Raw genomic sequence first — 72,089 nt, 5'->3', positions numbered from 1 at the left:
CTTTGCTTTTATAACAAAGCCATTCTAAAAATTTGTCTCACGTTTCTCCTCCCCTCTCTTTTCAATCTACTTCAAAAGGCTACTTCTTCTACTACTCTATCTAAAACTGCTCTGGTAGTTCTCTCCTTTGAATTGCTCAAGACTTTGCGTTGTTGAATCAGCTGTCATTGTAAGACCTCATTTTACTTATCAGTGCATTTGACACAGTTGGTCCTGCCTTCTTTCATGAAACATTTTCTTCATTTGGTTTCCATCTTGTTCTTTGTTTTGATTTCTCTCACCTCCCTTCTCATATATTTTTGTTTTCTCCCTATCTTTTCTTCCACCTGAAGCAATCCATGGTTCAGTGTTTGAATCTCCTCTTTTCTCTACTAATACTCTTGTTTAGTTACAAGTAACTAAATATAAATATCATCAAAATAATAATTATCAAATTAATATCTCCAGCTCAGGCATCTGCCTTAAATTCCAGAATATTATATCTATCTTTTAATTTAATAGAGACAGTTTGCTGTCAATAGGTAGATCTATGGCATCTGAATAAAACTCGTGGTATATTCCCAATATCATCTCAAAAGTGTTTTCATAGATTTTCCAATTTTATTTGTTGGCAATTTCTATGAACTGAATTGTGTCCCCTCCAAATTCAGATGTTGAAGTTGTAACCCTCAATGTGACTGTACTTGGAGATAAGACCTTTAGAAAGTGTTGTAGGAAATTCTATATGAAGACACAGCAGGAAAGAAGCTTCCTACAAGCTAGGAAGAGATCCCTCCTCTGGAATTGAATCAGCTGGCATCTTGATCTTAGATTTGAAATCTCTAAAACTGTGAAAACATCAATTTATGTTATTTAAGCTACCTAGTCTATATTTTTGTCTTGGCAACTGAAGCAGACTAATAGTTACTTAATCCTTTCAAGTGATCAGGTAAAAAATTCTGGAGTCATTTTTACCTACTCTGGTGCATACCCAACAATCCAGTCATTGAGCAAATATTAATGGCTCTGCCTTTAAAATATATCTAGAGCCTATTTCTCATACTTCCACCATCACTCTCATCCTGGTCCAAGCCATCCGTTTTGACCTTGATTACTTACTTTAGTATTTCAGCTAGTTTCCTGTTTCCACTCTCCGTTATCATCAAAGGCAGCTATAGTGTTTCTTTTAAATGTTAGTCAGATTACATCGCTCTTTTTCTTAAAGCCTCCTGTGATTATTCATCTTAACAAAAATAAAGCTAAAATTTTAAAGGCCATAAAAAATATTGTTTCCTGGTATTAATAGCTCCCAGACCTTACTTTTTGCATTCTGTATAGCTCACTTGGCACAATTCATGTTGCCTTATTGTGTTATCCTTAATGTTCCAGCTGTTCTTGACCTTTACCATGAGGAGAAAATGAGATTAATTAGAAGCAGGAAGATAAGCTTGCAGACTATTACATACCCTATATAAATCAGAGATCATAAAGCTCTGAAAGATAAGGTTGGATAAAAAGAAAGTATCGTTTACAAAATCCAAGTAAAATAACAGGAAAGAATCAATAGAATAGTGAAGATAAAGAAGAAGAGTTGAAGACAGTGCTGAGACTTGTAGCTTAGGCAGCTGAGTGGATGATAGATGCTAATTGAGAGGGGATCGTGGAGGCCGAGGCTGTGGGAGGCCAGGATAACATTCCTTGTCAAACAGATAGCATTTGAGATGTTTCCATGATATCTACACAGAAAGATTCAGTTCATAAAGCAATTGAAAATGGAGATCTGCAGCTAAGAAGTGAAGTGATAAATGTAACAATGGTGTTTGTGTTTTGTTCAGGTAAATGGCTGGAAGGGAAAATCTGAGAGACTTCTGGCTTGTTCTAGTTCTTCATCTGGGTAGCAGCTGGTTACATGGTGTGTTCAATTTGGAAAGTTAACTGGATTGTGCACTTCTGATTGTGTCCCCCCATTTTTTTTCCTTTTTATTTTAGGTTCATGGGGTATATATGCAGGTTTGTTACATGGGTAAATTGTACGTCACTGAGGGTTGGTGTATGAATGGTCCAGTCACCCAGAATAAATTATTCTATGCTCCCCACCCTTTTCTTAATGTCTATGCCAACAGGGGCTAAATGTTACAATATACTTCTTTTCATGTGAGTTTTTAGTGGGAATTCAGTTCCAAAATTCCTGTGTGTTTAAATTTTAAAAAAGGAGTGCTATCTACTTCCTGTTACATTGAGAAGGTCCTCAGGTCAGAGGGCCTCCCCTCAGCCCCCTAGTTATGGATATGATACCTCCCAAAGACAATCATGTAAACTTTTCAGATTATTCAGGAAATGAAAATTCTAAGTACAAATTTCCTAGTGCCATTTTTTCCCGAAGTACTTTCTTTTACATTCAGCTGTCTTTTTCGGTCTTTCGGTGGAAAGAAAATAATCAGTATCCAGTATAATCCTCTGAGTCAGCTTGCCTTAGATTATGTATTAAAAATACCTTAGTTTATATGCCCATTTCTTTCAGGGGATTCCAACTTCTTCACATGCTTTGAGCAAATTATCCATGCCTAAGATGTTATATAATTAAAAAAATTGTTAATTTTTATGTATTTTATATTAAATCTAGATGTAATTTTATAAATGCTAGATCCTTCATTTCCTAGCTCTTTGACTTTGAGCAAAACACTTAATTCCTCCAAGCCTAAGTTTTCTCTTCTGTAAAAAGGGGCTAATAGCAGAAACAACCTCACAGGTTGCTATTAATATCTACTATGATTCCATGACGATGTATAACACTTAGCACATATGAGCACTCACTAATTGTCAACTATTATTATTGTTTCATTTTTGATTTTTTTTTGAGAGTGCTTTAGACATATAGACAAGCTGGACAAGACTTCAGCCTCTGGGATATGGCCACATTATTCCTCTGATTTGACTTATTTATGAAAAGAGTACCCCTAGGAAAGGCCTGGTCCAATAGAACCACCACTTTGTAATTACAACGGGTCTTGCTTGAGGAAAGATTTATAGTCTCTTTGTTTTATTTTAAAAAAGGTTTACATGTTTGTGACTTCGAAAAAAAATTTGAATGATTCTCAGCCCCTGTGTCTGAATACTTCCTTTGTTTCCTTTATGTATTGTTTTACTGGAAGAAAGCTATTAGGCATTATCAATCCATGCCCTTTTTCTTTTAAACTCTTTCATTTTCAGAGCTCAAGTGAATCAGCACATCCTTGCTTCTTGTTTTCCATGACCAGTAATTAAACGTCTTTGAGTGCATTTGAGAGATGTGGCTTCCCAAGAGTCCCAGAATTATATGGAGAATCTTAGTTCCAACTATTTGTCTGAAGTGAGCCCAAAGTCCTATCTTTTGCCCCCATCTTGGTTTTAAAATTTGAGATTCTGTATTAAAAAGGCCAATCCTGTTCTTCAGCACAGCCTCTGAATCCCTACACATGTTGTCCTTCCTGGATTTTGTTTCCTGTTTGTTTTTGTCATGTAGGGATTTCACTTACTGTTATTTTGCACCAAAGTCAATTATACATTTAAAAGTGTATTTATTATAAACAGTTCGTAATGTATCAGTTTCAAAAATTGTTTCTATATTTCCCATGCCCTTAAAAGTAGGCAGAATGGGACAGATATTTCATTCTATTTTAGTAGGCATGATCTTCTATTTTCATTCCTTTGATATCTTCTTGTGGAGGTTGGTTAATGGGAGTTCTAACCCAAATTTTATTTGCTTATAGTTTCTGCATCCCACACAGTTATTTCATCAAAGCAAAAACTGCAGGACAAAGTTCATCAGTTGAAGGTGACTTTATTCAAAATTATTACAATAGTCAAGTCTGTTGAAACAAAAGATGGGAGGTTTTCAACACTGGGGTGAGAAAAGTATTGGAGGATCTTGTAGGGAGGGCATTGATTAATGGCATGGGTGGAGCACATTGCCTGATTCCTGAGTCTGCAAATGTTTTTCTCTATAATTAGACCATCTGTGTTTGCTAATTGGTACTAATTGAAGTTAGGATCCTACTCTCCCATAGAGACTGGAAGGTGGGGGCACTATCTTCTTTGATGGTTACATTTTAAAGAGATGGCTCCCAGGTCTTTAGAAAGATATTCTTGGTTTTAAAGCTGACAAGAGGCTCTTAAACAGACTTACATCTCTAACAACTAGTGATTGCAACAATTAAATAATTAACATATCCATCATCTCACACAGTTATCTATGTATGTGAGGTGAGAACACTGAAGATCTATGCTCTTAGAAAATTTTGAGAGCACACAATAAAGTTTTATTAACTATAGTCACCATGCTGTGTGTGATGTGTGTCAATCAAAATGTTTAGATACGTTGAATAATTTTATGTGGGATAATGTCTTATGTTGAATTATTCTATAATCACAAACAATTGGAAAGCTTATGCAAAAAAATGACTTACATTTCAAAGGGACAGAGAAATAATTTGCTATTGTAAGTTTTTCAAAGAAATGATGTAATAAAAGGGAGGTCAGAGGGCTAGAATCAGGAAGAAATCTGTCTAAAGTTTAATCAAGCTGAGGGGGACATGAAGGCCTGAGTCAATGTTATATTTAAATATTGCTCATTATTGGGGGCTGTTTAGAGGGACAAGCATGTGAATCTTTTAATCCATTTCCAAACATGTGTGGGACTGACAAAATGCATACAGGGAACAAATGTGTTTCAAAATGATTTACTGAACAGAAGCTGAAGAAGTAAAAGTGAACATTTTAAAAGTAAGAGAGTGAAAGAAGCAGAAATTTTAGAATGATCTCATTTCTGAAGAATTATGATAGCAAATTCTTGAGGCAATATTGGCAAAAGTTAGTATGAAAAGTTTAATATTGAGCCATATTAGGACCTCAAAAAATGTTGAGTAATGTAAAATTAATTCATACAGTCCTCTAAGCATTAACTAGTTGTTTAAAAATGGCTATTTTCTATTTCTTAGCTGAAATTAATCCCATTCTGTATAGCAATTTCTGGTACTCCTTTCTTATTTTCTTAAAATTAGAGGAAAACTCATCTAGTTACGTGTTTTATGTTAAGGGTATGTTAACATAAGGGTATACTTATATAGACCCTTTTATGTTAAGAGTTAAAGCACATCTAGTTACATTTAAGGCCTCATTCATTATTATTACTACCTAGAATACTTTTGTTCACTTTTAACAACAACAACAACTACAACAACAACAAAACTTTATGTAAAATTTGATAGGTAATATGTTTCAACAATTCGTTCTTTGAAATAGTCATAGGAATGCTCTTTTTGTCTTAGAGTTTTAGATTACGGTTCTATAATCTAGACTAGTTCTTCATCAACATTAATATATAGTGTATCTTGATGTCTATAAAATCCTATTTTCTTCTCCACAAGTCTTCCTTATTAATAGTAAAATTATATCCTCATTTACATCTAAATTTAACTGAGGTTTAACTCTTGCTAGATTTCAGTCTAGAACAACTGCTTACAATTTCTTGACTGTGGTTAACATATTCTGGTTTGAGCTTGTATACATGCTGATTTCTACTTCTGCAGTACCTTCTGGATGAATGTTTTCACACTCATAAGGTCATCGGACTCCCCTGTCTCCCTGAAGATTTTATCAAGAGTATAATTTCGATAGAAGTAGAGCTCAGTAATAATTATATTGAAAAAGAAGCCAGCTGATTATGATTCAGCTGTCTACTAAACTATCTTTTGCAATCACTATTATAGAACTCTAAGCTTTCTGACAATTGGCTTAAGTATTAAGAAATTTGGATTCTAGTCCTGGCTTTGCCACCATGTGTTTTGAATTTGGGCACATTACATACCTCTGCATTCTTATATATAAATTGGAAGAGTACCTGCTCTCTTTCACAGAATTGAAAATTCAAAATTTAGTCAAATAAGGAATAATTAGCTTTTATGGAAGGTATTTGGGCATATATAGAACATTTTTGAATGTTCTCATCTAATTATTTGCATGCATTAGTTTACCTGTTTACCGTGGTGATTGAGATGAACTTAGCATTGCTTTCACTGTGAGGGAGCAGTGTTAATGCCAGTTGTAGGAGAATTGGCTGCAGTTACAGTAGCAGATAGTGCAGCAGAGGTGGTTCCAGATGCGGCTGTATTTGTGGTGACCATAGTCATGGGACTGGTGGCTGCCACTAGGGCACTGGTAATGGAGTTACTGTCAGGTGTTTTTGTTGCTGCTGTCATTGTGATAGCTTGAGCACTGGAGCTTCCTTCAGGAGTGGCCTCATCCCCTGAAGTTGTAGCTTCAGTAACTGAAGAAGCAGGTTCAGCAGTGGAGGCAGCAGTAATTGTGATTGTGGTGGCAATACCTGGTATAATCATACTGGTAGTAGTTGTGGCACCCAAGGCTTATTGTGGATTGCAACACTTGTGGAGGCTATGGTTGTTGCAGTGGTGGCTGCTATAGGAATTACGGTTGCAGAAAAAGCAGCTGTTGCAGTAGTAGCCATAGACCTGGTGCTTGCTTCTAAGCTTATTAAGACAACTGGAGGGTTGTGGCCTCAGTAGGTGGAATTGTAGCTTCTCTGGCTGGAGTGAGGGTAGCCTCAGTTGTGTCATCTTCTGTTTCAGTGATGATATTGTCCCCTGGACTTGTAGCATCAGGGGTCAGGGTGATGGTTGCATTGTTACTGGTCAATGAATCAGATTCAGCAGTATAGGTAGAGGTACCTGGTATGGTGGTGGCAACACTTAATACAGTTGTGGCATCAGCACCCTGTACAGTTGTGGTGGTACCAGAAGTTGTGTTACCAGTGTCTGAAGGTGTGGTAGTGACACTTGTGGTGACATAAACCACTGGAGTTTTGAAGGCCTCTACAGTTGCAGCGGTAGGTCCTACAGGTATTGTGGTTATAGTTGAAACAGCTGTTGTCCTAGTAGCTGAAGATGTGGAGTCTGCTGCTGAGGATGTAGGGTTGACTATGGGGGTTGTGGCATAAGGTTCAGTTGTGGCATCTTTGGCCTGAGTGGTGACAGCTGGGGTGATTGTGTCATTTGCTGGTTCAGATGTAGTCTCCACCTCTGCAGTTGAAGCTTCAGAAGCCTGGGTGGTAGTTTCATTCAGGGTGGTCAATACACCAGGCTCAGCAGTAGAAGCTGAAGTCACAGGGGTTGAAGAGGTAGCACCTTGTTTAGTTGATGTGGCAGTACCTGATATAGTTGTGCTGGCAGCAGCAGTTGTAGCACTGGTGGCTGAAATTGTAGCCATATAGCTGGTGGTTGTATAGTCTGTTGCACAGTTGTGCTGCCATTAGTTGGTGTTGTGGAGGCAGCTACAGCAGTTGTGTCATCTGCTGACTCAGTAGTCTCTTCATCCACTGAGATAGTAGCTTTAGTGATTGTACCATCTACTGTTTGAGTGGTAGTCTCATCCACTGGTGTGATGGTGGCACTTAATGCAGCTGTTGTGGCAATGTCAGCTGTACTTGTGGTTGTAAAATTTGGTGCAACTGTGGTTGTGGCACCAGCTGCAGTTGTGGTTGTGGCACCCAATGCAGATGTTGTGTCAGAACCAGAAGAAGCAGTGGTAGAAACTCCAGGTGCTTCTGTATCAACAGAAGCAAGAGTTGTGGCAGCACTGGCTGACAATGAGGCAGCACCATAGGTAGTGGCACCAATCCTTAGGGTTGTGGTACCTATTGCAGTTGTGGATACAGCAAGTGTGGAAGCTGTGGCTGCAGCAGTGCTGGCAGCAATGGCAAGGTATGTGGAACCTGGGTTTGCTAAAGTTGTAGAGGCAGCTTGAGTGGTGGAATTGTCTGTGGCCAGGTGGGTGATGTCCTCTGCTGTGCTTGCTTCAGTTTTTAAGTCATCTGTGGTAAAATCAGAGGCAATGGTGGGGACAGAGGCTTGCAGGATTGTGGAACCATATCCTGGGTTTGTAGGGACTGAAGCCTGGAAGCAGCAGACCCTTGAGGTGTGGATTCCACCAAAGGTACCTTTGAGGCCGGCACAGATGCTGGGACAGTTGCAGTGGATGCAGGCTCTGTAGATACAGCACCTATTGCTGAGTTAGTGTTGGATGTCACCGGAGTTACAGTGACAGAGGGTGACAGAGGATAGAGGTGTTCTGGTGATTGCATCTGATCCCTTAGTAGTAGTGGCAGTTGCCCTAGTTGGAACAACTAATATAGACATTTTGCTGTTGAATATAGTACTAGTGATTGTGGCTAAATTAGTAGGGGCTCCAGGTACAAGGTTGCTTGCACTAGTTGAGGTATTGTTTACACTAGTTAATTCAGTTGTAATGCCTGCCGGACTGGTCTGAGGCTTTTTTGTTTTACGGAAAGGTGGCTTATGAGATGATTGAGGTCATTGGTGATGATGCTGGTGATGTGAATGAGGATGTGGCCCAATTGGCCATAGTATTGGTGGAAAAGGGTATAATTGATTAGCCTTCAGTGGGTACCTATATGATTGATTTGGTTGTGGACAAGAAAGCCTAGTTCGATGGAACAGGTATTTAGCAAGTGGATAGGAAGGAGATTTAGATGGAAAATAAGCATGAGAATGTGATAACAATGGTTTTGTGACTTTAGGGAAAAGTTTACTTTTCCTTTGTGGACCCTTTTTCCTTGTGTCATGAATAGATTTAGATCCCTTTTGTTCAGATAATTGTAATCTTTTTGTGGCAAACGTAGGATTTCTTATTTTAGATTGTTTTCCAATTTTGCCTGCTAAAGGAGGTAGTCTTTTTACCCCTTGAAGCGTTTTAAGCTGATTCACATCTTTCTTAGAAGGTTCAGATAGTTTCTTTTGGAAGTTACTTAGTCCTTTATTTGCTATTGGGGGTGTAGTCTGTCTTTTTTGAGGTAGTTTTATAGCTTTAGTCTTTATACCTTTTGTGGACCATTTCTGTTGTTTTTTGGCAGTTGTAGGTTTCTTTTGGATTTTCTTCTTGGCTAGAAATCCTTTTGGTCCTACTTGAGTGGATTTAGGCTGATTGACCAGTTTTTTGGCAGGTATTGATAGCCCATTTTTAGACTTTTTTAGAGTTGTGCTAGTTGCTTCAGATGTTTTTCGCTGTGCTAGTGACTGCTTTTGTTGTTTGTTGGTAGATTTAGACAAAGACTTTTTAGGTTTCTTTATATTTTTCTTTTTGGTGAGAGCTGCTTTTTTACCTGGTTTGGTTCGACTCATCTGATTCTGTTTTTTTGCTGGTATAGATCAAAATAGTTTAGGATTTTCTAAGATTTTCTTTTTGACCACAGTGTTTTTGAGAACTGGAGGTTTATCATCTTTTGCCTTATTTGACTGCTTCTTGGCACTTTGAGATAAGGAACTCTTAGATTTAATTGGTATTTTCTTAGAGGCTGGTTGTGTGTTTAGTACTGATTTAAATGCTTTAGGCTGGTTCACTTGTTTCTTGGCAGGTGCAGTAAAGGTTTTTTGCGGTTTCTTTAACATTTTATTTTTGGCTATAGATGTCTCATTTTCATTGTAACTGACTGGCTGAATTAGCTTTTTCTTGGCAGGTGTAGGTGCTACCTTTTTGGATTTAGTTAGATTTTTCTTTTTGGCTTTGGAAGCTTCTCTTGTTCCTGGTGCCTTCATTGGATCTTTTTTGACTGGAGTTAGCCACATCTTTTTTTTTTTATTTTTTGTTGATTTTGAGATTTCTTTTTGGCTAATGTTGTCTGGGGGGCTGATTTAGCTACTGTTTCTTGATATAATATTTGTTTTGCAGATGAGGATGAAGTATTTTTAAATTTAGTTCTTTTTTGAGGGTTGAAGTAGTTTTAGGGGAGTTTTTTTTTTTTTTTTTTGTTTAGGGTTTTAGAAGATATTTCTTTCTTTCTTTTTTTCTTCCCCATTTATTTATTTTATTGCATTTTAGGTTTTGGGGTACATGTGAAGAACATGCAAGATTGTTGCATAGGTACACACGTGGCAGGGTGATTTGCTGCCTTCCTCCCCATCACCTACATCTGGCATTTCTCCTCTTGCTATCTCTCCCCAGCTCCCCACCCCCCACCGTCCCTCCCCTATTTCCCCCCAACTGACCCCAGTGTGTAGTGCTCCCCTCCCTGTGTCCATGTGTTCTCATTGTTCAACACCCGCCTATGAGTGAGAACATGTGGTGTTTGATCTTCTGCTCCTCTGTCAGTTTGCTGAGAATGATGGTTTCCAGGTTCATCCATGTCCCTACAAAGGACCCAAACTCATCGTTTTTGATGACTGCATAATATTCCATGGTGTATATGTGCCACATTTTCCCTATGCAGTCTATCGTCGATGGGCATTTGGGTTGGTTCCAGGTCTTTGCTATTGTAAACAGTGCTGCAATGAACATTTGTGTGCACGTGTCCTTACAGTAGAACGATTTGTAATCCTTGGATATATACCCAGTAATGGGATTACTGGGTCAAATGGAATTTCTATTTCTAGGTCCTTGAGGAATCACCACACTGTCTTCCACAATGGTTGAACTAATTTACACTCCAACCAACAGTGTAAAAGTGTTCCTATTTCTCCACATCCTCTCCAGCATCTGTTGTCTCCAGATTTTTTAATGATCGCCATTCTAACTGGTGTGAGATGGTATCTCAATGTTGTTTTGATTTGCATTTCTCTGATGACCAGTGATGATGAGCATTTTTTCATATGTTTGTTGGCCTCATGTATGTCTTCTTTTGTAAAGTATCTGTTCATATCCTTTGCCCACTTTTGAATGGGCTTGTTAGTTTTTTCTTGTAAATCTGTTTTAGTTCTTTGTAAATTCTGGATATCAGCCCTTTGTCAGATGGGTAAACTGTAAAAATTTTTTCCCATTCTGTTGGTTGCCGATTCACTCTAATGACTGTTTCTTTTGCCGTGCAGAAGCTGTGGAGTTTGATTAGGTCCCGTTTGTCTATTTTGGCTTTTGTTGCCAATGCTTTTGGTGTTTTGGTCATGAAGTCCTTGCCTACACCTATGTCCTGAATGGTTTTGCCTAGATTTTCTTCTAGGGTTTTTATGGTGTTAGGTCTTATGTTTAAGTCTTTAATCCACCTGGAGTTAATTTTAGTGTAAGGTGTCAGGAAGGGGTCCAGTTTCTGCTTTCTGCACATGGCTAGCCAGCTTTCCCAACACCATTTATTGAACAGGGAATACTTTCCCCATTGCTTGTTTTTGTCTGGTTTGTCAAAGATCAGATGGTTGTAGATACATTGTGTTGCCTCTGAGACCTCTGTTCTGTTCCATTGGTCTATATCTCTGTTTTGGTACCAGTACCATGCTGTTTTGATTACTGTAGCCTTGTAGTATAGTTTGAAGTCTGGTAGTGTGATGCCCCTGCTTTGTTCTTTTTGCTTAGAATTGACTTGGCTATGCGGACTCTCTTTTCGTGCCATATGAAGTTTAAGGTGTTTTTTTCCAGTTCTGTGAAGAAGGTCATTGGTAGCTTGATGGGGATAGCATTGAATCTGTAAATTACTTTGGGCAGTATGGCCATTTTCACGATATTGATTCTTCCTAACCATGAACATGGAATGTTTCTCCATCTGTTTGTGTCCTCTCTTATTTCATTGAGCAGTGGCTTGTAGTTCTCCTTGAAGAGGTCCTTTATGTTCCTTGTTAGTTGTATTCCTAGGTATTTTATTCTCTTTGTGGCAATTGTGAATGGAAGTTTGTTCTTGATTTGGCTCTCTTTAAGTCTGTTATTGGTGTATAGGAATGCATGTGATTTTTGCACATTGATTTTGTATTCTGAGACTTTGCTGAACTTGCTTATCAGTTTCAGGAGGTTTGGGGCTGAGACGATGGGGTCTTCTAGATATACAATCATGTCGTCTGCAAATAGAGACAATTTGACTTCCTCCTTTCCTATTTGGATGCCCTTTATTTCTTTTTCTTGCCTGATTGCTCTGGATAGAACTTCTAATACTATATTGAATAGCAGTGGTGAGAGAGGGCATCCTTGTCTGGTGCCACATTTCAAGGGGAATGCTTCCAGTTTTTGTCCATTCAGTATGATATTGGCTGTTGGTTTGTCATAAATAGCTTTTATTATTTTGAGATACGTTCCATCGATACCTACCTTATTGAGGGTTTTTAGCATAAAGGGCTGTTGAATTTTGTCAAAGGCCTTCTCATGATTGAGATAATCATGTGGTTTTTGTCTTTGGTTCTGTTTATGTGGTGAATTACGTTTATAGACTTGCGTATGTTGAACCAGCCTTGCATCCCTGGGATGAAGCCTACTTGATCATGGTGGATAAGCATTTTGATGTGCTGTTGCGATCGGCTTGTCAGTATTTTATTGAAGATTTTTGCATCTATGTTCATCATGGATATTGGCCTGAAGTTTTCTTTTCTTGTTGAGTCTCTGCCGGGTTTTGGAATCAGGACGATGTTGGTGTCATAAAATGATTTGGGAAGAATTCCCTCTTTTTGTATTGTTTGGAATAGTTTCAGAAGGAATGGTACCAGCTCCTCTTTGTACGTCTAGTAGAATTCAGCTGTGAACCCATCTGGACCTGGGCTTTTTTTGGGTGGTAAGCTCTTAATTGCTGCCTCAACTTCAGACCTTGTTATGGGTCTGTTCAGGGTTTCAGCTTCTTCCTGGTTTAGGCTTTGTAGGAGGCAAGTGTCCAGGAATTTATCCATTTCTTCCAGGTTTATTAGTTTGTGTGCATAGAGTTGTTTGTAATAATCTCTGATGATGGTTTGAATTTCTGTGGAATCTGTGGTGATATCCCCTTTATCGTTTTCTATTGCATCAATTTGGTTATTCTCTCTTTTCTTTTTTACTAATCTGGCTAGTGGTCTGTCTATTTTGTTGATCTTTTCAAAAAACCAACTCCTGGATTTATTGATTTTTTGAAGGATTTTTTGTGTCTCTATCTCCTTCAGTTCTGCTCTGATCTTAGCTATTTCTTGTCTTCTGCTAGACTTTGAGTTTTTTGATCTTTCTCCTCTAGCTCTTTCAGTTTTGACGATAGGGTGTCAATTTTTGATCTCTCCTTGCTTCTCATGTGGGCACTTATTGCTATATATTTTCCTCTAGAGGCTGCTTTAAATGTGTCCCAGAGATTCTGGTATGTTGTGTCTTCATTCTCGTTGGTTTCGAAGAACATCTTTATTTCTGTCTTCATTTCATTGTTTATCCAGTCAACATTCAAGAGCAAGTTGTTCAGTTTCCATGAAGCTGTGTGGTTCTGGGTTAGTTTTTGAATTCTGAGTTCTAACTTGATTGCACTGTGGTCTGAGAGACTGTTTGTTACGATTTCCGTTCTTTTGCATTTGCTGAGGAGTGATTTACTCCCAATTATGTGGTCAATTTTAGAGTAGGTGTGATGTGGTACTGAGAAGGATGTATATTCTGTGGATTTGGGGTGGAGAGTTCTGTAAATGTCTATTAGGTTTGCCTGGTCCAGGTCTGAGTCCAAGTCCTGGATATCCTTGTTAATTTTCTGTCTGGTTGATCTGTCTAATGTTGACAATGGGGTGTTAAAGTCTCCCACTATTATTGTGTGGGAGTCTAAGTCTCTTTGTAAGTCATTAAGAGCTTGCCTTTTGTATCTGGGTGCTCCTGTATTGGGTGCGTATATATTTAGGATCGTTAGCTCTTCTTGTTGCATTGATCCTTTTACCATTATGTAATGTCCCTCTTTGTCTCTTATGATCTTTGTTGCTTTAAAGTGTAATTTACCAGAGGTGAGAATTGCAACTCCTGCTTTTTTTGCTCTCCATTTGCTTGGTAAAGCTTCTTCCATCCCTTTATTTTGAGCCTTTATGTATCCTTGCAAGTGAGATGGGTTTCCTGGATACAGCACACTGATGGGTTTTGTCTTTTTATCCAATTTGCCAGTCTGTGTCTTTTGATTGGGGCATTTAGTCCGTTTACATTTAGGGTTAATATTGTTATGTGTGAATTTGATACTGCCATTTTGGTGCTAGCTGGGTGTTTTGCCCTTTAGTTGAGCTGGTACTTTTTGTTCCTTGATACATGTAGAGCCTCTTTCAGGAGCTCTTGTAGAGCTGGCCTGGTGGTGACGAAATCTCTGAGTACTTGCATGTTCACAAAGGATTTTATTTTTCCTTCACTTATGAAGCTTAGTTTGGCTGGATAGGTGATTCTGGGTTGAAAGTTCTTTTCTTTAAGGATGTTGAATATTGGCCCCAACTCTCTTCTGGCTTGTAGGGTTTCTGCTGAGAGATCTGCTGTGAGTCTGATGGGCTTCCCTTTATGGGTAACCCGACCTTTCTCTCTGGCTGCCCTTAGTATTTTCTCCTTCATTTCGACCCTGGTGAATCTGACAATTATGTGCCTTGGGGTTGCTCTTCTTGACGAATATCTTTGTGGTGTTCTCTGTATTTCCTGGACTTGAATGTTTGCCTGCCTTGCTAAGTTGGGGAAGTTTTCCTGGATAATATCCTGAAGAGTATTTTCCAGCTTGGATTCATTCTCTTCGTCGCATTCAGGTATGCCTATCAAACGTAGATTAGGTCTTTTCACATAGTCCCACATTTCTTGGAGACTTTGTTCATTCCTTTTTACCCTTTTTTTCTCCAGTCTTGCCTTCCCATTTTATTTCATTGAGTTGCTCTTCGACCTCTGATATCCTTTCTTCTGCTTGGTCAATTCAGCTGTTGATACTTGTGCATGCTTCACGAAGTTCTCGTGTTGCGTTTTTCAGCTCCATCAATTCACTTATATTCCTTTCTATTTTGTCCATTCTCGTTATCATTTCGTCAAATCTTTTTTCAAGGTTCTTAGTTTCTTTGCATTTGGTTAGAACATGTTCTTTAAGTTCACAGAAGTTTCTTACTACCCACCTTCTGAAGTCTGATTCTGTCATTTCATCACACTCGTTCTCCCTCCAACCTTGTTCCCTTGCTGGTGAGGAGTTGTGATCCGTTGTAGGAGGAGAGGTGTTCTGGTTTCGGGTGTTTTCATCCTTTTTGTGCTGGTTTCTTCCCATCTTTAAGGATTTATCCACCTGTCGACTTTGTAGTTGCTGGCTTTCAGATTGGGTCTCAAATCTTTCAGATTGACGTTCTGTTTGTTGATGATGAGGTTATTTCTGTTTCTTGGTTTTCCTTCTGACAGTCTGACCCCTCTGCTGTAGGTCTGCTGAGGTTCACTCCAGGCCCTGATTGCCTGGGGTTCACCTGCAGCAGCTGCTGACCAGTAAGGGTTGTTAGCAGTTTTCTTCTTCTGCCATCTTTGTCCCAGAAGGATACCCACCTAGTGTCAATCTGATCTCTCTTTTATGAGGTGTCTCTTTGGGTATATAGGGGACAGGGAGCTGCTTGAGGAGACAGTCTCTTTTTTATAGGAGCTCAAATGGTGAGCTGTGAGCTCTATTGTTCATTCAGAGCTGCTGGGCAGGTACTTTTAGGTCTGCTGCAGCAGAACTCATAAACTGCTTTTTGTTCCCAGGTGCTCTGTCCCAGGGATTTAGGGCTTTATTTATGAATTTCTGTTATGCAGCTGCCTTCTTTTTTTTTTTTTTTTCCTTCAGACCTGCCCAGCCCAGCAAGGAGGCAGCCTAGTCATTGTCGGCCTATAGAGGCTTTGCTGAGCTGCTGTGGGCTCCGCCCCGCTGCCGAGTGAACTTCCCTGCAGTCCTGTTTATATGGGTGTAGTTAGAACTGCTTTGGCGATGGTGGCCGGCCTCTGTTGAGGCGGAGTCTCTCTGCTGTGGCGGGTTGCCTTGGGAATGGCGGGCTGCCTCAGCAATGGCAGGTTGCCTTGGCAACGGCGGGCTGCCTCAGCATTGGTCGACTAGCTCCGTCCTGGCAAGCTGCCTCGGTAATGGCGGACGCCTCTCCCCGACAGAGCTGGACCGTCCCAGGTTCAGCTGTGCTTGCTGTGAAACTCTCAATCCAGAGTTTGTGGTTGCTGTTCTTTTGTGGGGGTGGGACCAGCCGAGCCTGATCACCTGGCTCCCTGCGTCAGAGCCTTTTTTAAGTTGGTGTTCCAGTCGCCTGTTGAAGAGGCGGCGGGGTCTGTTTGTTTTCCCCTGCGGCCACTCACTGCGCTGGCTTAAACAGCGGCACTGAGGTTTGTGGCGCTTTTTTTTTTTTTTTTTTTGCCCTGGAATCTACTGTCCTGGTTCTCTGCTCAGTCCCCTTTTTGAACCGGGGAATGGGCAACTTCCCGTACCTCCAATCGCCAGCCAAAAGGGCACCCAGACCGGTGTATTTTGTACGGAGAACCGCTGCTCCGGGGTGCCGACAAAGCAGCTGGGCGGGGCAAAGCAGCGGCGCTGGCCGAAACAGCCGCGCTGGCGACCGTGGAGCTCCTCTGCCTGGGAATTTCCTAGTCTGTGGGCAATAAAAATGCAGCGTCCACTCACCCTCTGCACTTTCACTGGGAGCTGCAATCCTGAGCTGTTCCTAAACGGCCATCTTGGATCCTCCTCTAGGGGAAGTTTTTATTGCTGTGGACTTAGATGATTATTTTTGGAATGATGTAGAGGAAGCAATTTTAGAAGTATTTAGAGATTTTTTCTTAAGTTGAGATGTTTTTGGAGCTTCTCTAATTGTGGGTTGTTTTAATTGTTTCTTAGCTGGCATGGACTGGATTTTCTTGGATATTTTGGACTTTTCTTTGTAGCTGAAATTGCTTTTGGTGCTGCTGGGGTCCATTTTGACTGTTTCTTGGCCATTTTCCATTGACTTTTTTTAGGCTGTTTCAGAGTTTTGCTTGCCCTCAGTGGGGTGTTTTGTCATGTTAGTCTAGATGAATGGGAAGTCAATCCTTTCTTGAGAGTGGTCAATGTACTTTCCTTAGGTTTAACTTGCACACTTTGTGATGACTGGACAGGTACTTTCTTTTTACTTGATATCCTAGAATTAGAGGTTGATTGACTGGCTGCTCTGGGTGCTTTGTTAGTTGGTACAGAAAGGTATGCAGCCCTAGCAGGTAGAGACTATGATTTTTGTGTACTGAAAGGTGACAATGAAGCCTTTTTGAGGGATCTATGGACAGGTGAGGCAGAGGCATGAGAATGGGCTTGAGGTTTCCCTGAGAGCTGGGTAAATAAAGATGCTTTGTGATGTCCTGGAAGGGGAGCTTTGGACTGCTCAACTATTGAGTGTCTTTCCCGTTGCCTGATGCTGTGATTGCTGACACTCACTGAACTGCAGGGGCAAAGAATAGAAGATATTACCAAGTGAGGCATTGAATCACTTACTCTTTTGTATTTCCATTTTAGTTGTAGTAGCTGGTCTGTTCTTCAGATGTGGAGGGGTTTTGGTTTTGAATGTATTTTAATATACAATAAATTACAACATAAACTTAAAATAGAGAAAGATGGTGAAATAGGAAGTCTCAGACTTTATTCTCCCAACAGAAAGTTCAGCTAGTAGTTATCTACAGACTATAACATCTTTATCAAAAACCCAATACTTGGAAACAGACCTGGGAAACCTGCATAATCCATAGAACTGGAAGAAAATAAATTAAATTAGACTAAATTACAAGGGTAATTGATAAGTCATCATTGTTAGATGACTTACAAATAACGATGAAATATATTAAATAGTCAAACCTATTTCTGACCTGTGCTGGTCTAATTCTGAGGAACACAACGTTGATTTCCTAATATGACAGTTGTACTGGTGAAAAATGGACACTATTTGTATGGTGCCAGATTATTAGGACAAGTATACAGAACAAAGTGCTTCTGGTACCAGAATTTTGTGAAAGAAAAAGAGAAAGCAAAGGTGGCCTGTAGTTAATTTAGGGATGACTTTAGGGAAGCTCAGTATAGTTAATTTTCACAAAATCTCTTAATAGCATGTAGCTTGTGACCGTGATGATGAGGTAATCATTTTCACTGGCCTTGATACCAACAGATCCATTTTAGAACCATAATCAGAAAAATTTGAAACCACTTGGTGTTTTTCTCTGAGTCTGAATCAGTTTACATCATGATATTTCCCCATAAAACAGAATACCTTCCTGTGTTCTCCCTTCCAGTAGATGGTATATTATTCACCCAGTAGTAGTATCTGGAATCCTGGGTCAGTCTTGACTTTTATGTCCTCCCATGTCCATCAGTCACTAAAGCCTCTCTACATTTTATTTTCTAGATAGTTATTTGAATCAGTTCACCTCTGATCATCTTCATTAGCAGCATCCTATCCAATTTAACATCATATCTCACCTGGGCCAATCCTTAACTCAGCAAATACTTAATGATTATCTATTACATGCTGGGTATTGTTCTAGGGGATGGGCCTATAAGGAAGAATAATGCAATGTCCTTGACCTACTGAAATTTTCCTTCTCATGATTACCCAAATAGTCTCTTAAGTGATCCAGAGCCCTTGCTTTTAATCATTGTAATTTTTAAAAAATATAACTTTGATTTTTCTAGTTGCCTGGTTAAAACCTTTCATTAGTTTCTTATTACCTTTTATCCTAAATCAAAAAAAAAAAAAAAAAAAAATTAGAAACCCAAAACCTTCAAGTGTCTTACAAGGCTCTGTATAACCCTACCTCTTGCTGTCCTTCAGTCATCTTTCCCTTAGTCTTACCCATATTGTGTGTGCATGTGTTTTGTTTGTGATGCTATTTTTTTTCTCAAAGACCTTTACATACCCCTATTTCACAAAACCACTGCAATAAAGCTTTTTTTCTACCTACATGTTGGAACAGCTCCAATAAAATTAGTTAATAATGTGTTTGTTGTCAAAGATATTATCTTACAGGAGGAAATTCTGAAGTTTGACAAGAAGTTCTTTCCTCTTCTCTTGGACTCTGTGAAACCACCATCTCCTGGCTTTCTTCATACATCTCTGATACCTTTCTTAAGTTCCTTCAGGGATGTTTTTTCCTTTCCCACCCACATCGGGTTCTGATATCAGCCCTGTTTTTCCTCACTTTAGAGCAATATCCTGGTATGAGCTCCTGTGTCCACTTGGAAACAGCATCTAAGTTTATTGATCAAGACTTGTGTATCCAACTGGTTTGTGGAAATCCCTGGCTGTACCACTGTACCTTTAACCAAGCCTGTCCAAAATTGAGTTCATTGGTGCCCCCAGACTCTTATTGATTAAGAAACCAGGCATTAATAAAGATTCCATTAATAAAAATTCCAGAGTAAGGGTGCCATAGATGAACTTGGGGCTATCAATACAATTACCTTGAGAGGGGTGCCTCCTTTGAATGCTGGTCAGGACTTGCTTCTTTTTGACCCAGCCACTGACTCTCTAAGACTTGGTATCTGCAGATGTAAAGATAATTATTCTAATGCTTCCTCCATTTAATAAGGAAACTCTGCCTTTCCTATGCCCCTCCTAATTTTCCCTATTGGTTGTGGTAGGGAGAGGGAGCTAGGAAAAATAAAAAGGCAGACGTGGATTATTTCACTTAAGAATGAATTCAGTGAAGAATTTGTTCTTTGAATTTTTTCTTCTAAGAGCATTGAGACCTTTATCTTCTTTTTTTACTTGGAGAGAGTAATAATTAAATATGACAGTTAAGAAGCTTCATAAATTAATACTATGGCTTCTATGTTTGTTACTCATCTTAAGAAAACTATGGTTTAATTTCTTATTTGCAGTTACAGAATAACAAACATATTGTCAAATGTCTCAGAATTTTTGGAAATTGATCAAGTACATTTTTATAGTTTTCTTCAATATTCTAAAATTTAATAGAATTGAAGGATAAACCAATATCTGCAATAACAATAAGAGGATATAAATAATCTTTTCTCCATTGGATTAAACACATTTGAGAACTTAAGCTCAACGTTCCTATGCTAGGGGAATTTGTGAAATATGTCTACACTACTGCACACCCATTCCAACTCCTTACAACCCATTGGACTTAGAATCTCCCAAATTTTAGACAGTACACATTACATTATCGACTAATCTACTTTCTGTATACTTTTTCAATTGGTGTGGCCATGCATATGAGAAATGTAGGTCATTTTCATTTGGCATAATAGATGTCTTAATTCCACAGTGATTTATTTATTATTTTCACATATTCATCTATGTTATACCATACACCAGAACAATGGTACATGTGCTTGTTCTGAATAACTTACCCTTGAGAAATCACCAGTGTACTTACGAACAAAAATGCAAAAATGTTTGTAAGGCATCCCTAGAATAGTAAAAAGGAACACTGAACTTGGGATCATAATGCCCAGGTTTGACTCTCAGCTCTGTCATTTTATTACTATGTGAGCTTGGTCAACTTATATATAAATGCCATGTTTCTCACCTATAGAAAGAGAATAATTCATTTACTATTTACCAGAATAAGTTGATGTCAAATTGAATTAGAATATTCATGGAAATGCTTTGCAAACTCTGTAGCACTGTGTAAAAATATTAAGACTTAACTTACTTGTGCATTGAATTCTTCTAATAATTTTTTATTAATAAATATGTTTAATGTATTTTTAAACTCATCATTCCTGAACTTCTAACGACAACTTTGTTTATTTATTCAATAGATATTTATTGAGTATTCATTTTTAGTAGGCATTGTGGATTCGGTAGGAAACAGGACAGACCCAGTTCCTGCCATGAGGGAATAATGATTTATTGGAAAGAGGTACCACAAACAAAAAAAAGTGGCTGTGATTGATTGATCTCTGATTAACAGAGCAAGTATGCTTCCACTCAGCCATTTCTTGTGGACAAAATTCCTTCATTCATCTTTTTTTCCAAGAACTTCACAAAGATAGGAAGTCAGAGCTTGGCTGCAGTTAAAGCACTGGGTGCCTGCGTGAAAATCAATATCAAAATAAGCACTGCACAACAATAATATGCAATATTGTTTTTTCTGAGAATTGGGGTAATCTCTTTAAAGTTAACAAAAATTATGTATACTTGTGTTATACTGACTTGGCTCATAATAAAATTTTTCTTTCTCTTTTACACTAAATACATATTCTATGAAGTCAATATTATTTTAGGAGTTCCAATTTATGTTTTTATTTTGATCGAATATTGGAACTTAGTAGAAAGGATGTCAGAAGCTAAGGACTTTGGTGTGCATATTCCCCAAATTTGAGTTTAAATTCAATAATTGTGTAAGAAAGATCCTTATGTGGACTTTTTATCATATAACATTATAAGCTTAATGTTTATATTAAAATTATTCATGTCTTCTCCAATGTGAATTCAAGGATATTAGAAAGTTTTAGGAAAGTAGACCAAGCTTCTTGTTATCCTAAATAAAAAGCATTATTTATCATCATGTTATTTATAAGGAGAAAAGAGATTATTAACTATTTCATATTTAAATACCAATCAAGTTTATATAAAATGTTAAATACCTGGAAGTATTCCTATCAAATTCTTGGGGATTTTCATATGACCCTGGATGTGCTTCTGTTAGGTTGATTTTTAAAAAGCAGAAGAATTTCTGACATGTGATTTATATCCAATAATGAGAGAAGGGAATTTCAGACCAGCTTACTCATCTGTCTTAAGATGTCAAGTTTAGGAAAACAGGGCAGTGTAAAAATGATTTGAGAGTAGAAAATTTGAAAGGAAACAAATCTTCCTCTCTTTCTCTTTCTTTCTTACAAAGCATTCTCTGTGTGATTGAATAGTACTTTGTAGTAACTTTGAGCTTCCTGAGGTCTTAACAGATATTAAAGGCATACCCTTGGCTTTACAGCTAGATCAATGTTTCTGACAGTGGCTTTAATTTGAACTTTGGAAGCCATTTCATAAATTTAGCATATCTTCCTGTCAAGAAAGGCCGAGAATTTTAAAAGCAATTAAATCCAGACTCCTCTTAACAGTTTGTCCTTCAGTTTATAATTACTTCTGTTGTTTTTCTATTTTATTGTCAGCAGCAAGAAGCCAGGCATACTTTTAATGCTTTGGAAATCTTCTTATCTAGATCATGCAATTCATTAGGTCCATTTCCACTTTCCCAGCAGCTTCAGGAAACAAAGATACCTTCCTCCAGTTTCCAAGAACATGTACCTCACTTTTTTCTGACCTATCACCAGCAGTGACCTTAAAGTCCATACATTTCTACTAAGAGTCTGCTCAAGGAAATTTAGGATTTCTCTGACATGCTTCTTAATATACTTCTAGCCTTTATTCACTGCCTGCTTTCAAAGCCACTTCCACATTTTTGAGTATTTATGTACTTCTAAGTATCAAATTTTGTATTATTTTCTATTGCTGCATAACAATATATGCTTGATGGTCACTTCTACAAAGTATTGTGGTGGAGGTCCTAGCTAGAGCAGTAAGGAATTAAAGAAAAAAGACTGAACAAAGGTAAAATTCTCATAATTTGCAGATTTGTGTCTGTAAAAGATTTAGATGAATGTTTAGGAAAATTATCAGCATTACTAAGCATCACTATATTACATGGTCAACACATGAAATCAATGATATTTCTATATATCAGCAATGAAAATATAAAATTTAAAAATATCATTTCTAATACAAAAATCAAATATCTACTAAATCTAATGAAATACGTTAAAACTCTACACTGAAAAATATGAAACTTTGCTGTATTAGTTCTCTGTTGTCCCATAAAAAATTACCACAAACACAAATTTATTATATTACAGTTCTTAAAGTCAGAAGTCTAGTGTGAGTTTTAGCAGACTAAGACAAAGGTCTCAGCAGACTGCATTCCTTTCTGAAGGCCCTGGAGGAGAATGTTTCCTGGTCATTCAAGTTGCTGACAGAACAGTTCCTTGTGGTTATACAACTAAGAGGTTCACGTTGTTTTTGTTTTAGTTGTAAATTGGGGAATTTTAGTTTTTGGAAGTTTGTGCATTTCTTGACTTGTCCCTTTCCTCCACCTTCAAAGCCAGATGGTCCTTCTCATGTCATATCTCTCTGATTCATTTTTCTGCCTTTCTTTTCCAGTTTTAGGGACTAATGTGATTAGGGCTCACTTGAGTAATCTATGATAATCCTCCTACTTTAAGGTTCTAAACTTTAATTACATCTGCAAAGTTCCTTTTAATATGAAGGATACAATATTTACAGGTTCCAAGAATTAGGGTATAAATATCCTTTGGGGGTAAGTATTATTCTGCCTATCACAATTATAAAGCAGATTTAAAATGACCTAATAAAGCAGAGAGATCTACCATTTTCATGAATTGGAAGACAATATTTTTAAAATGTGAATTCTCCCCAAACTGAACTGTACACCATTTTGTAACTGGTAGTTCAATTCTTAAGTTTATATAAAAATGCAGAGCCAATAACTCAGTAACTTATACTACCAGTTAACAATTTTTTTGTTTATATATAGTAATTAGGCCATTATGCTATTTGTGCAAGAATAGTCAATTAGATCAGTGGAATAGAGGAACGTAAATGTAATTTTCTGATTTATGACAAAGGAAAAAGAAACAGAAACAGATTCCCCTTTCAATAAATTAATCATGATCAATTAAATATCTCCATGGAAAAAACAAAAAGAATCTTGAACCCCATCTGATACAATCTACCAAAAATTTAATTTGGATATATTATATATCTAATACGAATGTAATAGTAAATAAGGTACAGTTGACATCTGTAGCGATGTGTCATCAAATGATGACTTTATCCTCTTTAGTTATCAATTTGGAGGCCTGGGTATTGATGCTATCTTCAGTGATAGAATTGGAAGCGGAAGATTCTGAGGATGAGATTGTAGCACATGACAGAGCTGTGGGGGTAGCAAAAGTGGGAGTTGTGACACTGAAGGATGTAGATATGGTACATTCACTGGCGGTGGCACCAATCCCTAGGGTTGTGGTAACTATTGCAGTTGTGTCTCTAACAGGTGTGGAGACTGTGGCAGCAGCAGTGGTGGAAGCACATTCCACAGGGAATGTGGAACCTGTGTTTGCTAACGTTGTAGAAGCAGCTTGAGTGGTGGAATCATCTGTGGGTGGCATCATTCACCATGTTTTTTTCAGCTTCTACGTTTTCTGTGGTAAAATCAGAAGCAACGGTGAAAGCACAGGCTATCAAGGTGGTGGAGCCAGCCCTTGGGTTGGTGGAGGTTGTGGCACTGGGAGAGGCAGACCCTTGGAGTGTGGATTCCATTGAAGCAGCTTCAGAGGCTGGACAGATGCTGGGGCAGTTGCAGTGGAAGTAGGCACTGTGATGCAACCTGCTACATCAGACTACCACATTGCTGAGTTGGCGATTGATGTCATTAGGGTTGTGGTAGCAGTGATTGAGAATAGCTTTAGGTATGCTGGTGGTTGCATCTGATCCCTGAATTGCAGTTGAAGTAGTTTTAGCTAATGTCATAGAGGTTTTACTTTTGGATATGGTACAAGTGATTATGGCTAAATTAATTGTAGCTCTAAGGACAGTGGAGATTATACTGGTCGGGGCACCAGTTGCAATGTCTTCAATGCTTGATGACCTTGTCATAAATTTTGGTTTATGACTGTGGTTTGCAGGGTCCCGCATGTTTATGAGAGATAAATTTGCCAAGTTGGAGTCGATGAGTTTGGTGCAAATGATGCTAGTGCTTTGCTTAGGCCTGACTTATAGACTTTGGACAGATTTTTTTCTTTAATTATTCACTTATCAATTGAAGATAATTAGCTGTCTTCTTTGTTAAAACAAAGGAGGATACAGATTTGACAGGCATGGATTTTTGTTTTGGGCACTCAAAGGTAAAGATAAAGCTCTTTGTGTATTTACATTGTGATGATACAAAAGCATATGAACCCATGTAACTTCCTATTGAGGTGGGTGGATGGAGATCTTTTGTAATGTCCAGGCAGGAGAGTTTTGGACTGGTCAACTGCTTTTTTTCTTTTCTGTTGTCTGGTGTTATAATTGTTGACTTTCTCTGCACTCTAGGAAATGATATTACTGAGTGAAACTCTTAATTAGTTATCATGTGATATTTTCATTGCTGCCATGTAAAGTGGCCTTGTTTCTTAATTTTATTTTTTAAGTTCTGGGGTACATATTAAATGAGTAAATACATTTAATCAAATAGAAGATTGACTGGTAAATAATATGTACTTTATAACTGCTGATTGCTTATTGTTATCAGATATTATTATTGTTTGTATCATAACAATTCTTATAATATCTTATATAATAGGTGATAAGATTTTAAATTAATAATGTAAATTTTTGCCTCTTCCACATATTTACTTTGTTTTTCAAGAAATTAATAATATCATTAATGATCATAGCAAATGAGGGCTAGCCATGTCATATTCCTTTCATGTCTCTATTCCAGATTCTCCATTTGAGTGAGAGAGCAGGTAAAAGACTGAATCACTCTTAATAATAGCACATCTGTTGGGCGTTACAGCAAAAGATTAGATAGGTGACCAGTAAACATTTTGCAAGGGTTGAGTGATTTTTATTTTTTCTGGCATGATGTGTTAAATATAGACCAAGCATGAAAGTGACCTGATTTTCTTTGCAATATTTAAGAAAACAACTCTGTCATATCCTTGGACTTTAAATATTCATTAGTTTTTCCAGACTGAAATACCTGAATTCTAGAAGCTTTCTAGTGTGTGATGTGTGTGTGTGTGTGTGTGTGTTTGTATGTGTCTGTGTGTGTTTGAACAGATGTCAGACTGTGGCTTCCAGTATGGAGAAATCTGGCCATGCATGTCTAGAGTCCCTGGCAACATCTATAGTTTTGCAATGTATCTGTGTTTGTAGTTATGGAAATTTGTAATTTGCTTGTGCCCAGAATTAGCTCTTAGGAATTATTTAGACTAACATTAGCAATACATTTGGGCACTTAAATTTAGTGCTAACCCTAGAGTTCCCATGCTCTCAAGAGTCACTCTGTGGTCCCCAGGATTGGAATACCATGGCTTAGCTCTTTGCTGGTCCCACTGTCATCCTAGAGGAGAAATCTTTCGTGTCAGACCATGAACCAGTTTGAGGAACTGATGAAGCTATGAACCCTGCCTTCAGGTAAATTTGTGTACTCTAACTCACACTAAATTTGCCACAGAATTTCAAGGTTTTGGAGATCCTTGAGCTACCTTTACAAACTCCTCTCAAAGAATAAGTTGCAATCAGTTGGCTTTATTGTGCAAGAATCAAAATATTGAATGTGGCATAAATGTAAAATACAAGGAGAGAAGAGCAGAATCTGTGAACATCACATTTTCTGTTGACTGAAGGCAGACAGATGGCTGAAGGAGAGTGTGAAGTAGTCATTTGGTTTCAGCAAGTCCTATGAAAACAATGAGATTTTAGAAGTTTATTCATAGTATGTTAAAGTTCTCAGGATACATATTTATTTAGCATCCATAATTTTTCTTTTATGTCTGTATCCAAGAAGTTAATCAGATTAAATATTTAAAATTGGCATATAGTAAACTGAAAATAATAGACATTATGTAATATTTACGAAAAAACTGTCTTTTACACGCTTCTTTATATTTTGAATCAGTAAAATATGTAACTACATATTAAATAACTTAACTTTCATATTGTCTTTATTAATTTTCTTATTTTGTTCTCCAAAATATAATAAGCCAACTGTTTTACCAGCTCTTATTCTCTTTTTCTTAGCAGATCCTGTTGAATAGCAACTAAATAGCACAATTTACACATATGCTAGTCTAAGGAAATCACGGTGTATTTTCCCTGTTTTTTTTTTTTTTTTTTGGCAAGTTAGACAAACCACATAAAAATAGATGACATAGTAATTAAGCCCCACTATCTGAAATTAAACAAGTTGGGTTTGCCTCTCATTTTGCACTTTCTAGCTGTAATAATTGACTTAACATCCTCAGTCTTAACTGGTTTTTAATTCCTAAATTTGAGATAGGAATAATATCATATGGTTACTATGGGAATCAATAGACATAATTATGTACGGTTGTTATTTAGTGAAGACGTAGGATATTGGTTAAAAATAAATGTTAATATTTATTAATTTTACTTTATCTTTTCTAATATATGACATTTTACAGATTGATCAGTTTTAAAAAAATTCTTTCACATATGCATTCTCACTTGAGCCTCATAGCGACCAGAATTATGAGAAAATAAAAGTTCAGAGAAAGTAATGACCAGCCTATAGTCTTTAAGCAAGAAGATGAAAGAAGCAAACTTCTCTGGGCTAATGGTAGTTCCATCATATCACAGACCATTGTCTGGTATTTTAGGTCATACAACATGTAGACATCTTATGGATTGAAAACATTTGTTGCAAAGGCACTCAAAATTTTATAACTTTCTCCTGAAACTGTTTTACACTCTTTGGATATTTTCTGCTTTATTAATCTTTATCTTCATTTAAATTCTTCTCAGAAGTTTCAGATTATTTTAGACTCTGCCATTATCCATTGGCCTAAGTAATAAATAGTAACATTTTGCACCACATTCAGTGTTCTGAAAGCATCCTTTTAACATTTATGTGTTTTTTCAAGTTAAGCATTATAATTCTTCCATGGGTTTATCTTAAATAGGAGAAATTTGAGAGGCTTAACTTCAGGAATTATTTCAGAAATGATGTCTGAAATAAAGGAATGCATAGAAAATATATCATTTCCTTTCACTCTGTTAATACTACAATGAGAGTGCAAGAGAATTGTTACAGAATTAAAATTTACTTAAACTCATACTATATAACTTTTTCTAAAAATTATTTTTGAAATAAAAATCATGAAAGTGTTACTGTTTTGCTCTACTGTCATAGTTTGTGTGTGAATAAGGATGAAATAGACCTATTACATTCTAGGAGTGTACCAATTGTGAGGAAAAGTTTGTTAATAAAGTTGCCATTATCTTCATTTGGTCAAATAAAATTACTTTAAATTTCTAGTTGGAACAGAATCTGGCATATCAATGCTATGGTTTTACCAAGGTAAAATTGTAAGTATCTTGTCTTGCCTGGTTCTGTAACATACTCAGTTTATCCATTTTTACTATTTTAGAATTTATGGTTGTATTGATCAATCCACGCTTCTTGTCAGAATTATTCATTTTATCTATTGTTCATTTACCTGTGTTGTCTTCTTTGATCTTTCCTTAGTGTTTTTATGCCGTAGGTGTAGTAACTGAGGCTGTGGTTGTCTCAGGGGTGCTTGTGATGATGGACTCTGAGGAAGCTTTTGGAGTGACTATCCTCTTCACCATTGTTACAGTGGTAGAAGTTGGTGTAGGCTCAACAGTAGTGATGGTATTGATGGTAGGGATGATTATTTTATCCTGAATCTTCTTTGGGGGGATGGCAATAAATGATGGATGTAGTTTTGGGCGACGTACTGCGGTGGGTGTGTGGATATTTGGCAGGTATTGCCACTGAGGAACTTGGGCATGTGGCCTAACTGGGCTTGGATAATATGGGCGAGACACATATGGAGTATTAATTGCTATAGCTTGTCTATTTTGGTACCAATTGGTTCTATAATATGGATAGCTATTCAGCACATAATATATTGGGATATATGGAACTATTTTCTGATATAATTGTCTTTCATCATTCTCATGGCACTGCAAAAAGAATAGATTATGCAGAATATTGTTATTATAGACACAAATGTGGAAATATCTTAAATCCACATTATTTGAAATAATATAGTATTTGCCATTGAGTAGGATATTAGAAGTAGGGAACCCAGCAACAATATTATTTTATAAGATGTTGATTTGTACATTGCCTTTGCACTTTATGATTTTCAATATTATAAAATATTATTTTGATGATATAAATATAATATTTGTTTCAAAGAAATTAGATGAGTTAATTCCTAATGTAAACCATATTGCCCAGAGCTGGGCATATATGGAAAGTGATCCTATATGTTGGATATTATAGGTACAACACAGAGAAAAATCTCATCAAGAACTTTGACATGTTATGCACAAGCACCACATGCAGCCACACGCAAAATGGCACACACACATATGTATTCTTACCACATATTTGTAATCGATCACACATTTTATTCATTTAAAAATTAGCCCAAGAACACATTTGTTTTTTCCTAAACTAATTATAGCAGAATGGTAGTATAACGTGATGTAGAGAGATTCCTGGATTTAGATTTTAGATTTTTTTTGGTTTAATTTTCTTTACAAGAGATTAGATAAAGAATTTTCCATATCTATGTATCTGTCTCTGTTTAAAAATTTGTCAGTAGACCTTTCCATATGATTAGAAATAAATCAACAAAATTATACTATAAAGCAAAGATTTCTCCTAAAAGGAGACATATTTAAATGTATTCAAATATATTTGGGAAACAAAAGGGGAAGTAAATATGGAGGTATGAGAAGTATTCAAAGAGGGGTCAGAGAAGGATTCTTTCTTGTCTTAAAAGTGGAAAGGGGAAATATTAAGCTTTAATTTATGTTTTCATTTTCTCCCAATATGAAATGCTGAAATAATTATTTTATATTGCTAAATATACATGAAAACTAAAGATACATGGCTTGGGTTACATAAGAAAACAAAACTTTCCGATAAACATCAATGTTGATTCATATCACCTGTTGCTGAAATCATTTTTTTGCAAATATTATTAGGTTATTTTATGGAGATGAAATACTTAGGTTTTAGACAGAGGCATATTTAATAAGATTGACCTTTGCAGAATATATTGTAGTTCATGCCTCTAATAGAAATAATTAAAATAGACTTACTGCTTGTTGTTCCTGGTTTTGAATCTCTGCAGCCTCGGGAGTTCCAGAAGAAGAAATAACGAAAAAACAAAACAAAACAAAACAAAAAAGAAAATATATTTTATCTTTTTGTGTTAGAGACAAAATGTAGTTTCTTTTTATTTTTTAAAACATTTTTCATAATTGATCTATGAGGCCTATGGACCACTCATGAAGCAACAGTAATCTAACTGATTAGTAATAAAAAACGTCATGTTTAGATTGTCTTTAAATATCATCACCTAGAATGAAAAAGTCATCATTGGAAAAATCTAGTCATCTGACCCCCTTGTCAACAAATACACAATTCGCTTAAATGAAAAATATGAACAGTTTCTATTCAGTTTTTATTAAATATACATTGTTAAAAATTAGAGGAGCATTGAGCCTTTTTTTCTTTCTCTGCTCTCATACTAAGATGATTCATAAGGTTTACTTAGAATATTTAAAATATTGCCTCTTGCATAACCTCAACATATAAATAATAGTGTTTTTAAAACCATCTGTCTTTTGTTTTTTATAGTGCTTTTCTTAGTTTTGGATTGTAACATATTTAGAGAATCAGGAATGAGAAAACAATTTTTATGGGCATGTATTTATAAAACTTGAAAGGAGGTATCATATTAAATATTTTTAAATTGACAGTTCTGGTTTAGGATATTTCACATATATTCCTTGGGTATAAAATGACTCTAGAAACCTTTTGGAAAGTGTAAGTACAGAAAATCACAAATTTGAGAAGGCAATAAAGTTTTTTTGCTTTGAGGCAAAGTCTTGCTTTTCTCTAAATATATTAAACCATAGTTTAAAATATAAAGAAGTAATATGAGGCTGGGTGCAGTGGCTCACCCTGTAATCCCAGCACTTTGAGAGGTAGAGGTGGGCAGATCATCTGAGGTCAGGGGTTCCAGACCAGCCTGGTCAACTTGGTGAAACCCTGCCTCTATTAAAAATACAAAAATTAGCTGGGCATGGTGGTGCATGTCTGTAATCCCAGCTACTCAGGAGACTGAAGCAGGAGGATTGCTTGAACCTGGGAGGCGGAGGTTGCAGTGACCAGAGATGCCATCACTGCACTCCAACCTGGGTGACAGAGCAAGACTCTGTCCCCTCCCCCTAAAAAAGAAGTAATATGAATATTACAGAATGTTTACTTCAAAAATTCTGACAATCTAGATATATTAATGTAATATCAACCTATGTTAGGTATTCCTGGTATATGCTTGTCTAAAAAGTATCCTGCATATTTATAAAAGTGTGATATTTCATATTATTTTTTCATTTCTATCATAGGTTTCATACTTAGATTTTTATAGTTGATAACTAAATAATCAATGATTATGTTATGAAATGTTTATTTCTTATTTAAGATAAAATTTTAATTATAGAGAGTTGAATGACATCTGTGTACAAATAGCCTTTTTAAATAATTTTCATTGCTTCCATAAAATGATTTTTCACAAATGAGATTTTTTTCAGGGATTCTTGAATAGAAATCATCAAATTCTGGTACAGAATATTGTGTATTCTGTACCACAATTTGATGTACCATAATATTGTGGCCAAATTGTGCCACCAATAGGCCTCATGTTTATGCAGTTCAGTGCATAATTGCTAGAAAAAATTTTATCTATTTTTACTCTGGGAGAAGGGATAAAACATGGTATCACATTGATGTTTTAATTTGTATAATTTTGACTACTCATAAGATAGAATAATAAAATCAATAAACTTTATTATTATTATTTTTTGTATTATTTGTTCCTGTCTCTGAGGCCTGCAGCCTTTGGGAAAATAGGAAGGAATGTTTGAGGGACAAATCTGGCTCAGGTAGCTCAGGAAAGAGGTTGCTTACAGCAGGGAGTTGTAGATCATTTTATGATTTAAACTTCAAGCCCTGTTGTTCAAAGAGAAACCTAAATTTTAAATGTTAAGGTGGCCACAAAGTATTTGAGTTACAGAATTCAAAGATTGTTTTTTTGTTGTTGTTGTTTTTTGAGACAGTTTCACTCTGTCACCAGGATGGAGTGCAGTGGCATGATCTTGGCTCACTGCAACCTCTGCCTCCTGGGTTCAAGTGATTCTCCTGCCTCAGGCTCCTGAGTAGCTGTGACTACAGGCGCACACTACCACACCCAGCTAATTTTTTTGTGTTTTTAGTAGAGACGGGGTTTCACCATGTTGGCCAGGATGGTCTTGATCTCTTGACCTTGTGGTCTGCTTGCCTCGGCCTCCCAAAGTGCTGGGATTACAGGCGTGAGCCATGGTGCCCGGCCAGACCTCAAAGTTTTAAAAGGTAATTTTGATTCCAAGAATTGAATTTATAGACATGTTATACACAAACACAACATGCAGATAGTAGAATTAATGAATAGATGTTAACTTAAAAGCAAGTCTAAACTTATAATAAATAAATATTATAGATATTCACAGAACAAGGACTGGTGTGCTCCAATATTTTGTAATCTAGGAGAAGGACATATACTATTATTTATGCTTGCTCCTTTGTCAGTACCTAGAATCCCCAGATGAACATGAAAATACAAAGAGGCAATAGCTGTAATAACAATAAAAACAAGTCAAAAAATTAAAAAGAAAAGAAGCAGAACCTTTCTAGGTCCAGTAGCCTTAAAACTTTATATATAATTCAAGATAATGCCAGGGATCCCTGAAAAGGGGTCAGTCAAATGACATATTGAGGAAGAGTATAACAAAATATATTATTTGAATATTAAAGATAGAAGTATCAAGGTCTTTGAAACTTATGAAAAAGCTTTACCAAATTTGATCTTTGAAAAATTTTGTTTCCTAAAGACACTGGAGTCTGGGTGAGATAGGAACTTAATCAAAATAATTTTTCATCCCAGACTATGATATCTATATTTATTCTTTCTGGATTATCTTTAATGCATTTACAGTTTTAAAATGTTTCCAGTATTGTTTTTCCCCCAGAAAGTATTTTCTCTATAGTATGAGAATTTTAAAAGTTTCCTATACACGATTTAGTGTGATTTCTTAATTCACAGAACAAAATGGATATCCAAAAGAACATGATTCGGATTTCATAATAGAAATAAATGTTAAAAAATTAACCTTAAAAATGTAACAAATATGTAGATATTTTATTCTGTGAAGTATAACTGTATTTAGAAATTTGTATAGTTAGAGCCCTTAAATAAAATTTTCTTAAAATCAATAAAACTGGTTAGATGAAACTAACTTACCAAAAAAGGCATGGATAGTGCCAGGACATTCACAACTAGAAGAAAACTCTTCATTATTGCACCTAAAGATCAATTTTTAAAAAGTTAATTTAAAAGAATTTGTTACTAGAAACTTAGGAGTGACTTGAATGCCATATTTGCTTTGATTAAGAAAAAAAGCCAGATTTACAGATAGATTTAGCTGAAGTGGAAAATTTATTTTAACAAACAATGTAAAAACCCAGACTTGGAGCAGGGACATGGATGAAGCTGAAAACCATCATTCTTAGCAAACTAACACAAGAACAGAAAACCAAACACCGCATGTTCTCACTCATAAGTGAGTGTTGAACAATGAGAACACATGGACACAGGGAGGGGAACATCACACACAGGGCTCTGTTAGGGGGTGGGGAGGTGAGGTGGGGGATAGCAGGGGATGAGGGAACTGGGAGGGATAACATTAGGAGAAATATCTAATGTAAATGATGGGGGATGGATGCAGCAAACCATCAAGGCACATGTATACCCATGTAACAAACCTGCACATTCTGCACATGTACCCCAAAACTAAAGTATAATAAAAAATAAATAAATTTTTTTTGAATTTAATTTTTGACAATATTAATGAAATTATCAAATTATTACTATTTCAAATGTTGAGATTATCAAGGTGATATCAAGGTGATACAGGCCTTGACAATAAGTAGCATCAATTTTAGAAGAGTGTTGAAACATATACAAATAACTGTAAGAGGAACAATAGCGGAAAATGCCACAAAAGTAGTTTTCTACTAATAGAAAGTTTCAGTTAAGAGAAGCAGCAGTCTTTGCATGCAAAAATGACATATAAGTGATGCTTGCCTATGCAGGGTTTAATAGGGAGGGAAATATTTCAAGTAGAGGAGAAAGCCTTGAGAACAGCCATGAACATTTTGATTGGACTCTTGTATGAGAAGAAAAATGTAAGATTAGAAGGAAAGTTTAGAGCAGAAAAAGTAGACATCTTTAAGTTAATGACTGGTTGAAAAGCTAGGCATGGCTTTATAAACAACAGAAAACAACAGTGTTTTCAGACTAGAAAGTGACATGACTATATATTTTTTGGAAGGCTGAGTTCTAGACCAGGCCTTATCTCTACCTGTGTAACTTCGATTAAGTGATTTCCCTTTCCTGGGCTTTACATTTTCTTACCTGTAAAAAATGTAAGAAACTTAGAGATTTCTAAAGTTACCTAATTCTATGATCAATACAATAGAAGTATGTAGGATGGAATGGAAAGCGGAAGGTTATGAAACTGTTCTCTTTATATTTCTCCAGAAATCAGAACTGATATAATTAACTTTATTGTTTTAATAAGAAGTATAGCGATGACAATTACGGTGGCTTCAACTAAAATATTTAAAGACATAAATTAGCCTTATTTTTCTAAGAGTATATACAGTGTCATATCTGCTTATTTGATTTTTAATGAAGCATCTTTTTAGACAATAATAATATATGATACCCCAAACTTTTTACATTTAAGTATATATTACATTTAGGAGGTAATTAATAACTTTATCTTGTTGCAGCTATGATTATTCACATACTCATATAAACTTGAATCACTAAACTTGAGCTTTACAAAAGAGATTTACAGAATTAAATCCTCAGGTAGAGGATGGAAAGTACATCAGACTCCTTAGCATCTGATTCTCAGGCAACAATAATTATTAAGAAGGCTGTCTACTACAGTGACTTCAAAACTGCCTGTATGATGTCATTGAATTTCCATTAGATGGAACTCATTTGGATTCCATTTGAACAATCTAAACAAAGTCATATTTCTCTGAGTGGGATGGAGTTTCTTATTAATGCTTCTCTTGCTAGTGATCTTTTAGGATTATAGACTGAAAATGTTGGTATGATGAGTCACAGACCCCTTATCACTTCACACAGTGAAATGATATGTAAACAAAAGAAAATATCCTATAAAATTACCGTAATTTCTTTTTGGCAAAAACAAAAATCATAGATATAAGACCATACTTTATATCAGGTACTTACATCAATAAGTCCTTGCATTTACTCTCATTACTTGGTAAAAAGAAATAATTTATGAAATGGTAGAACTGTCCAGCTTTCATGAATAGTTGAAAGACATGTTTTTAAAAAATAATTATTCCATAAAAATAAAATAATGACTTTTATAGAAATAAAATTTAAAAGTAATTAAGGGGTCAATTGCGATTATCATGAGTCCAATTTCCTGAGGAGTTAACTCTCAACATTTGTCTGTAGGAATGCATTAAATGCCTTCTTATTTAGAATTCACAATGTCTACTATGATTTAGCTGGTATCAGAAATTGACTGGAACCCAAAGTAAAGTTAAAAATAAATTTGATCATAGCACTATCTAGAACTTAGATTTAGGGTAAAAATTAAAAAATTTAAAGTGATCCTAGGTCATATTCAAGCTTAACAATAAAGATTAAAAAGAAGAAAATGTGATTCTGAAATAACTGTGGTGATGTCCCCACTAACTACTGTGAAAAGGATCACTTTCTCCGGGTGTTTCAGCAGCATTACCTTTCCTCGTGCCAGTCAGATCTTGCTTGGCAGTAGGTTGAGTTGGCCTGTCAGCTGTTGAGAAGACCAAGATAAACAACTGAAGACCGATTAAAGGGTATTAGTTCCTTGAGTCACATTATTCTGTTTCCCTCCCACTTTTTACCCAATAGGATGATGACAGAAAGGAAAGATTTGATGACAGCAGGGTCACCTTTGGGTCAATCTTAGTTAATGAAATGCAGAGAAGGATGTGGAGTCGTCACTCATAAAGCTTGCGAAAAGATTATTCATATCTTTTTAAAGAATGAATCTTTTTGTGTCTTATAAAGATATGTAGAATAATTTAAAAAATATTAATAGCATTGTTAATCAACTAATCCCATCTATTTGAACTGAAAACTGCTGTTGAAATGAAAAATAGCTAGCTACAATACTTTCACATTTTAATTGTTTTTTTTTAGTTTAAGAACCTAGATTTTGAGTGATACTACATCTGGTATGGACTGTGATTAGTCTTCTTCCTTACAGAATTATAATTATTGATTTTTAAAAATAAGAAAATTGGTCATTTCACACATAATCAAGAGCACCTCCTTATAAGTTAAACCCCTGTGTGAAACATTTTAATCAATATAAAGTGGGGAAACATTTGCATTGAGCGGCAAAGTATTTTCTCCCATATGCATTGACTGAATACTTTGATTTATTATCGTCTTATGAATAAGCTTTTTAAAAGATTTTTAAATTTCAACAATATAGGTGAACCATTTTGAATAAACAATATTAAATTATTGAATTGGAGATAATTGTTCTGTTTTAAGGAAAGTCATTTTGACTTAGAGCATAAATCACAAACCCATTGACATTGTGAATATTTTGGCAAAAATAGCTCAACACAAATTTTGCTTAGATAATTCAGGAAAGAATAGTTTCTCTTACTTGCCTTTCTCAAGAAATAATGTTAACTGTGACTTCATTTTGGTTGTGAAAGCCTGACCGGATTGAGGAATTTACAGAAATCAATATAGAATGACCAGAACACAAACAAGAAATAATATCAGCATTGTAGTAATGTCTATACTCCTGTCTGTTTCTTAGAACTATTGCATGTCTTAGAAGGTCAGGAACAATATTCTAAACCCTAGAATACTTATTTGGATTGGACAGAGTAAAATGAGATTCTCTGTTTCTCAGAATAGTTGGTTTCTGCGGTTCAAAAAGAGATGACAGAATTTAAAATTCCTGAGGTAATAATACCAGCCATTCTATCTGAACTATTTAGTCACAGTGTTTTCCTTTGATTATCAGGGTCCGTGGTTGAAAGATTATGATCTGGTCATTCCCCAAATTCTGAAGGTGTTCTATTTCATATAGTAATTTCTCAGCCATTGATTTAGAATCATGAGTGATAATGATTTTCAGCTGAGTTTTGAATTACTTAATTTACAACACTGTTTTCACAGGAAAATATATTTTAAGAACATGTGACAGTGCTGTAATATTTTCTCCCACCAAGATAAAAACATGTTTACCATGGGATCACCCATTCACTTCAAACAGTAATGTAACTTTTGTGGGGCTTTGCAAAATTAGACATTATTCTTTGAGCACATACATTGTTTCAGGTACTGGACATTATTCTTTGAGCACATACCTTATTTTAGGTAGTGTTTCAGGTAGTAGAGATAAATTAGTAACCAAAGCAGACAAACATCTCTGCTCTTGTGGAGCTCATAGTCTAAAATTTACTTGATTACTGTTAACATTCGATATTTCTCATATCTATTGATCTAAGGCAATCTTAATGAAAGTGTTTTGAGTGCCTGGAATAGATAAACTAGGTGAATTCTATAATGGAGCTATCCAATGCTCTTGTGTTTTCCAAAGAAAAGCAAAAGGAAGATCAGAACTCACATGCTCTGAAATCTCCAAGGAAGCTGCAATGGTGCTGAACAAGGCCTCCAAACTGAGAGTGCTTATAATCTGGGATGAATCCACCATACTTTATCTAGTTATACATCCATCAATAGTGAGCATGGCCTGATTCTAGAACATCCCTAGATTATGGGATGAGAACCAGCAGGGCTTCTCAGTCCAGCTGCAAGTTCCCTTTGTTTAGGTCCTGATAATCAGTGTATTCACACCACCATTCATAGACTGGAACTGTGTAAGAGGCTATTGTGGTTACATAAGTTCACATTTTAAGCATTGTAAACAAAAATATTTTGTAATAAGTGACATAATGATTATTGACTCATATACACTCTTTTAATAGTGACAACCTCTTGTTATTCTGTTAATGTTTCTTACATTTGAAATGTACTTCATCTCTATTTTCTCTTCCTTTGATGGCATTTACATGCATGTAGTTTTATTTTTTTCTGTCTCATTTTATTTCTCAGTCACTTCATTTGTACCAGGCTGTTCTCAACACTAGTTTTTTCTTGAAGTACAATAATGTTTGTGACAGCAGTTGCAATGTAAATGACTAACACAGCTTTCCATAGGACTATCATGGTATCAGAAAATTGATATTTTAAAGTAGAAATTTGTATGCTTTAAAAGTCTTTGCTGTATGTGAAAACCATGGAAAAAAATACCATAAAATGCTCTTAAAAATAGTCAACAAACTATAGCAAACTGGAATATCAAAATTTTACTCTCTTATAACCAATTCTATTAAGCAATAGACATACAAACTGTTTGTATTAGAAACAAAGCTCTTTTGGTCGTACAGTAGACAGCCACAACCCCTGTTTTTAGAGATTATTTAAGAAGATAGCGCTTTCTCCTGAACACTTATAAAAAGACAATTTTGAGATTGTGAGGAGACATTTAATGTCATCTGGAGCCTACAGTGACTGTCATTGTGACTTTAGCACTAGTACACACATAAATTTATTCCTCGGTAAGTTTTAGGTTACAAGGATTTCTGAAGCCATTAAAAATACACAGATTTAAAAATACAAGGGATAATAAATTTATGTGAAGTGTTATTTCTCCAACATGATCCCAAGACCCCCTATAATCCTGTCCTATGTTTATTTCATTCTTGTCATTCTTGTTACCATTCAAAATAAACAGCCAGGTCAACGATGATCTCTGTGTAGCCAAATCCAATGGTAGCTGCTAGATACTCTTCCCACTCAACATTTTAGCAACTCTTGGCATGGTTACTAGTTTTTCTGACTGGTAAAACTTTTTGACTTTTTCTTCTTTTTTTTCTTCCCTTGAGTCACTTATGGCTGCTCTTAATTTCCATTTTGGTTCTTCTTATTTTCCTCAAACTCTAAATTTAGGAGAACATTTAAAAATTCTTCCAGCACCCACCACCCCTCTATCTTTTCTCCCTCTGTCTTTAATATCTTTCTAGTTGATGTACTAAATTCCTATAACCTTAAGTATCATCAATAGGCAATTGCCTTCACTGAACTCTAGATTCAAGTATCCAACAGCTATTTTAACATCTCTATTGGCATGTAAAATAGACATCTCCAAATGATCATGAAAAAAAGAATATTTTATATCCAAACATACCCTGTTTCTCAACTAGTTCTCCACTAGTCTCTTTTATCCTTTAGTAAACAGTAGCATGCTACTACTAGTGGCTCAAGGGCCATCTAGTGACTCCTATAGGTTATCTTTTCTCTCCTCCACACGACCACTTGTTAGAAGAATCATTAATTCTATCTTAACAAATACCCCAAATCTGCCACCACTTCCTAATGTGAACTTTTTTGCTTTAGTCTCAGCCACTGGCATGTTATACCTGGAATCGTTCTAATATTTCCCGTTTTGATCTCTTTACTTTCACTCTTATCACCCTATAATCATTTTTTACATAGTTATAAAAATGTCACTTTTAACATATATCTGACATGATTATTCTTCTGCTTAAATTCTCAATGGATTCCTATGCACTTAGAATACATTCAAAATTTTACCAGGGACTGTTTCTAAATAATTTGGTTTCTCTTTATTCATCTTACCTTAACTTCTACCACTTTTTCTCTCACTGTATGCTGGTTTCAATGACCTTTCTGTTCCTAGAATGTGCCATATTCTTTCCTATATCAGGAACGTCCACTTATATTCATGCTGCCTGGAATGTTCTTACCTCAATTCTCAGTAATGTCCCCTGTATTACTCGGTATTCACCTCAAATGTCTTCATTTCAGAGAAGATTTCCTTGTCACTTTGTCTAAATAGTCACTTCTTCATCACTTTATTATTTAACCTTTTATTTTCCTCGTGATATATTACAATATAATTTTTTAAAAACTTATATGTGTTTATTTACTATTTTCTGTCTTTTTCCACTAGAAAATAATGGTCCCAGTCTCTAAACCTATGCCTAGCACATATTAGAGAAAAATTTGTTGAGCAAATGATTATCTGTGCTACTTGTTTAAGTTGCAAATTCCTGCCTAACCCGACAATACAGAGTCAACATTGTCAAAGCAGGAATGTTCCTAGAAATGTGAATAACAGATAAGAAACTAAATAATATTTTTATGCAGTTTTGGAATTACTACTTTCCTCTAGATGAGACCAGAACCCAGTCAAGAAGAACTTCTAAAGTGTGCAGGCATATTATCTGTTTCCCCTTGAATTCTAACTTACTTCATGGAAGAGCTAGAATATATGGATGAGGGATAGATTTTTGGGGCTCTGTTTTCCAGTATTAGAACTGACCTTCCCCTGAATGTTGGGGAGGCTGGTCTCTAGCTGGGCTCTCATTTAGAGTGACCGCAACTAGAATTCAGTGTGTCCCTCTGCTCTTATTTGATTCCCATGCTAAAGTCTTGGATCCTCGAGGGGAAACTAGAAGCTTTCTTAAGTGACTGTGGGGAGGATCTAATAGGTGATCCATGCCTTGCTATTCACCTTGCTCTATTGTTGTTAGTTGCCTTCAGCTCTCTTGGTTTGATGCCCACAGCTTTGGCCAGAGTTTCAACTCTGCCTGAGCATTATTCAATTGACATAGAACTCTAAATAAATACTGTCTCCTAGATATATTAGCTGTTTTAATAAGGATATAACTCATCAGGTTATATTCACTCTGTGTCTGTATGAAAAGTTGATAGAAATGTTATTTAGTGAACAAGAATATTAAGATATTGATTTTATCATTTGCTTCTCAGAGCTTGTTCCTAAGATTAATAGAATTTTATATATTTGTTAGAAATATGTTCTGAAGTATTTTACTCTCATCTTTTGCTCTTTTATCTTTGTCCAGTGAAAATAAACGTCATTCAGAATACCAATTTTAAATAAAATTAAGAACCAAAAATGCAACAAACAAAATACCAATTTGAGTATAGAGCTTATCTAGTAAATATCTATTGGGCATCTAATTTGTGCCTGTTTTTCTGTCAATAATCTATTTATCCATTAATGTTCAATTCAAAGTCACCTGTGGGACCTTTCTTAATTTGTGTAGGCAGCTGGTTTCTCCGCTGCTTTGAAACAAAAAGCTCTGTAATTTTTTGGAGCATTTATTACATTTCCTGAAATTTTGTATGTGTTTATCTCCCCTATCTAACCTGTAAGATTATTAAAGAGAATCTTTTTTCCAAATCTCCAGTATTTAGCACAACAGTTGACAAAAAAGTATAGTCATGTGCTATATAACAATGTCTTGGTCAATGCCTGACTGTCTAGGACAGTGATTTCATAAGATTATAATGGAGCTGAAAATTGCTAGGAATATCTTGATGATCTTGGCCCCTTGTAGGCCTAGGCTAATATATATGTTTGTGTCTTGGTTTTAAACAAAAAAGTTTAAAAGTAAAAAAAGTATATATATTTAACAGTAGAGAAAAACTTATAGAATAAGACTATAAAAAAGATAAATTTGCATCTTTTTTGTATATTTTCTAAAGATAATTTTGTATCTTTATTATTGAAGAAAGAAAAATATATTTTCATAAATTTAGTGTAGCCTAAGTGTACATAATTTATAAGGTTTACAGTAGTGTACAGTAATGTCCTGGGCCTTCACATTTAATCACCACTCACTGACCCACTCAGAGCAACTTCCAGGCCTCCAGGCTCCATTCATGGTAACTACCCTATACAGTTGTACCATTTTAAAAATCTTTTATACCACATTTTTACTGTAATTTTCTATGTGTAAATACACAAATACTTCCTGTTGCTTTATAATTGCCTATAGTATTCAAGAATGATGTCCAAATTCACTGGATGAAGGAGATAGCTGATTAATTTTAATAGAAACGAATCTAGTAGTTAAAAGTAAAGGACAGGAGTTTTTTTTTTCTTCAGAAAATTATAATGACATCAAATGAAGGAGATAAAAGATCTAATCTGAGAGTTAAGGAGAGATGTCAAAGACTCTTAATGAAACAAAAAAGTAGGGTAGATTAGATTAGTTATTAAATTAGTGGCACCGTAGATTACTTGCACAGCTGGCTCTTCCAAATTTCAGAGCAGCTATTTGTCTTTGGCCCTTCTTCAGGGCTCTGATTGCCTTTGCTCTCTCTGCCCCTCTCTCTTATTTTCCCATGACTGCATCTGCCCGGTCATGCAGTAGCCTCCAGTCTGTCAGCTGTAAGGTTAGGAAACAATGCCTATAGAATTAATTTACCAAATTATATTGATAACTGTTTGGTTTTCTTGCTGTCTTTCCCATGTTTTACTTGGGATCACTGACTTTAATACCAATAAATATTTAATCGTTTGAGGTACTCTTAATCCCTAAAAGTGATCAAGGGAGACAGCAATTTCCCTGCTCAAGTGCCAAGTAGCTTATTAGGCTGATACTGATTTGTAGCCAGCTATGGATGAATGGTGGCAGAATTTCCATTATTGGTGCTAAGGGTCTTAGCTATGAACAATTTAAACTTGCGGTGGAGAAACATAATCTTTATTCAAAGAGAATTTTTCTAATTTCCTGATAACCAACTTGTGGAGACAAAGGCAGTCACTGTGACCCACTAAAAGGCTTATTGTGCAAGTAGAATCTTGTTGGATGACTTTTGTCATATGCTGTAGGACAGTTTACTTTTATAACCACCTGCTACCTCTTCCTTCTCCAGGGGATTGCTGAAGAGTGAAAATAAATTGTTTATTATGGAATTTGTAGAAATTAAGAAACCAAGATTTTTGCTTTCATGTTTATTAAACAAGACCACTAAAGATATTGACTAGAGAATGCTGTGTGCTATTTCAATTACATTTGTTTTTCTTTTGTTAATAGGAATTTTGATTCTTCAAGGAAGTGGCTCACATTTAATTTTAGGTGACCTGAAATAAATAACAAACATATGGTTATGAATTGCATTGGGTCATTTTCTCAAAAACATGTACATTTTCTGCATTTTAATGGCAAATATTGGCTTAAAAATATATTTAGTTCAAGGACTGGGAAACCATCTGCTCAAGAACATTGAGTACCTGTAGACGTGAAAAGAAAGCAAAGGTCTTTAGTGATAAGTATTAGCTGAAGGATTTTTTTCCCTTGAACAGTCCTCTGGGATCCAATTTAATCTTCAGTATAGACTCTCTCTCCTCAATTTATCTATTACTTGACACACCATCCACTTTGTTTTTGGTATGATGCAATGATAGGGGTCACTGTTATAGGTGAAGCATGAAGCCTTTAAAATTTTACTATAATGTGATGCTTGAGAGCTAAATTTGGAGTTTTAGTATCAGGAAAATTACATGGTTCTCTAAGGACTAAACTGAAATCTATTTTAAACTCTAGGCCAACTTCATCTACTATGATCTCAACCTTGGTTACTCTGAGTCAGTCTAGAATGCAGTTATTGACAATAGCATAAAGTGTTACAAATACTTTGTAAACAATATTTTAATAACATAGGGATTGTTTCTATTACATCAAACAAAGGAGGGATTTAAAGCAATATGCTGGTTAGATCACGGAAGGGCACGTGTCTATCTCTGAGTGGGCACACACGACAGTATCTACCAGAGAAAAACATTAAAACAAATTGAAACTGAAAGGAGCCAAATGGGGACATGGCTAGCATTTTTTCCCCTTGAAATTATGAATTCCAAACTGCAAACTTAAACTATGATTGTAACTATGTGTACTTACCACATATTTCATCATCAATTTTATTCTGACTTTTCCTTCTTGTTTAATTTTTCGTCAGGAAGGGGAGTTGTAAGAAGAGATTCACTTACTGGAATAGGAAGATTATATCTAAGCCATGGATATCTTTGATATCTTCGAAATGGAAATGGGAAATAGGGGTAAGGGAACACTAAAAACCCTGAAGATAATTCATCGCTGTCACTGATCTGTTGAAAGAAAGAAATTAAAGGGTTTAGTTTACTTTTTACAAAGAAGAGAAACAAAACAGTTTTGCTTTTTAAATAATGGGACTTCATTTTTAGGAAGAGGTTTTAGAAGCTATAAAATTGTTTATTCTTTCTGTGTGTGCTATGGACAGAGAGTTGATTACTTTGCATCATTTAAAAATTATTTAGAGATACTCATGTTCCTGTATCTTTCCACTTAAAGCTAAATATTTTCTGGCAATCACTTCTTTTACCTACAAGGCCAAGATGAATGTGGTGTTGAGGTGCCATAAAACGTCTCCCTTTGCCTTCATACAAGGTCTTTACCCAAACCACATGTTGGAAACAACCTCTCTCTTACAGTATCTCAGTTCTTTCTTCCTGCTTTCCCTCTCAATTATCTGTTCCAATCTCTATTACTTTTGATATTCTTGACTCTCTGTTTGTAGTTTTTGCGATAAAATCATGCTTTCCAGATAATAAGATTTTCATAAATAAAAACAAATCTTTAAACAAGATTTAAAGTTTTGCAAACAAATCTTGTTTAAAGATTTGTTTTTATTTATGAAAATCTTATTAATCTTTCCCTCTGCAAATTTTATTTTCTTTTTGTTAAATAATTTTAGATAATTGTTTAGACCCAAATAATCCATGAGCGAATTTGCCACTGGGAGGATCTTCAAAGCTGGCCTACATCTCTTAATGCTTGGGTTTCATTTTTTACTTTCTTTGAAATGAATTTTGTAAAGCTAAGGCAAAGTGGAGGCCTGCACAGTTATGAGCATTTATTAGTCTAGATAAATCTAGTAAAAAATATTGTAACCCAAATAATCACAGAGCAATTAAGATTTCAATCCAATTCTTACCATGATATGAGATGTGGAGATAATTCCCTTTCTATGAGCACAGCTCAAATCCCTGAAGTCTAAACCTCAGTTGAGTGCTAATACCAAGAGCTCTTTAGGAATGTCTCCACTGTTTGGGAGGTGTAGATAAATGAATATCTTTAACAACAGTTATGAATGTTTTACATGTAAAACTTGCATGTAAAAAAGAGAAAAAGTAACTTACACTTCTTTTTTCACGGTCCTGGTCTTCAGAGACCTAAAAGTAAATAGTGAAATTAATTAAACTCATGTTTATGAAAACACACAAGTAAATATATATATACACATGAGGAAAATAATTTGACAATGTATTATTAATATTGTTTCGTAATAACCATTTTTAAAATATCCAGACTTAGTCTAGGATATGTAGAAATAATTTTCCTGAAAAGTCTTAATATGTATTTTTAAATGGCTCAAACTCACCACTACACCAAGGATATGTGGAACTGAATTATGTACTAAACAGTGTATGACTTATAATATTTTCTGGAATATAATGATAAAAGGGCAGGTGTTAGGTATTCTTACAGAATACAGTATGTGAAGTAGAAAAAACCCTTAAATTCATGAATCAAGACAAAATATACAGTCATGCATTGCCTAATAACAGAGATAAGTTTGAGAGATGTAGTTCAGCCATTCCATCATGCAAACATCACAGAGTACACTTACACAAAACCTAGATGTTGTAGCCTACTACATACCTAGGCTATATAGTATAGTCTTTTGCTCCTAGACTACAAAACTGTATGGCATATTACTATCCTGAATACTGTAAGCAGTTGTAACACAATAGTAAGTATTTGCATATAAAAAAATCTAACATAGAAAAGGTATGGTAAAAAATACAGTATAAAAGATGGAAAATAGTACACATGTATAGGTTACTTGCCATAAATAAACCTTTTAGAACTGGAATTGCTCTGTGTGAGTTAGTAAGTGAGTGGTGAGTGAATGTGAAGGCCTAGGACATTAATGTTTACTCCTGTGGACTTTGTAAACACTGTACACTTATGCTACACTAAACTTATGAAAGCATATTTTTCTTCCTTTGATAATAAGTTAACCTTAGCCTTATTATAACTATTTTACTTTAACTCTTTTGTAATAACACTTAGCTTAAAACAAAACAATTTCACAGCTGTACAAAAATACTTTCACTATTTATATGTTTTTTACTCTTTCTTTTTTACTTTTAAACTACTTTACTTAAAACTGAGACACAAACATATACATTAGCCTAGGCCTACTCAGGGGCAGGATCATCAATATCACTGTTTTCCACTTTCACATCTTGTCCTACTGGAAGGTCTTCAGGGGCAGTAACACACATGGAACTATCATCTCTTATGACAATAATGCTTTCTTATGGAATACATCCTGAACAACCTGCCTGAGGCTGTTTTACAGTTAACTGTAAAAAAATAGTAGAAGGAATAAACTCTATAATAATGATAAAAGCATAGTACAATAAATACACAAGCCAGTAACCTAATTGTTTATTATCAGTATATTAGGCACTGTGCATATTTTTTTGTGCTCTACTCTTATATGACTGGCAGAGAGTAGGTTTGTTTATACCAGTATCACCATAAACACATGAAACACATGACTTAATTCATTGCCCTATGACATTATGATGGCTACAATGTCATTAGGTGGTTGGAGTTTTTCAGCGTCATTATAATCTTTTTTTTTTTTTTTTTTTTTTTTTTTTTTCCTTAAGAGATGGGGACTTGCTATGTTGCCCAGGCTGGTCTTGAACTTGTGGGATCAAGTGATTCTCCTGCCTTGACCTCCTAAATTACAGAGATTACAGACATAAGCCACTGCACTTGGTAGCTCTGTTATAATCTTATGGGACAACCCTTGTATATGTGGTTCCTGGTGACAGAAATATGCAGTACATGTCTGTACATAAATATTTTGGAATGTACAAATGGATACTTACTGGGAAACTAACAGCCACTGCTAAGATGGCTGTGATCAGAAGGAGAACTTTCTTCATCTGCAAAATGGAGCAATTAAATAAAATAAAAAATAAGAACTTTCATTTCATTCAGAAATATCCTAGAAGTCAGCAAAAGACCACGGATTCAAAAGATCCAGTTACAGTACAAATTTTTTAACAAATAGCTCTTTGAGTTTGAGCAATCACTTACAATCTTAGTGCATCAATCTATTTGTTAATAAAGAACTTTTTTTAAGGTCAAATCAAAGGAGCTCTGTAATTTCACAACTATATTACACCAATTGCTTTAAAAATAAACATTCACATATTAAGAATAATAATCCCTGTGTAACAAAACTATATGTGTATTCCTTAACTTAAAATAAAAAATAAAAGAATACTTCTATGTACTTGATAATGAAAGTAAAGTTTCTGGAAGAAATAATGCCTTGGTGTATACAGACAATGTTAGTCTGGAAGTAAGCAGTTATTTAGTGATCTTTGAGAATCTACATGAAAGTAATATAGGTGACAGATTTATTTGCACTGGTTTTAGGCAACCCCCCAAAAATTCATGATGCGAAGAAGGATCTTTTCTCATGCCTGCTAACATATAATCCATCCTGCAGTCCAGGGATCAAAGAGTAATTTTGACTTGCAAGTTTTATTATTTAATGAATAATATAGGACTTTTCCAAAGCATTTTATTGTATTTTAATTTTCACTGTAGATCTCTTACTATATCACACAGTGTTAAAATGTGTCAGTTACAATATTGTTAATATTATATTCGAGAAAACTGAGCGAAATTAAAGATTTATTCAAAATTATACAATAGAGTGTACAATAAATACAGAACTTTTGCATTTAAAAATATTTATTATTAATACAATAAATGTATATATTACTTGATTTCAAATAATAATGGGAAATTTTCTGTATGGGATGGCATCATTAGGCATTAATCCTCTTAGTCATGGTGTGAATGCATTATATACTAAAGAATATGTGGAAGGATCTGGGAAAGGCAATCAAGTTGAAAGTGGGCAATTTCTTGAAGTTTCCCTCATATTTATTAATTTATTAGTTTATAACATTTTTCTTGATAACTGACTGACTGTGAGACGTTATTCTAGGTGTTGTCTATACACAGATACACCTCTTTTTATTGTACTTCATATATTGTATTTTACTAATTGAGAGAAAAGTTTTGGCAATCTGGCATCCAACAAATCTATCAGCACCATTTTTCCAACAGCATGTGCTCACTTTGTGTCTCTGTGACATATTTTGGTAATCCTGGCAATATTTTACAGTTTTCAGTATTATAAGATACCTTAATATCTGTAAGATATTATTATAAAGCTATAATATAAAGCTATAATAAGATTTTATTATATCTTCTATGGTGATCTTTGGTGTTACTTTGATCTAATTATTTTGGGGTGTTATGGCAAAAATAAATGGCAAACTTATTTGATAAATGTTGTATATGTTTTGATTGCTCCACTGACTGGCCATTCCCCCAGTTCTCTTTTTCTCTCCTCAGTCTTTTTTATTTCCTGAGATACAGGAATATTAAACTTGGACCAGTTAATAACCCTACAATATCCTCTAATGTTCTAGTGTTCTAGCACTAATGTTCTAGTGCTATAGTATAATACCCCAGATAAAGTCTCCTACTTTACATTAAAAAGTAAAAATGATTTAGTGAAGAAAGAATATCAAAAGACAAGAAAAGCTGAAAGCTAGGATCTTGCAACAACTAGTTAGTCAAGTTGTGAATGCAAAGGAAAAATTTTGAAGGAAATTAAAAGTGCTACTACAATGAACACAGGAATGACAAGAAAGCAAAAGAGTCTTGTTTCCAATATGGAAAAAGTTTTAGTTGTCTGGATAGATCAAACCAGCCAGCACATTCTCTTAAGCAGGAGCCTAATATAGAGCAAGGCCTTAATGCCCTTTAATTCTATAAAGACTGAGAGATGTGAAGAAACTGCAGAAGAAAAGTTGGAAACCAGCAGAGGTTGGCTCATGATGTTTTAAACAAAGAAGCCTTCTCTATAACACAAAAGTGCAAGATGAGCAAAAAAACATTGATATAGAGGGTGCAGCGTTATCCAGAAAATCTAAGAACACTGATGAAGGTGTCTACAATAAATAATAGATTTTTAATATGGATGAAACGGTCTTATTTTGGAAAAATATGCCATCTAGAACTTTCATAGCTAAAGAGAAGAAATCAATGCCTGGCATCAAAATTTCAAAGGACAGGTTGACTCTTTTTAAGGGATATAGCTGGTTTCTTAAATTGAAACCAATGGTCATTTATCATTTCAAAAATCCTAATGCCCTTAAGAATTACACTAAATCTATTCTGCCTGTGGTCTGTGGATGGAACAACAAAGCCTGGATGGCAGTACATCTAGTACAGCATGGTTTACTGAATCTTTTCAGCTCCCTTCTTAGGAAAAAAGATTTTTTTTTTTTTTTTTCAAAATACTACTATTCATTGACAATGCACCTGAGCTCCCAAGAACGCTGAAGCAGGTGTACAAAGAGATGAATGCTGTTTTCATGCCTGCTAACATAACAGCCATTCTGTAGCTCATGGATCAAAGAGTAATTTTGACTTTCAGATTTTATTATTGAATGAATAATAAATGAATATTATTGAATGAATAATAAATCACAGATAGTGATTTCTTTGATGAGTATGGGCAAAGTAAATTAAAAACCTTCTGTAAAAGATTCACCACTCTAGATGCCATTAAGACCATTTATGACTCATAGGAGACCAAAATATCAACATTATAGGAGTTCGGTAGAAGTTGATTCCAACTTTTGTGGATGACTTTGAAGGATTCAAGGCTTCAGTAGAGGAAGTAACTTGCAGATGTGGTGGAAATAACAAGAGAACTAGAATTAGAAGTGGAGTGTGAACATGTGACTTAATTACTTCAATCTAATGGTAAAACTTAAATGAATGAAAAATTGTTTCTTATGGATGAGCAAAGAAAGTGGTTTCTTGAGATGGAATCTCCTGGTGAAGATGCTGTGAACATTTTTGAAATGACAGCATAGGATTATTTTAAATACCAGATAATCTAATAATTTTGAGAAGACAGGAATGTAAAATTCCAGTCAAGTTCAGCCTTCTACAGGCAGATCGTTAGTGTAGGAAATCAACAGCAAAAATTATACAAACACACACACATGCATACACTCACACATACTCCTCACAGACACACACATACATATACATTGTCTAGTTTCTATGTGCAAAGCATTGTTCCGGTAGTTTTCAAGAATACAATGATAAACCATGATTTCTTCCATGTGAGACTTCCATATGGAAGACAGATATAGATTATTTCTATAATGTAAAACAAAGCATGATATATACCATATGTAGAAATTGCAAAATATTGAGAGTATTTAGAAGAAGAAAGAAACAGGTCAAGGAGATAGTTTTGGAAAGGATAGAATTCAAGGAGGGAGTTTACAATATAATTTCTTTCAACTGGTTTCAAGAAGTATTCAAAACCACATTAAGCAAAGAAGTAAATAAACCACATCACAGACCCTTCCAGATCTTATCTGGGAGTCAGGACATAGCATAATTACCGGCTATTCCTTTTATTTTTATACTTATCAAGTCATGATACCCACAGCAGTTTATTGCTGTGTGCTATAGCATAATACCCCAGATAATCAAATGCATCTTCCTGGAGAATTTTATTCAAGAATTTACAGGAAAGGCAAATAACTTTCACATTAAAATTAATGTAAAATGTTATAGAATGGAATGTAAATACTGCATATATTTTAAAGATAAAAGTGGAGGCCAAAGAAATTGGCACTTGCTCAGACTTTAGAGAATCTCTGGCAGTCCATGTTCCCTCTCTTTGCTGACCTGATGGCACAAATTTCAAAGTAAACCCGAGGCTCTGTTCTCATTCTGTCCACACTCTCTCCCACCAGTGCTCTACTGCTGCAAAGATTTATTTATGGTCACTCTAAAATAAATATTTACTACAGCAGGATGATGTTTAAAAAAATTTTTGCAAACATAATACTAAAAAGTCTACAACTTCAAGCTTGTAGTCTGCAACTTCAAGCAACTATTAAATGATAATCTCAATAATTTTTTATGGTTTATGGAAAAATATATGAAGAGATGCTATGTATATCTATATTTATAAAATAGATAAACAATCTTAGTTTACAATAATATTTAAGACCTTTTTTACCTCAAACTTTTCAGTCAGTTCTTTCTCTCTGAGGCTGTTAGGAGAAACGGCAAGTGACTGGCCCTGGAATATTACAACTGTTTTATATACTCAATGGTATAATGGAATGGAGACATCTGTGGTTTGAAGGCCTCTCCCCTAGGATCAATTATTACTCATCAGCTATCACAGTATGTTGAAATTGGGGAATAACCAATGTTTAGTTTCATGGAAACTACCTAATAGTTACTACCAAGTACCAAAATCTTTTTTTTTAAAATTTTCTCCAGATTTTGAGTCTTGTATATTTGAGCTTATCATTTTAAATGTTGTTGCTCCATTCTCTACTCTCACAATTTTTTCCTTTAATTTCCACAATTTAAAATACCTCCAAGCATCTTACTAGTACTGATTATAATCTATTGAAAAGCAGATTTGGTAGTGCTGGAATTTTAAGAAAATAAAAAATCTAAATATTGTTAAAGATGAGATTAAAATCTTTTGCATGATTCTGCTTTCAGCGTCTTAATTTTAGTTTTTAGAGCTTCATAGATGAGTGAATTGTCTTTTTGGAGCATTACAGCATCTTGTTTACCTTATAGAACACTGTACTCTGTTTTTCAACTAAAAATTCACTTACAACAGAAAGAGTATAATCATTAAGTGCTGGACTATGAACCAGAGCCCACACATTCAAGAATTACCATAACTATGCTTGCATATTGTATATGTCATTGTAAGGAGTCATAAAATTTGAGCTTTAACTCATTTGAGAGCTTTCAAAAATATTGTATTATTGAATTCAAATTTCTGCTTCAAAAGATGTTATATAGTCCAGATTGTAGTAGCGGTGTGTGAAAGTCCCTTTTCTTCTTTTTATTTTTTTCTAGGAATCAGTTCTTAAGGGAACTCAAAAAAATAATAACAGCTAAGTTTTTTTGAGGATAATAAGCACGCACAAATTTAAATGCTTTATGTATATAATATAATACAATCCCCCAAACAACCACCTTATGAGGAAAGTACTATGAGCAACACCATCTTATTTTGAGACTGAGAAGCAGAGAATATTGATAATCAGTGTGGGTATTATAACTAGTCTCTGGCAGAGATGGAATTGAGCACCAGCGCCAGTTGGTTCTAAAACCTACATTTTTTTTTTAATTATTGTACTTTAATTTCTGGGGTACAAGTGCAGAATGTGCATATTTGTTACATAGTTATACATATGCTGTGGTGGTTTGCTGCATCCATCACCCTGTCATCTCCGTTAGGTATTTCTCCTAATGCTATCCCTCACCTAACCTCCCATCCCCTGACAGGCCGCAGTGTGTGATGTTTCCTTCCCTGTGTTCGTGTGTTCTTGTTGTTCAAGTCCCACTTATGAGTGAGAAAATGCAGTGTTTGTTTTTCTGTTCTTGTGTTAGTTTTCTGAGAATGATGGCTTTCAGCATCATCTATGTTCCTGCCAAGAACATAAACTCATCCTTTTTTATGGCTGCATAGTATTCCACGGTATATATGTGCCACATTTTCTTTATCCAGTCTATTATTGATGGGCATTTGAGTTATTTCCAAGTCTTTGCTATTGTGAGTAGTGCTGCAATAAACATGAGTGTGCATATGTCTTTATAATACAATGATTTATAATCATTTGGGTATATCCCGGTAATGGAATTGCTGGGTCAATTGGTAATTCTAGTTCTGGCTCATTGAGGAATCACCACTGTCTTCCACAATGGTTGAACTAATTTACACTCCCACCAACAGTGTACAAGTGTTATTTCTCCACTCTCTCCAGCATCTGTTATCTCCTGACTTTTTAATGATCGTCATCCTATCTGGCATTGGATGGTCTCTCATTGTGGTTTTGATTTGCGTTTCTCTAATGACCAGTGATAATGATGAGCTTTTTTCATGTGTTTGTTGGCTACATAAATGTCTCATTTTGAGAAGTGCCTGTTCAATATCCTTTGCCCACTCTTTGATGGAGTTGTTTGTTTTTTTTCTTGTAAATTTGTTTAAGTTCTTTGTAGATTCTGGATATTAGCCCTTGGTCAGATGGGTAGACTGCAAAAGTTTTCTCCCATTCTGTAGGTTGCCTGATCACTCTGATGATAGTTTCTTTTTCTGTTCAGAAGCTCTTTAGTTTAATTAGATCCCATTTGTCAATTTTGGCTTTTGTCACCATTGCTTTTGGTGTAAAACCAACATTTTAAACTAGTGCCTTATACTGCCACTGTAACATAAAACTAAAAAAATCAGCACAAAGCAGGAGAAACATCAAACTTTCTTTACCTGTAACTTAACATTAAATCTTATCTCAGTGATTTAAAGAAAACAGCCTGAAGAAACTTAATATATTAAACCTGGGATGTTATTGTATATTGGCTTATATGTTGACCAATTTGGGCTCATAGTACATTTCCCCAGGGGATGACGTGTGTGTGTGTGTGTGTGTGTGTGTGTGTGTGTGTGTGTGTTATCCAGACAGGTGTGCGTGTTCATGTATTATCCACTTCCTTACCTAAAACCTGTCTTTCAGTTTAGTCTACTTCAATTTATTTTATCTGAAATTTCTCTAATGGAGATTGTCAATTGCCACTGAATTGTGAAAACCATAAATGATTTCCTATCCTTGTGTTACTTCTCTTCTTTTAACATTTAACTGTGACTATTCCCATTTAGAAATCTAGTTTTCTCTTCCTTGGCTTTGCTAAGCCAATTTTTCATGTTCTTTTTCTTCTAGTAGCAACAATAGTCTTATTTTCTGATTCACTTTGCTTGATTTATTATACGTGACAATTTGTCTTTTTAGTCTTCACTCTCTCTTATATTAATCTACTTCTGACTCCTTAAGCTATGCCTTCAGCTAAAACTCTTCCCTAATTACTCTAAGTCTTGTATCCAAATGAATAATCCATTTAGAAGTTTGATGGCACATCAACCCAACATATCTAAAACCTAGCTTACTATTTTTCCCTCTTAATATCATCCTCACTTTTATTTAATCTCTCAGCTGATGATCATCAATCACTTGTTTATCCAAGCAAGAAATCTAAGACTCATACTATTTTCTTCTTGTGCCTTCTCTTCCACCTCAAATGGTCATTAACTTTTTCCTTCTTGTAATGCCCTGGAACAAATCTCTTCCGTATTCTTCGTATTTTCCTTAGTTTAGTTTAGGTTCTCATTCTCTCCTAGAGTGTCACAGTAGCCTCTTAATTAGAGTCCCTGTCACCAGTATTATTCTTCTTCAATCTATCTTCCTCAGTAATGCTACAATGATCCTTAAAGTGGTTTTCAAAATTTTAAAAATTAAAGCCACAGTAAAAGGCATTATGTATCATAACTCAGTACACACACACACACACACACACACACACACACACTGAAACAAGGGTTTAATAAAATATTTTTTACCTTGTTTACATGAGGAACATACTGACATTTTTAATTTTTTCAGATATGTTCTATTGTAATCTAATTTTTTACACATCTTTCATTTTATTCTAATTTATATCACTTAAATGTTAGTAGTGACCCACAACATTCATTTCTCAATGGAAAGAGAAGGATTTAAATAGTGGCAGAATGCTAACAATCTAGAAAATGAAATGAACTGCTCAGTGTATTATTCTTACTCATTTGAAGGCTTAAAATATTTTACAATAAAATATTTGGAAAAATGATTTTTTTCTGAAACATTTTCTTTCTCATTGGCTTATAAGCTCCATTAGAGCAAGGATGATACACTTTAAATTCTTAGGTGTTGGATACCTAGCATAATGGTTGCCCTGTAATAAGTAATCAATATATATTTGTGTTCAAAGAATATGCATTTGACTAGTTTCCTATACTTGGAAAAACAGAAAGGAATCACTTTTTGGAAGGGATAAGAAGATAAGAGGACTCTAATCTGGAAAAAGAAAGCCTAATTTGTATGAACAATTGGAAGTTGCTATAATGGAGTTCACTGGACAACTGCCCAATACTTTCTGTTGCTATTGTTTATAATATAATTTTGTACCAATGGATAAAAAATATGACTTAGTATGGAAATATTTATCCCAGAACTAATGTATCAAAAGCATTCTTTTTCAGTTACATAAAAATATAGTTACAGTTTGCAGCAATTAAGCCTGAGCCTTATCCATGTGCAAACATGTAGGCAAACTATGAGACTCCGTTTTCATACATTTGGTGTATACCTAGAGGCATTTAAAATATTTAGTTTAACATGTTGACTCCATAATATTAAATGTTGTGAACATTGCAGATAGTAAATAATGATAGCTGGATAGAAAGGAATATTTCTGTCTTAGCCATGTATTTATCTTAAAATAAAAATTTGCTAGTTTTTTTTTTAAGAACAATCTGCCTTTACAGATTATTTAAAAAGTGAATCTGAGTAACTGAGAAAGAGAATAAACAGTTTTCATTCACTTGTCTAGTTATCAGTTACACTTGAAATGACCTTTGGTCATTTGTCTAGTTATCAGTTACACTTGAAATACATTTTCAAGGTGAAGCTGTCAACTCAACTCTGGATTTGTAGAAGGTTTGTATTATTTTCTTCAGAAAAGTACTTTGATAGAAAAACCTAGCACAAAAAATCTATACATTTCTTATGTTAGTATGTCTTTCCTGTATAGAACTGGATTCTGGTGAGTACTTTTTGCTTTCTTGATCTTTGGCTTCCATTTGTGTTGGCTCACAGGTAGTTCCGATCAAGCCAGGAGGTTGTTGCATAAATCTGTGGCTATCCTATTACTAAAATTCTAGCCACCATGAGGCAGTAGGAATAATGAAGCCAAGGATGGATAGCTCTAAGCTAAATGAGTTAGGATTTCACAGGTAAGACTGTGTTTAGATATTTTGATCTTCCTCTTTATTAGTTGTAGGTGGACAAATCAGGCTTTCTGAATCTCAGTTTTCATCTGTAAAGTGAATTGTCTCTGGAATTGAGAATAAAATGAAATGAAATGTATGAAAGCATTAATCATGTGTCTGACAGCGTTAATGGTGGTTTCAGCAGCATCAGAAGCACTGGCTTAGGATATACTTTAAGTGTAGCCTTGAGTAGATCAGACTTCTTGCTGCCACACATTTTCAGGGGTCCTCAGTTACTTAGGTTCCCTGGCTAATATAAAGATATATAAAAGCAAATTAAGTAGTAATTGGACTAAGATAGGGGCTTGATATGTTAGTTATATAAAAGCAACTTAAGCAGTAATTGGAATAAGATGGGGCTTAATATGTTAGTTAATATGTTAGTTAACATATTAAGCCCCTATCATAACTAACTTAATATGTTAGTTAGCTGACATATTAAGCCCCTATCTTATTCCAATTACTACTTAAGTAGGAGAATTTTGAAACCAAGCAGTATCAGGTGAGAGTAATTATTCTTTCTGGTTGGCGATCTGGTAATGTGACCTCCACATAACTTCCAAGTATTGTCTAACTGAATTATGCAGTAGAAGCTGCTGTTGCTTTCTTGTGTTAATGTTAATTCAAATGGCAAGAATGCAAAATATAGAAAAGACTAACAGGATAAAAGTTATAGCTACAAACATCCCCTCTGCAAATTCTTCCACACATGATCGCTCTTAAAAGGGCAAAGACAATCAAAGGAACAGCAATCAGGATGTTTTACCGGAAAGAGAAGTTGTGAGTGGTTTCATAGGAAAGAAGTTGGAAATGTCATATGAAAAATTCGTAGGTCTATTTTGGGGGTAATCAGATGGCAGAAATTAAAAACTAATATATTAAAGTATTAAAATACTCTCTATAAGAAAAAACTTTTTAAAGATTGAAAACATCCATCTATGCAGATATTCAAGGAGAGGATAGGTGACCACAGGCTGAATTATAGCAGAGGGGATTTTTGTGTAGTCATTGGAATTTATTAGATGAACTCTCTCTACCCTTTCAACCATAATATTCTCAGACTGGGTGTTACAAGGAAAAGAATTATCTACTGGTAGAGGTTAAGCAACTTGCTAAATCCAAAGGCACCATCATCATTAAAGGATTAGACATTAGTACTAGGGAAATGCCCACTGTGGGAAGCCTTAGCAGTAGACTAACTAACTACTACATCAATAAGAGAGCAGAAATATTTTGTTTCACATCTTTTGGCCTACAGAGTTTGCAGAAATTCAACACATGTATACCTTTTTGGCAATCATTCCCTGCTATGAATTGGAAACTGTGATAAATGATCTGACCTTTACCAGGCTTGCATATATGTTAATACTAAGGAGAAATTTTAATTTTAAAAAGTTTGTGAGAGACTTTCTAAGAGAATAAACACAAATTAATCCATGAATTCTCATTAAAGCCTCTCCTAAAATTATGTGTTAAATTAAAAGTGAACTTAGTGTCTGTGGATTTCTGCAAAATAATTAGAACCCTGTGTGTCAATGTTGTAGCATCTGAAGAGGTTTCTACAGATCGCATACTTGGCCCCAGTTGTAAAAAGGGATGTGGTTACAGAGTTCTCATGCCCAGATTTTATACTAACAAGTGCCAGAGCCACAGCCAGACAGCCGTATGTCCCCATACTGCTCACTGAAATGGGCCTGCTTACAGGCTTACATTGGCGCCAACTATGTGCTTCATAAATATTGAGTGAAGGATTTAAGTTCCTCAGTACCTGCCTTGGACATTTCTTGGTAATTTTCTCATTTATACCATAGCTTGAAGCCTGAAGGGCAACAGCTGAGAAGCCATGCTTGTTAACTGTCCCCCATACTCATAACATACGATTTTACCAGTATAATTTGAATGTGTATCAAGTTTTTTTTATTATTATACTTTAAGTTCAGGGGTACATGTGCAGATCGTGCAGGATTGTTACGTAGGTATATACATGCCATGGTGGTTTGCTGCATTCATCCCACTGTCACCTACATTAGGTATTTATTCTAATGTTATCCTACCCCATTCCCCCCACATCCTGCTATATCTCTCCTGGTCCCCCCACTCCCCACCAGGCCCCAGTGTGTGATGTTCCCCTCCCTGTGTCCATGTGTTCTCATTGCTCAACACCCACTTATGAGTGAGAACATGCAGTGTTGTATACAGTTTTATTAAAAATTAGAAATTCCATTTGACCCAGCAATCCCATTACTGGGTATATACCCAAAGCATTATAAATCATTCTATTATAAGGACACATGCACACGTATGTTCATAGTTTTCCTAAACTTCCCTTTCCCTTTGCAAATTATATAATTTCTCCATTTAAAACTAATATTGCGGCCGAGCATGGTGGCTCATGCCTGTAATCCCAGCACTTTGGGAGGCCGAGGCAGGCGAATCATGAGGTCAGGAGTTTGAGACAGCCTGGTCAATATGGTGAAATCCCGTCTCTACTAAAAATACAAAAATTAGCCAGGTGTGGTGGTGGACACCTGTAGTCCCAGCTATTTGGGAGGCTGAGGCAGGAGAATCTCTTGAACCTGGGAGGTGGAGGTTGCAGTGAGCTGAGATCGTGCCACTGCACTCCAGGCTGGGCAACAGAGAAAGGCTCTGTTTCAAAAACAAAACAAAACAAAACAAAACAAAACAAAACAAAACAAAACAAAAACAAAAACAGAAACTAATATTGCTTTAAATATAAAACCACCAAAAATTAAAGACCCCCTTCTATACACTATCATCTAGTTTTTCTTTATTGCTTCACTAGAACATAAGTATTTTGATATAAAACATGGTTCACTGTACTGGTGCCATGTGTGTATTACACAGAGCTCTGGCAACAGTCTTCCTGTGACTCTCCTGAATAGACATTTTTCCCAGTTGCAAGCTTCTTTTGCAGAGTTTAAGAAGAAGGCCTGCAGAGTCACGCATATGGGTCTGAATCATGCCCATATACTCACTAGTTGATTTAACTTGGACACATCTTTTAATCTTTTACAACCATTTAGTTTTTTCCATATTAAAATGATAATAACATATTTTCCAATTTGCCACAAAGCTCTTACAATTTAAACAAAAATGATGCTTTGTATATGGCAGTGTGTTGATATCAAAAGTACAAACCTGAACTGCTAGTATTTTGATAAATTAACCCCGTTAATTGTCCAAACTTTTAAGTTTTTTGTCCCCTTATTTTTGTCTTTGAATTGTCAAAATATAAGAAGGGTTTTTTTTTTTTGCATTTAACAAAGACTCTAATTATACTAAATCCTTAGGGATCCATATAATTAGATATTGATCTGTTGGCTATACATTATTTAAGGTAACATTATCAAAATGCTTATGAAACTGACAAGCACTTTTTTATATACACACACCCCCATACACAAACAATTTTATATGTACATGTACACACATTCACCATAGACGTATATAGGATAAACTATAAAATTACCCCTATTTTATAGGTGAAGAAAATGTGCTTAGAAAGTTAGGTATCTAAGATTACAGATCTATAAACTATGTAACTGGAATTCAGAATTAGTCAGTTCCTAGCCACAACACAAGGAACATGAAATGAATTAGGGAAAAATCCACTTAGTGAATCATAGTAGGATGGAAAAAATTTTAAATAATTCTATAAGCTGTTATTTTAAAAACAATTTTTATAATAAAAGGCATCATTCAAATATGTTTAAACAAAAGACTAGTTTACAACACAATCTTTTAGTTTTATGTGCTTTAAAAAATAACCATATATTTTATTTTATTTTTTATTTTATGGAATAAAAGATACTTTTATACTTAAAGTTGCACATTTCCAAAACTTATCAGTGATATTAAGTGATGATGTACTGTATGTAAAACACCAGCACATCCACCATCATGTCTATGTAATGTACTCATTTTCTGTGCTCCTATGGTTCTTGGCCTTACTCTTTAGAAAACTTTGCTTTACTGTTCTGTGTTTCACTGTTTAATATTCAGCACACACAATGGTGACAGGGATGTATGTGATGCAAAAGTGTTTGTATGGGTGAGATGAGGCAAATTTTATGCCAATGGGAAAGGAGCCACCAAAACATACAACTGGAAAGCAAAGAATGTCTAAGTGAGCATTTGTAACATTATATTCATTTCAATTTGCACGTTTTTCTCCAAATTTTATGTTAAAACCAAACCATCAGTGTGATGGTATTAAAAGGTAGGGCCTTTGAGAAGTAGTTATGACATTTTAAACAAAATCCCTCATAAATAGGATCTGCACCCTATCTGTTGCCCAGGGTGATCTTAAACTCCTGGCCTCAAGCAATCCTTCTGCCTCATCCTCTGAGTTGCTGTCATTATGGGTACAAACAGCAATGCCTGGCCCCAGATTTTGTGCTTTTTACATATTGAAAGTTTGTGGCAACCCTGGTCAAGTAAGTGCTCACTTCATTAGCATTGTTAGTAATAAAATATTTTAATTAAGGAATATGCACTGTGTTTTTACACATAATGCTATTTCATACTTAAGAGACTATAATGTAGTATAAACAGCTTTTATAAGCATTGGGAAGCCCACAAATTCATATAATTTGCTTTATTGTGATATTCACTTTGTAGTGTTCTGAAACCAAACCCACTATATCACCGAGGTATGCTTTTATGTGGATATGTAGAAAGAAATCTACTATGAAAGATTTGTACATATAATTATGGAGGCTGAGAAGCCTCAGCTTCTGCCATATGCAAGCTGGAGGCCCAGGAAAACCAGTGAAATTGTTCTCCAGTCCAAATCCAAAGTAAATTCTAGGTCCAGTGTGAAGGCCTGAGACCAGGAGCTACAACGTGTGAGGCAGAAGATGGATGTCCCAGCTCAAGCAGAGAGAGCAACTTTGCCTTTTCTCTACCTTTTTTCTTCTATTCTGGCCCTCAGTGGATTAGATGATTCCCACCCACATTGATGAAGATGATCTTCTTTTCTCAGTCCACTGACTGAAGTGCTATCTTCCAGAAACATCCTCACAGACAAACCAAAATAATGTTTTACCAGCTGTCTGATCATCCTTTAGGCAAGTCAAGTAGACATATAAAATTGACTATCACGGTATCTTTTTCAAAGTATTTATTATTGTGTCCCCTCATGTTGCTAAATTTTGAATTGCTTATAACTTGCTACTTAGTTTTATAGTTTTTTTCAGGGTTCTTCACTGTTCATTTTTGAATAGAATAATTATGTTGCACTTATATTTCCTCCATAGTCTTTGGTCACTCTTTTTATCCTTCTCATTAAAGAGAAAAGCTGAGTACTCACTATGTTCCAGGATTTATTCTAAACACTTAGTATGAATTACCTCATGTAATTTTTTTCCTTGATCCCATAAATTATTGGAATTTGGGGAACAAGGTTCATAGCTTCAGAATACCTGATTTTTTTTTCCTAGACATATTTTTGTTTGGATCTCTCTATCATTTCTAATACTAAGATATCAGTCAATTACCCAGAATTACATTAGTTCAGTACATAAATTTAGGAAAAAGGATGCAGAGTAAAATGAAAGTAGAATTGATGAGAATCAGGCTACTCTTCCAAAAAGCAAGTAGTAGATTCTAGGGTCATAATGTTACTAAATGCTCAAACAGGTAAGATTCTAGGAACTGTAATCTACTTTAAAGCCTAGAATAGTCATCAAATTTATTGGAAACCACCTAATGCATAATCATGTATTCATTTATTCATTCACTAATTCACTCACTTTTCCTTTTACATATACCTACTCACATACATCAACACACACATCTATAGTACATTGAATACCAATTTTCCTATTTTCTAAAAATTTCAGCTGATCATCTAAAGCTGAAAAAATAAGGTAAACATACAAGTACATTCATATTCACATGTGAAAGGAAAAAAAATTAAGATTTTTTATGAGCCAGGCATCTTCATGTGTTAGTTCATGTAGTTCTTTCAAAAATTGTAAAAGGTATTGTTATCTTCATTTTATACCTATGAAAGGTGACACTCATGCAGGTGAAGTGACTTGCTGAAGGTTCAAAGCCAGGTTGAAAGCCAGATATGATGAAACCTAAAATCTACACCTTACTGTGTACAGGATACTCCCTCCCCTAAACAAGCACACACTTTCCTACCTTTTGAGTAAGGACAGCCACCTCTCTATGTAACTGTTTCATATTAGGAATAAGAAATTTATGATATCTGCCCCCAAATGATTTTGATTTTCATGAGAATGTCTCAGAAGGAAGCTGAATGAATGGGCCTTAGGGAAATAAAGAATGACATGTCAAATCTAGATATGCATTTGACTTCATCAGTTCCAATGCAACGCTCATCATACATCCAATGACAGTATACCTATCTTCTCTTCACGGATACTTTCATTTTCCAGAGGCATCATTTAGTAATGCAATTATTCAATTGATTAATGATACTAGCTTTATTCTCATTGTTATTATATTTCAGATTATACAATGATAGGATATTTGAACAGACATACGATTTCATAAAAAAGACTCATTACATGATTGTATTATTTTCTGTGACACATTTAAAGAGTTTAATAATATTTATAAGTGAAAACAAAGTTAGAAGAGTCAAGATATTTTGGGTATTCCAAAGAAATGATACTAGCATTGAGGAAGCTAATAGCCTAAAATTATATCCAAGGCACGGCCACCTCTTTTCCCTGAAAAATATAATAGAAAACCATTTTAATACCATTAGACTTCTTTGCATTATATATTCTAATACCATGCTAATTGCTTATGAAAGAAATAGAGAGCTGTTCTTTATTAGCGAAAAAAAGGTCATAAAAATAGATAGAAAAAAAGGTCATAAAAATACTGAAAATTCTTCTGTTGTCAGTGCTTTTGGTGTTTTAGTCATGAAGTCCTTGCCTACACCTATGTCCTGTATGGTTTTGCCTAGATTTTCTTCTAGGGTTTTTATGGTGTTAGGTCTTATGTTTAAGTCTTTAATCCATCTGGAGTTAATTTTAGTGTAAGGTGTCAGGAAGGGGTCCAGTTTCTGCTTTCTGCACATAGCTAGCCAGTTTTCCCAACACCATTTATTAAACAGGGAATCCTTTCCCCATTGCTTGTTTCTTTAGTATTTCTTACTGAATAACTTGATTCGCCTTGTACAATATAGTATATTAGTGAGGAGGCTTTCCTAAAGAGGTGTTATTACTATTCACTCGCTTGTATTTTTGTAAACCGTTTTCACCTGAAGAACGCTGAGTGTTTATTTTTATGGAAGGAGAGATCAAAACAGACTCATAGGTAGCAGGGAGGAGATTTCAAAAACTTTGTGTTTTAGTTTCCCCTTCAGGTTAAGCTGTTTGATTTTTAGTGCATGTTTTTACTTTGTGGTGCTGTTCCCAGCCAGCCCTTCTATCAAACTCCTACTGTAGCCTCATAGCTAACTGAGCTGATTAAAACAGGTAATTAGTCAAGATTATGTCTGACACAAAAGTCACAGAATTTGAAATTATCTTCTGATCGTACAATTTCTTTATCATTTTGAGATTTTTATTTCAAGCTAATACAGATATATTGGAATTATTACAATGTTTAGCTTGCAAACTGAAATGATGATTTGGGAGAAATGATTCTGTATAAAGTGACAGTAGAATGTCTTTTATATTGAGACTGGCATATTCAGTATTTGTGGTGTCAGAGAGTATTCCAAGCTTATAGTATAGGCAGACATGATTCTCAAAACTTAATTTTGTTTTTAAAAATTGTTGAAGTCCATAATTACTATTAATTTTGCGGGTGCATATATAGCTAACTTGTTTTTTATAACTACTTTGTTAAGAACGCCATTAGCTTCTCTCACAACTTTTTCTTTTGTCTTCTTAGATAGAAATTGTCATGGCACCTAATGCTTGACTTTGGCAAATACCTACCAAAAGCTTTGAATGATTAGGGCAAATTCTTATGGCTCCCTTGGGCTAACAGTCTTGCCCTAGGGAGAAAAGGACATTCATAAGAAGCTCTAATTAAACTGAAATTAAATTAAATTCTAATTAATTATCAAAACAATTATTGGTCACTTTATTCAGAGCTAATACCACATATTTTACATTAGTTATCTTCTTAATTTCATGACTAAGTCATAAATTAAAGCAATAATTTTATCTCTGTATTTTTTCATTAGACAATAATTTCTTACATAAAATGAAATTTTCATTACTCTACCTTCTCTTCTGGGAGCTCTGGTGTAATAGTTAGGTCTATAGCAGAAGTGAAAACGTTGGTTGTTCTGGGTTTTGGTGAAGTTGAGGACATGAAAACTCCTGCATTGTCATGTCTAAAGTTTATTACTTCTTTTTGTAAATATGGTATCTTTTCTCCTGTTAGCTATAGAGAATGAGAAAGAAAACAAAATTGTCATAGGTTCAACAAGAAGGCTAAAATTGGGAAGAATGTAAAGCAAAAGGACTGAGATGCAAAACTAACATTATATTCAAAAAGTAAGTTGCCATTATTAGTTATTTTAGATCATAAACTATAAAAAAGATCATGAATATATACCAGCAAACCTAATTGTTTCTTAATATCTGCTTTTAAATAAAGGTGCATGAAACATACCTGCTGTAGCATACTCAAACGTATTGATGAACTGAGTAAGAGTAAACTGAATCTTCACTGGAAAAATATTGTAAGAGGAAGAGGCAATACTATTGATGGAATTATAACAGAGTTGATATTAAAATGAACATTAGTGTGGTAAGTTGTCAATTGCTGATTTCCAGTAGCTGGCAAAATGTTGTCAGGAATCTTACCATCACAGCAATTTCAGGAGCTGTGCCTAATTGGGGATCAAAAGCTAGTTGCTGCTGTCCTCCTGGTATACCCTAAAAACATCAAATGTTTTAAAAAGTCTAAATTAGTGATCTATGAAAATATACTCTTTGGCCACTCAGAGTAGTAAAACACTCCCAAACTTCTTATTTTGTTAAAAACAGAAATGATAGTTTAATTCCTGCTATTAGAGAACTGGATTGATAGTTCAACTTTGCTTTTATTCTGGGAGTGCTGCTTTTTAACATTCTCTACTAGGACCAACTGTTCACCTGTTGAGCATAAACAGTTCTACAGAACACCAATATCAGACAGAGGTAGAAAAAAAAATCCAAGACAACTTCTAAATATTGTCTAGAGTAAGGTCGCCATACAAGGCACAAAAATACCAGGTATCTTCACATCTTGGCTAATATGAGCAACTAATGCTTCTTTACCCATTAAAGCTTTCACCTTGCTCCCTTATCCTTGCCTTAGGGGCATGAACTTTTAAGACAATCGTAGAGCTACTCTACTTTTTGAGAACTAAAGATAATTATAGAGCTACCCTACTTTTAGATCACTCCAGAGTGAGCCACCACTTCTTTGAAGTCTTCCCCAAATTACCTAAAACAAGCCCAAATCTTGTGAGAAGTCATTCTAATACTTTCCTATTAAGACACACAAGGCTTCCCATGTTTGTGTTCTCCTCCTTGTAATGAGTGGATGCATCCAATTTTATTTAATCAGAGATGCTCTCCTGGTCATCTTTGACTGAAGGGCATTTACAGATTTAGTAGACAATGAATCAAGTAGTTTCAAAAGATTTTTTAATGAAAAATATGCATTTACTTACAGGTTCTGCTTGTTGTGGAATGTATCCAAATTGGGCATAGAATGGGATCTGTCAGATTTTTAAAAATATTTATTATATTTTATGTAATTATTCTTGTCATAAGTTTGCAATAAATGATCACTTAAACATATATCTTTTTATATTAATTAAAAGCATTTTTTAAAGTTTATATGTTCCAGTAAGTAAAAATTAATTTTTATTAAATTAGCAAGAATCCTTTATAACCATATCATTTCTAGGATAAAACTTTTTCCCTTTAAAGCAACATGACAATTACAATTAATACTATCAGTTTTTTAAAAGTATAATTCTAAGTTTTCTGTAATTTGTAATGTCAGGTTTTAGAGCTATGATTAAACTTAAAAAAGACATTTTCATTTTAACAGGAAGAATGTTAATTATATGTGAGCCACCTGAATTTATGTTAAAATTCTAAAAATTTATTGCAGTTTCATAAAATTTAATATAATGGCATCTGATTGTATCTCAAGATACAGTGATCAAAGACATCTTTCATCAAGGTAGCTAATATTTTGCAATTTATTATTTTTAAATAGTAACCACACACATATATGTGGAAAGGTAGATGCTAGTAAATTTTAAATGTGAGAAAACTTTGCCTTTAAAGGTTACTCAGCCTTTTGGCCTTGATTCTATTGAAGTCCACTTACTGACTTCACTGGCTAAAAATCCAGCCTTGGAATATTACCAAGTAAGTTTACACAAAGGATATATAGCAGAGAGCTATGTCTACCTTCTTATGCCTACCTGTTTCATGCTGTTGAGTGTTTGCATTAAAAATATTCAGAAATATTTTTCTATGGTAATATACCCCATTTTCTCTATTTTGAAGTGGAACTAATAAGATTAAAACATTTGCAGTACCTGCTCCTCAAACTGCTGCTGTCCTGTTTGTTGAGGTGACCTTGGAACTGTTTGCTGAGGTTGTTCCCAGGGTAGGAACATGTAAACTGGATAGTATTGAAACATCTACTTGTAAAAGGGAAAGATACAAGAGATTCCATTACATCAGCATATAACACACTTTTTATCTTCTAATATCAATTTTATTTAAAAGCTGTTTTATGTCTAGCAGCTTTATATGATTAAGTACAAAGAAAATAGATGAAGCATCCCTTCCCAAATGTTGGAAACAACTTGCATCCCAGTTAATACTGGATTTTGTTTTTAAGGTTGCTTGGTCAACACATTTAGAAAATAGTGGGTTGAACTAAGCAAAAGGCCCCTTTTTTCTTTCCAAAGGCATCTTGGAAGCTTTATATACAAATTACTTTGCAAATACCTAAGTGAAAGATAGCCTATGTAGCTTTTTCCTTATGATTTTAGAATCGTCATTCTGCAGAATGTGATATTAGAAGTTCTGCCATAATGAATGAAATGCCATGAATGTATTGCCTTTAAGAATTGCTACTTTATTAAAATAATCATATACATTTTAGAATATTTGGTAAATCAAGACAGAGACAAGTAACAAATAAAATCACAAATAAAATAAAAAACTTTACCACCTACATTACTATGTGGCTTTCATTTATATTATCATTGCCTCCTACTAATATGTCTCTATGTGTTTATACGTGTATGTGTTTATAGAAAATGAGAATCTTAGTACCTACTTTGATTTTTGTATGCTGTTTTGTTTCTTTGCATAAAGTAAGAAGCTATATCAGACATGAGATTTAAAAAAACAACACTATGGTTTCAGAAGGATTATATTTTGTACAAGCATTCTTAATCCTAGCTAAGAATCAGAATCACATTTGAGCATTTTAGAAAATGACCAAATTTAGCATCTATTCATGGGGCATTGATTCATTAGCACTGGGGTAGGGTTCAGACATTTGTATTTTCAAAATTACCACCAGAGATTCTAATGTAAAGCCAGGGTGGAAAGCTGCTGGTTTAGTGGTTAAAGAAGGAGACAGAAGGGGTGGAGAATTATATTGCAACTCAGTCATTTACTTTCAATGGGATTGGAAATTTTATCTCATTAAGAGTAGGTTTCCTGATTCTTAAGATGAAGTAATTCTAGTTATACGTCTAATTCTGTGAATGCTTATGTCACAGAATAAGATAATGTCTAGAAGTAACTTTTGTTTTGTAATGGGAGTGGAAGTGGTACAAAATCATACAGGTATAATTACAGTAGAGCCTGTAACTTTATGAAAATACCAATATTCTGATGAATAATAATATAATTTATTTATATTCCTGTTTCTTTGAACTAAGAATATTATAAAATTAACAATCTTAATATTGATAGGGTTTTTCAAATTAATATGATGATTATATTAGCTTGTGTTCATTTTTAAAATATTCTCTTATTTAATAGAAATAATTACCATTTGATTGTAACATGAATTCAAATTGGAAATGTACAACAAGCTTGAAATGTTTTGAGCAGAATTTCGTGACTGCTAAATAACATGAACAAGTGTTTCTTATCTGTAAATCACATCATGTATTATCAGCTTAGTGCATCTCCTTCTGAAGCAAATTTAAAGTTGGATAAAGTCAACCCAATTTCTCTTGAGTTTTTCACAACTTCCAGCACTTTGGATGCAGAGAGGACATGCCCTGGGGGTGTATTGAGCTCTTTTACTCTCAACATAGTGATGCCCTTGGAAATTCAGAGGTCCTGGAGACTCTCTTTAGCTGCCTGTTCTTAAGGAGTTGTTAAGTGAGCCCAACATCAACAAACGGATAGGAGCCCAGCAATGATGTTATCTAGACAGTGATATCATTATACCGGTTTTTATAGCCCTCCTATAGGAGTCAGAGCTAGAAACAGAAAGCATCCTGGACAGTGTACGTAGCCCTCTCTGTGGGCAGTGTTATTATATACATTTACCTGTCCTTGCTCTTGAGGCATTTTGAAAGAGAATACATAGGGCATCACCTGCCAAAAAAAGAATTATATAAAAATGTATGCTTGACTTTGTTATTATAAATCCCTGAGTCACTTTCCATAGAGCTAGCCATATAAACATGACTTTCGGTCATGTTGGCAAGCTCCTACGACAAAAAGTCATCTATTATATGTGCTGTCAGTAACACAAATTGCCTTTTATACAGTGAAGTTTTCCTATCTTATCCTAGACTTGTGTTTAAGTTTTTTGGTTTGTGGCTATATCCTAGAGTAGCTGATTTAAATATTTTTCATGTTAGAAATCAGAAAATAAAAGAAAGAGCTTACAGTGATGGTAGAAACATATTACGAGAAAAAAATATTATTCAAGACCCCCTGTCTATTTCAAAGCTGATTCACATTCATTGTCAAATTAAACATGCGGTTCTCTCTCCTCAGAACAAAAAGAAAGAGGCCTGACTTACATGACTAGGGCCTGGTTGTGTCTGAGGCGTTGTTTGAAGCTGTGAGGGGTCAGCTTGGCCTGCCTGGGCTCCTTGGGCAAAACTGACCTGTCCTGGGAAGGGTATCTGATTTGGGAACAGTCCAGCAAACCGGTCTAGAGCTGATAAAGAGAATTGGGAGAGTCCTGGAATTTGACCCTGCTGCTGCTGTTGTAGAATTCCAGACAAAGGTGGAATCCATGAATTAAACGGGCCCTAAAAAGACACAAAGGAAAGAAAGCATTTCCCTTCATGCCAAAAAGAGTTTAAAAATCAGTCCTGAGAAAGAAAGAGACAAAATACAAACAATTTTTGTACTTCCAGTGTTGCAATATAAAAAAGGACAACATCTTGATTCATTTTGAACAAAGCAAATAATATGAAGCAAATGCTAAATTCTTGATTGTCATGAGAAATATGGGCCAGGGTAAGGTTGATAAACGAGTGCAGCATCTGCATAAGCCAGACTGGTTTTAAACCTTGTGTATTTTCCCTTACCTTCCCCTAAACCGCCCCCCTCAACCTGCTGCTACTGGTTAGCTGGGCATGACTTTGTTTAAAATAATTAATTTTAACTATCTAATAGTTGTCAGAATTAGTGCCTGACATATACCAAGTTCTCAACAAATAAATGTTAAATTACAGTTTTTACTTTAATCTTCAAATGGTCACTAGAATATATGAGACAAATTTATAATATTAAAAATTAAGATTTCAGAAATAAGATCAGCAAACATTTCCTTCTATACAAAGTAACATTTGAAATGAGCAATAGAAAAATGTTCCACTTAAAGTAATTATTGAAATGGAGTTACCTGAAGTTGTAGTGGCACAAGGTGACCATTATTAAGACTAAGAAGTAACTAGAAAAGAAAAAATAATATGAAATCAAGATTACTATAGATTAAAATGAGTAAGAACATTGTTTACTACAAAGATTGCACAAGTCACAGCTGGTTGCTCAATTTCTTGTTAGAAGTGAGACATTTTCTCACTAGGCTTACATTTAATTACAGTGATTCAAAGTTAGAATTTAAAACAAGGTTGGGATTTAACAACCTCTCCCTTGTTGGGTATGAGATTGCACAACATTAGCTCATCCCAGTGGTTTAGTCATTTTGTGCTTTTAAACACCTTTACACACCTATATGAGGTGTTATTAGAACAAAAAGATATAGATAATATTGTATCTGCCTTTGAAGAATTAACAATCATTAAATAGAAGCAGAATAATATTTTAGAAGTAACCTGCTATACAAGCAAACATAAACATTAGAAATGTGCTTGGATATACATAACAGCTAGCGGAGAGGAACACAGTATAAATCAAATGAAGACTTTTATCTCTTCCCACTTGGTTTCCATTAAAAAAGTGGAAGAGATTGTTTTAATTATTTAAACTAACCTCATTGCTGTTGCTGGCGGACATAAGTTGCCGTGGGATAAGCTAAAAATAAAAAATAACATAAGAAATATTAAAAAGAAGGATTGTTGAAGGCTTAACAAAATGAGATCAGTAGTGCCATAAAATCACTTACTGGGGCTGACAGTGTCGCTCCCAAGAATCCAAGAAGAATTATAATTTTCATTTTCATATATCTAGAAAATAAATTGTGATCTTAGATTTATAAAGGCTCTTTACTTAAAATTCCTGATAAAATAATTAATTTTGTTCAATCAAAGGAAAAGTTGGGTTAATTCTATAGTATTTACTTATATTTCATAATTTAAAATGTAAAAATTTATGTTTGTAAAATGTAAAAAGTTATGTTTACAACATAACTTGTTATTGTCTCTCAGACAAGCCAAAACCAAAATAAAAACCAAAATTGTTTGTTTGTTCTTTTAGCTTGACCAAAAGGCTCATTTGGAGACATATGATGTGTTTGAATGTGTTAATGAGCAAGATCATCTCATCCTGGTACTGCTCTTCAAGGAAAGGAACAGGTCCTTCAGATCATGGGAAGTTATGGCTATGGCTAATCAACTAAGGCCTTATCATTACAAATTTTAATGTCTATGTTGAAAAGTACTACAATAGAGATTTGACAATACCAGATAATTTCCACTTAATAGTCTAATAACAGAATAATATGCTAAACCTAAGCAACTGAGTCAATGCTTTTCTAATTTAGGGAAATAGGTTATAAAACTAAACTGTGATATTGATCTATGGTATAGCCTGTTTAAGTATATTTCTCTTGTCCTCCAGATGTGAAACTTCCTTCCCTGGCTCACATCACTGACCTAATCAAGCATTTAGGGTGAACTTGATAGTCTATCCTTCAGAGTTCACTGGTTTTGGTTCTTCAAATTATAAAAGCAAAGATTTGGTATCTTACCTTACTCCTGGACCTATAATGAAAAATCTGAACCATGAAAGATCTGCGTTCTTTTTCTCTCCCACTCTGCTGCTTGGTGCTTCTCTTAAATTTTAAAACTCATCTTTAGAAAAAAAGGACCAATCATTGTTCAAAAGGACCAGTGATTCAGTGGGTTTCAGACAATGGCTTAGCTAATAACCTCTTTCCTAATCGTTTAGGTGGTATGTGGATACCCACACTTTTAGTAATGTTATTAAATTATCCCTTGAGAAATGTTTTCCTGTGATCATTATTGGCTTCTGGTTTTGTTATCACGAACTTTTCTAGAATAATTCTTCTACAATAATTCTATTCTACTCTTTCTTTTATAATTCTTAAACTGGATACTCTAATTGAATAAAACGATACCCTAATTGAGTAAAACTTAATATCTTTAATAAAGTCAAAGATAAATGGGTGATTATTTTTACTTCAAGGGCGAAATAAAGAATTGATAGAAAACATAGATCTGAAAAACAAAACTTCACAGCCTACCTAGCAGGATTCTTTGTTTCTTCAATGCTGGTCTAATTAAATATGAGCTAGTTTCCTGTAGGTTTGACCTTGAAAACATCAGTTGATTTCCCTCTACTACTGAATACAATCCTTAAAAAATTGCTAAATTGACCAGGTATGGTGGCTCACACCTGTAATCCCAGCACGTTGGGAGGCCGAGGCTGATGGATCACGAGGTCAGGAGATCAAGACCATCCTAGCCAACAGGGTGAAACCCAGTGTCTACAAAAAATTCAATAATTAGCCGGGTGTGGTGGCATGGGCTTGTAGTCCCAGCTACTTGGGAGGCTGAGACAGGAGAATCGCTTGAACCTGGGAGGCAGAGGTTGCAGTGAACCGAGACTGGGTCACTGTACTCTAGCCTGGGTAACAGAGTGAGGCTCCGTAAAAAAAAAAAAAAGACTTTGGTCCACTTTGCATATTGTCAAATTATACCATAAACCCTCAGTCTCTTGAGAGACTATTTTCTTTTGCAGGCTGCAGGATCTTAGCCAGCTAACCCCACTACTAGACCAGAAAATTGTCAAGATCAAGCAATGAAAAGGTCAGCAACTGC

The 72,089-nt window shown here is 35.0% G+C and overlaps 3 protein-coding genes and 1 long non-coding RNA gene across 4 annotated transcripts; 1 reads left to right on the top strand and 3 right to left on the bottom strand.

The window, feature by feature from the left end:
- The first annotated feature begins 24,099 nt into the window (after positions 1 to 24,099).
- Positions 24,100 to 48,581, top strand: LOC116537277. The gene is made up of 4 exons (XR_004263055.1): positions 24,100 to 24,112; positions 33,779 to 33,786; positions 33,870 to 33,872; positions 48,358 to 48,581. It is a non-coding gene; the product is annotated as an uncharacterized LOC116537277 (long non-coding RNA).
- Positions 27,926 to 32,868, bottom strand: CSN3 (casein kappa). Its single transcript, XM_032259328.1, has 3 exons — positions 32,810 to 32,868; positions 29,568 to 29,600; positions 27,926 to 28,415 (listed from the first exon to the last, which is right to left on the bottom strand). The coding sequence occupies exons 1-3, from the start codon at positions 32,861 to 32,863 to the stop codon at positions 27,960 to 27,962; spliced, it is 543 nt and encodes a 180-aa protein (XP_032115219.1). The 5' UTR covers positions 32,864 to 32,868; the 3' UTR covers positions 27,926 to 27,959.
- Positions 42,214 to 51,076, bottom strand: FDCSP (follicular dendritic cell secreted protein). Its single transcript, XM_032259329.1, has 5 exons — positions 50,729 to 51,076; positions 46,476 to 46,532; positions 44,706 to 44,738; positions 43,429 to 43,634; positions 42,214 to 42,611 (listed from the first exon to the last, which is right to left on the bottom strand). Exons 2-4 carry the CDS (start codon positions 46,530 to 46,532, stop codon positions 43,449 to 43,451), a joined length of 276 nt encoding a protein of 91 aa, XP_032115220.1. The 5' UTR covers positions 50,729 to 51,076; the 3' UTR covers positions 42,214 to 42,611; positions 43,429 to 43,448.
- Positions 51,077 to 61,923: 10,847 nt separating this feature from the next.
- Positions 61,924 to 70,249, bottom strand: ODAM (odontogenic, ameloblast associated). The gene is made up of 11 exons (XM_032259327.1): positions 70,193 to 70,249; positions 70,060 to 70,101; positions 69,470 to 69,517; positions 68,637 to 68,870; positions 68,155 to 68,202; positions 66,168 to 66,272; positions 65,283 to 65,330; positions 64,429 to 64,500; positions 63,842 to 64,003; positions 63,550 to 63,608; positions 61,924 to 62,325 (listed from the first exon to the last, which is right to left on the bottom strand). The coding sequence occupies exons 1-10, from the start codon at positions 70,247 to 70,249 to the stop codon at positions 63,579 to 63,581; spliced, it is 846 nt and encodes a 281-aa protein (XP_032115218.1). The 3' UTR covers positions 61,924 to 62,325; positions 63,550 to 63,578.
- Positions 70,250 to 72,089: the final 1,840 nt, after the last annotated feature.

Source organism: Sapajus apella, unplaced genomic scaffold, assembly GCF_009761245.1.
Source record: "Sapajus apella isolate SASKATOON/1434 unplaced genomic scaffold, GSC_monkey_1.0 scaffold108, whole genome shotgun sequence".
NCBI classification, from domain to species: domain Eukaryota; kingdom Metazoa; phylum Chordata; class Mammalia; order Primates; family Cebidae; genus Sapajus; species Sapajus apella.
Note: the sequence above shows the minus strand (reverse complement) of the source record. Positions and strands in the feature narration are given on the sequence as shown.

What these genes read in the sequence shown, in the direction of transcription:
- CSN3 (XM_032259328.1), bottom strand. Translation starts at nt 32,863, where the DNA reads ATGAAGAGTTTTCTTCTAGTTGTGAATGTCCTGGCACTATCCATGCCT. An exon ending in CACTATCCATGCCTTTTTTG is followed by an intron (nt 29,601 to 32,809) that starts GTAAGTTAGTTT and finishes GGAACTCCCGAG; the next exon opens with GCTGCAGAGATTCAAAACCA. An exon ending in AAAACCAGGAACAACAAGCA is followed by an intron (nt 28,416 to 29,567) that starts GTAAGTCTATTT and finishes TTCTTTTTGCAG; the next exon opens with TGCCATGAGAATGATGAAAG.
- FDCSP (XM_032259329.1), bottom strand. Translation starts at nt 46,532, where the DNA reads ATGAAGAAAGTTCTCCTTCTGATCACAGCCATCTTAGCAGTGGCTGTT. An exon ending in CAGTGGCTGTTAGTTTCCCA is followed by an intron (nt 44,739 to 46,475) that starts GTAAGTATCCAT and finishes ATTTACTTTTAG; the next exon opens with GTCTCTGAAGACCAGGACCG. An exon ending in AGGACCGTGAAAAAAGAAGT is followed by an intron (nt 43,635 to 44,705) that starts GTAAGTTACTTT and finishes TTCTTTCAACAG; the next exon opens with ATCAGTGACAGCGATGAATT.
- ODAM (XM_032259327.1), bottom strand. Translation starts at nt 70,249, where the DNA reads ATGAAAATGAAAATTATAATTCTTCTTGGATTCTTGGGAGCGACACTG. An exon ending in CCGCCAGCAACAGCAATGAG is followed by an intron (nt 69,518 to 70,059) that starts GTTAGTTTAAAT and finishes TTTCTTTTCTAG; the next exon opens with TTACTTCTTAGTCTTAATAA. An exon ending in CACAACCAGGCCCTAGTCAT is followed by an intron (nt 68,203 to 68,636) that starts GTAAGTCAGGCC and finishes TTTTTTTGGCAG; the next exon opens with GTGATGCCCTATGTATTCTC.